The sequence below is a fragment of the Brassica napus genome, chromosome C3 (assembly GCF_020379485.1).
Source record: "Brassica napus cultivar Da-Ae chromosome C3, Da-Ae, whole genome shotgun sequence".
Taxonomy (NCBI): Eukaryota; Viridiplantae; Streptophyta; class Magnoliopsida; order Brassicales; family Brassicaceae; genus Brassica; species Brassica napus.
This window is the reverse complement of record NC_063446.1, coordinates 57,031,099-57,103,187: the sequence shown is the minus strand read 5'-3', so window position 1 is coordinate 57,103,187 and position 72,089 is coordinate 57,031,099. Positions and strand designations below refer to the sequence as shown.

General features: G+C 35.8%; 3 protein-coding genes and 3 pseudogenes across 3 annotated transcripts; 3 read left to right on the top strand and 3 right to left on the bottom strand.

The window, feature by feature from the left end:
• Nucleotides 1–2,448: 2,448 nt before the first annotated feature.
• On the top strand, nucleotides 2,449–4,787 carry LOC125584575 (annotated as a pseudogene).
• Nucleotides 4,788–18,037: 13,250 nt separating this feature from the next.
• LOC125584578 lies at nucleotides 18,038–25,732 on the top strand (annotated as a pseudogene).
• Nucleotides 25,733–32,074: 6,342 nt separating this feature from the next.
• On the bottom strand, nucleotides 32,075–33,736 carry LOC106436568 (exopolygalacturonase clone GBGE184-like). Its single transcript, XM_013877522.3, has 4 exons — nucleotides 33,515–33,736; nucleotides 33,005–33,307; nucleotides 32,430–32,933; nucleotides 32,075–32,341 (listed from the first exon to the last, which is right to left on the bottom strand). The coding sequence occupies exons 1-4, from the start codon at nucleotides 33,719–33,721 to the stop codon at nucleotides 32,090–32,092; spliced, it is 1,266 nt and encodes a 421-aa protein (XP_013732976.1). The 5' UTR covers nucleotides 33,722–33,736; the 3' UTR covers nucleotides 32,075–32,089.
• A 7,677-nt stretch (nucleotides 33,737–41,413) lies between these two features.
• LOC106436569 (exopolygalacturonase clone GBGE184-like) lies at nucleotides 41,414–43,152 on the bottom strand. Its single transcript, XM_013877523.3, has 4 exons — nucleotides 42,898–43,152; nucleotides 42,388–42,690; nucleotides 41,813–42,316; nucleotides 41,414–41,724 (listed from the first exon to the last, which is right to left on the bottom strand). The coding sequence occupies exons 1-4, from the start codon at nucleotides 43,102–43,104 to the stop codon at nucleotides 41,473–41,475; spliced, it is 1,266 nt and encodes a 421-aa protein (XP_013732977.2). The 5' UTR covers nucleotides 43,105–43,152; the 3' UTR covers nucleotides 41,414–41,472.
• A 7,574-nt stretch (nucleotides 43,153–50,726) lies between these two features.
• Nucleotides 50,727–52,484, bottom strand: LOC106378346 (exopolygalacturonase clone GBGE184-like). Its single transcript, XM_048752925.1, has 4 exons — nucleotides 52,213–52,484; nucleotides 51,768–52,070; nucleotides 51,193–51,696; nucleotides 50,727–51,109 (listed from the first exon to the last, which is right to left on the bottom strand). Exons 1-4 carry the CDS (start codon nucleotides 52,417–52,419, stop codon nucleotides 50,858–50,860), a joined length of 1,266 nt encoding a protein of 421 aa, XP_048608882.1. The 5' UTR covers nucleotides 52,420–52,484; the 3' UTR covers nucleotides 50,727–50,857.
• A 2,738-nt stretch (nucleotides 52,485–55,222) lies between these two features.
• Nucleotides 55,223–59,734, top strand: LOC125583535 (annotated as a pseudogene).
• Nucleotides 59,735–72,089: the final 12,355 nt, after the last annotated feature.

Below are 72,089 nucleotides of genomic sequence, written 5' to 3'. Positions count from 1 at the left end.
CTTTATGGCCAAGATTACCACATCTCTCACATGTTGATGGAATCCACGTGTACTCAACATTAACAAGAAATATGCTACCTTGTTTATCATCCAGTGCAATAAGCTTCGGAAAATCTCTATCCAGCTCCATCTCTACTAAAACCTTTGCTTCTCCCATGCTGGTAGGATCAAGTCGAGGTTTATGACTAAGAATCGGTTCTCCCAACCCTGAAGCAACATGACTTATCCCTAATCTAGAGTAGCAACAATCAGGAATGTTTTTCAAAGTGACCCAGACCGGAAGCGTAGAGATTTCAGGAATTTTGAAAGAGCCTTCAGGAGTCCACGGAAGAACAAAGAGTAAGCAATCGTCAATATGCCAGACCCCACGCTGAATAACCCAATGACGAGTAGGTTCGTGGGGGATATGAAACATGAAGGATGATTCACCAATTTTTTTACAGCTAATCTTACAGCTTCTTCCCCATATTGTATTAACCACCGCATGAACCAAACCACCTGGCGGTAGAGAACACCTATGAAACTTGCCTATAATATACTCATCCTTGTTCTCAGGGCCTAGCTTAAGAACTTTAGAAGGAATAGATACCTCAGGAGTACCATCCAGTCTGTAAGTCGGAGTGGCTGCCCGATATAGATTCCGCGACTGAGGGCTCAGTCTTGCAGCCCACGGGAATCGAAGACTACCATCGGCTTTTAGTTCCGGTGGTGGAAGCTTCTCAATAGGAGGCTGAAGAGTACGAGTTGGATGCTTGCTCTTTGGTTTCTTATTCAATATCTCATCATTTAAGGATGGCCAGAGAGTAGCTAACTGAGTTCCAACTAGAGCCGGATCATAATCTCGAGGGGTACTTGGTTCAGGAGGAGTAGCAGGAGGCTTAAAGAAGAGGGGCTTTGCCCAAGCTCCTAAAGTAGGGACAAACTTAGTTGTATCCTGAGCAGTTTCAGATGGATGAGCTTGCGATTTGTTGACATCCTGAGTCATTGCTACCTGCTGCTGCGATGGAGGTGGTACATTCAAGCTGATTGACAAACCGTTGCTAACGGAAGCGTTGACATTTTCAGTCGACAGAAAAAAAGAATCAGTAGCTTGAGCAAGAGTGTTATCTGAGCCTAGAGGAGAATCAGTGGCTTGGACTTGAGAGACTGGATCTGGCGTAGACAAAGAGACAGTCGATGATGGTAGAGACAGAGAGCCACCATTGACTGTTTCTGCTAGAGTCGACGAAGACGCGGTCAGCAGAGCAGGAGACGACATGGTCGGCGACGGATGTAGAGACAGAGAGTCGACGACAAGATCTGAACCATTGTTCGATTTTGCTGTAGGTGACGAATGCAGAGGAGCTTCAATCCCGGATTCCATGGTGAGAGTGGGAGAAGGGGTGGTGGAGAAGAGACCAGAGGACGCTGGAGCTTCCCTATTGGCGACGATTCGCCACGAGCTAGCCGAATTTCACGTCGTAGGTTTGATAAGGGTTTCGCCTTTTTGAACACTAGAAACATGAACGAAAGAGATAGAGGCGAAGAGAGCAGAGAGATTTCCGATGTCGTGAGCGACGCCGTAGATTTCATTGTCGTGAGTCTCGCCGTTGATCACCCTGATGAGTGTTTGATTGTCGGAATTGACCTTGATCGTGGAGATGTCAAAAGGAATTGCCGATTGTAGGGCAGCTCGAACCGCTAGGGCTTCAGCCATCAAGACTGAGCTAACATGATCCGAGGCCGAGGAACCCTGGTGTTCCATGGAGATTGCTCGATTGCTGAAGATCCAGGTAGCATTGCAAGACTGGAGACGAAGGAGAAAGATTATGGGCTATGAATTATTTGAAACAAAACAGTATACTGAGACAAAGATTCAATCTCAAAAAACAACATCCATCAAGAATTGAGAATATAAAATTACTTAGTTACCTTTCCATTAGCACGACCAGATCGACATCCATCAACTCTCCGCCTTTCTTGACATTGCGAGCTTCCCAGAACCGAAGTTGTTTCTTAGCTACTGTCGGATACTGGTGAGAGAGATTTAGGGTTCTACGACTAAAGGCATACCAAATAGATGGCTGCTAAGACTGTCAAACCCTCTTATATAGACGCCATGTGGGAGCTTGAAGAAGAAGAAAAGAAGCATTGAAGATGAAGTAGTGGGGATTGAGGCTTGAGTGCCATTACGGCTGCCGTTTCTCAGCTGAATCGCGTGGGGAGGGAATCAGAATGGCTAGGGTTGCTGGAGTGAAACGTAAAAACAAAGTGAAGAGGAGACGTCATCTTCTTTTACTGATGAGCTTCTTGGGCTTATAATATAATGTTTATGCGAATGCCCATATTTAGTTGAATCAAAACGCAAAAAAAAACTCGTTAACAGAGACAAAGTCTTCTTTATAATAATAGATATAAGTGTATACATATGAAACCCTAGAGGGGGAATACAACTAGAAGAAATTAAGAATGAGGATTTTTAAGAAGAAAATATTGTTGAGCAATAAGTCAAGGATGAACAAGAGAAGAAGACGAGAGAGCCCAGGAGATGATATATCACAACTAAACCATATTCCTCTTGATCTAGCTAGCCTTGGAGATACTCTCAAGACTTCCTGCAAAATTGCTTGTGAGATCTCTCTATGTATCCAAGCTGTGGTCTTCTTTTATAACTCTCCCGAGTTTTATCCACTCGTTCACGTCTCGGTCCACTTTACGATCACCTACTCTTATGGTGGACCTTGTCATCAGAAACGGAAAAATATGTATTATTTATTCTTTCCTACACACCAGAACCCCAACGGTCGACTTATTCTCCACTCTACAGTTACGAAATAACAAACTTAGATTGGCAATTTTTGCGATCCAATAGCATCCAGGGATTGATTTTAGCACCCGGTTTAAAGATTTGGAACCCAACCTTGAGACGGTTTTTAGCCTTACCACATCCCGGTGAACAAGGCTCGAGTAACCGTTGGTCGTCTTATTTATTATATGATCCATTGGAGGGTAAACACAAAGTACTTTGTGTATTAACTAATAAATATTCCGATCAGCCTCGGATTCTTACATTGGGAGCTCAAGGATCGATCATGGAGAATTATAACCAAAGGACGTTGCCCTATGCATTCCCCCACTAAAGGAGGATATGGGCAATGCTTCAATGGGATTCTGTATTATATAGCTCATCTTCTTGGTGATGATTATTGTGTCATAATGGGATTTGATGTCAAATCTGAAAACTTCAGTACATAAAATTGCGTGGGGATCGCTGGCGTTCCTTGTTTATGATACCTTATGAGGGAAGTCTAGCCATAGTTCCTCATGATTATCCCTATGATGTTGTTAAACTCTATATATTGAAAGATGCACATGGACTCGAATGGACACGTGAACGCTTTGTTCTTCATTTACCATGTGATAACCTACGGAGGGATTCTATACGTTTCAGGGGTACTACAGATGCTGGTGAGTTTATTTTTGCTCCGTATTGTTTCCGTGAAGCTTGTTATATTATATATTTCGATCCGAGGAGAAACAGTCCTAGAGAAGTCTTTTTTGAAAGAGATATGAGTGAGTTTAGACGCCGTTGTGGATTTCGCAGCGAAATGTTCACCATGGAAGTTTTCCCCAGTCACATCGAGAGTCTCTTCTCTTTGTAGAGCACCGCCTGCGATGCTCAACGCTCTCAAGTGTTTATGTTTTTGACTTTTTCTTGTGTTCTTTTCTGAGAATATATATGGCGTACCTTGTTGTTCTTCAGTGTTACTTTTGTAGTTCATGTTTATGCATTACTTGGATTTGATCTTAAGCTATTTCTTACAAAGTTTTTGCATTACAATATTGATTCAAGGATTAAGGCGATACTCCATAATTGCTTCAATGATTCTGTAATAATGGAATTTGCCAATAAATGATTCTTAATTATCTTCTCCAACCATTGAGATCTGTAGTATTCTCTTTTAATACAGCGAAGAACACGTTTTATTCCAACAATTCCAAACACAAAGGATGAGTTTCATATATATGATATATCAGTTGAAAAGTTGAAACACAAAAGGAAACAACAGGTGGTTATTATGTGGTGTTTCGAAGTTTTTCATTTCACTTGAGGCGGTGGTGTTGAAGCTTTGATAGCAGGGGTTATTATGTGGTGTTAGAGTTCAAAGCTATATTCTGAAGATGCACATGGACACGAATGACACATCAACGCTTTCTAGGTGTACTTTGTAAAAGGGAATGGAGGATCCGTAAGAGTTTTTTGGGTCTAATCTGGGGTATCTAGGATGAAGTCCAACTAACCCTCAGTACCGGACCACTAGTCCAGCTCTGGATTTTCTAATGAGGTCTAAGATATGATTTTATCTTGTCTAACCAAACAGTAATAATTAAGTGCATGGCCAGATTCTTATAAGCTGTGTTTAAAAAGGCGATCGCCTTTTGGGCAAAGGCACAAAGCGCAGTAAGGCGACGGTCCCACCGCCATAGACCTCTAAGGCGAGGCTAAGTCCGTAAGGCGCTCGCCATACTGCGCCTTTGGCTTAATTACAATGCGCCTTAAGCGCTTCAAAAGCGTGTTTTGTAGTTTCTATTAAGAAACTACTTTCACCAAACCCTTAAAACATCTTGAAAACCATGTAACAACTACTCTGACCAACCCTTTATAGACCCTCACAACATGAAGCTTAGATCCATAGAGTTTTAGGTGTTTCGGGTTGGAGACTGAATTTAGATTTTTAGTTTTCAAGTTCTCTGTTTTAGTTATTGGATTTTATCAATGAGTATATATGTGACTGTATTAGTGTGTATATGACTAACTGGTATAGTGACTATATTAGATTGTACACGACTCTAACTGTCTGAACTCTGAACTACTCTATAACTATCTTTTGTACATAACCATACAGTTATAGTGTGTAGAGCTACCACGTAAACATGCTTTTAACCTAGGAAAACTATCAATGCATTTCTAAGTTCCTCTGTAGCTCTATACTACTATTATATGTTTGAATGTGTACTATCTATAAGGCGAGCGCCTTGGAGCGCCATGGCGCATGGCTCCAACCTCCTCGCCTTAGAGCGCCATGCGCCTTTTAAAACAAAGCTTATAAGTTGATGCTTGGGGAGCTTTGTTTTGTAGCATTTGGTTTCTCTGAAACGTTTTGTGTTATATATTTTGATCCGAAGAGAAACAATACTAGATAAGATAACTCTTTTTGGACATGTGTGTTTTCCCGAACCACATCGAGAGATAACAAAGCAGCTGGCTGGAATGATAGATGAATATTAATACTCCTAAGAAAGCTGCTTTTTTTTTTTCTTCATCTTTTTAGGTGAATCTTCGAATAAGCTTTAGTGGTTGTACTTTTACCCAAACTTTTCCGAAAGATCCACTGGCCATAAGATCTGCGGGACCTGATAAATATTATAAAGTTGCACTTTTGCAAAACTTTGATGGAATATAAATTATACATCTTGAAGACTTACACTACTCTTGTGTCACCTCGTCAGTCCATATATATTCAAGTTGTTTGTTGGTTCGGAAAACTAACTGTATTAGACTTAGCATTTCTATTGCAATATCTTAGTCTAGATCATTCTAGCCCGTAGCTAAACATCTTCCCTGATTATTTTTCTGTATCTTTATCGCCAAGTATTTGTTGAGATGTTTCTCCTCTTTAGACTCTAATATAACCTCATCCAATCGCTCAAGTTTGATTCAGTCGGAAGAAACCAAACGAATACTTGATTTCATCACCGGGTGTTCACCTCACTTCTCAAACTAGAGAAAAAACTTTAACTCACATGAACTGATTACAACCGTTTCTCTCTCTAGTGAACGTGTGGCTGTTAGGAAGTCCACAACTGGCGTCTAAACTCATCCATATTTCTTTCAAAACAAGACTTCTCTAGTACTGTTTCTCCATGGATCTATATATCTTTAATAATAAAGTTAAACTATCTGCCTTCTTAGGCATCCACCTCATCAATCATCTAGGGGAGTTTTTGGACACCTGGCACTTCAAAAAAAGCGACAAACCATTTTTTTTTCCATTCTCAATAATCCTTCCGCAACCATTATGAGCTTCGTATAGTTTATTCCAAAATTAATTTCTATTTGGGCTTATATTAGGTTATTTTGTCCAGGCCCAATTGTTTTTTTTTTGTCTCTAAGCACAAAACTTAGTGTAGGTTGTTTGGTCTGAGCTCTTTTCATTCCGACGAAGCAGACGCCGATTCACTTTCTGTAACGCCTTCCGTTTCCATTTATTTACTTCTTTAATCCGACCATTAACATGCTTCATTTCACTCGCCCCACTCCGTAGCATTAATTCCAGCTCAACCTCTTCATATCTAACCGGTGGAAGGTCTTCTATATAAAGCTCAGCCTCTTAGATAACGGCGGTCACTGACGTCGTCAAGGTTATATCTCTTCTCGGTAGATCTAAAACTGGACATGCTAGATTAAGACAAGCTCTCGCGACGACAAAAACTGAAGGTGGAGGAAGAGATTGGAAAACGGAGGAGAAGACCAGAACAGAAGCAATATCTATTGAGGTCGTGTAAAAGAGACAGAAAACAGAGCAGTACGGTGGATCTACGTTTACGGTTTATTTTCCGGCACCAGTCCATCGACGTCCTCCTTAATCATACAACCACAGTCAGACAAAAAGAATGGTTTGTTTCTGTGTGTTTTACAAATATTGTTTACGTGGACTAAACTCATACACTCAACCATCTTCCTAATTCCTCATCCTCTTACCACTCCATCTTGAAAGATTGGGATTTGGGAGCCAAAAGACTAATTTTTGGGTATAATATATTATGTTAGTAATTACATAAACTTTTGTCCGAGACGAGACTTGAATTGTTGTCTTGATTCTTTCATTTTGCAACGGTAAGAGCTCCTGGTATGAGTCTGTTATAGATTCTATTGTCTAAACCGAGTTCTGTGGCAAAAGGTGTGTCGATGCGGAATGGTCTGGCTCTGCGTTTGATGAGAGAGAAGAGAAAATGGTTTTCAAATTATCTTGGAAGACAAAGCTTTTTGACTCAAAATTCTTTTCATTTGCAACAGATGGATGCAGACAGTTCATCGAGTTTTTTTTATATTTATGATACAGAAACTGAAACCATACCTTCACCTCTTACATATGTAGCAGGGTACTCCACAACATTTGCATAAAGAGTTTTTGGGAATCCTTGGTAGACAATCTCTTAAGAGAGTTGACAGTGTGATTAAATGTTTCAGCTGTACATTTGGATTTGCGAGTCTGCAGTTTCCTAATGTCAAACTGGAAAGTATAAGGTGAACTAAAGAGATGAGAACTGATTCCGGTACTGTTGAATGATAATGATGTAAATCAAGGCTACCTTCTCGACCTGTTTTTTTTCTTTCTGGTGTTGAACCTGGTGAGTTTATGAGCACCCGCTGAGTTCCTCTACGTTTACAGAGAGCAGGAGAAACGCTTAAAAACTCAAATTAGTCTTCAGATACTATAGACGTAGATGCCGATTAAGTTTTTGTGTTAGCGCGACTTTGATGTTCTAAGGCTTTTGGGATTGCTTGAGCATTTTATGTAACACACGATTTTGTGGTTACAAAACTTCGTGGCTGCTTGTCAATTGGACAGTCTTAATGAGCCTTACAAATGGATCCAAAAGTTATGTGGGAATTAAATGTAAAATCCAAGTGCATCAATGTTAGTTTAGTTTACTAACTATTTAGGTAACCCAAACGTACTGAACTACAGGAAAGGCCTCAAGGTTTAAAGAAACAAAAATAAAAGAAATATACATTTGAATAAGAGTTTAACCATAATCATGCAACACCAGTGGAGCAACCATCACTTGATGGTTTAACACACAGTGTCAGACACTTAACTTGGTGATCAATTCATCCCAAATGTCTGGGATGGTCTCATGGATCTTCTATTATCTTCACTTCATTTCTTATGATACGAACTCCAAATTCTGAAAGCTATTGGTTACAGGACACACACACATACAAAAAGAAGTAATTTGTTTCAATATTATTCACATTTTTCAATATAAAATAGTATATCAGCTGGTTAGCACTTAGCATACATGACTAATCGCCTGAGATGGCTTTGTCCATGCAAATTCTTGACGCTACTACTCCTGAAAGGTGGCAAATACAAAGGAGATGGCCGTGAAAGGTGGAGTCATCCTACCAAGTCACCCCGGTCTGAGTACAAGTTCTAGGAAGTATTAGGAATTATACAATCAAGGGGAAATGTGATGTATATTGGTGTTGGCTCTGTCTCCTCCCAGTTAAATTAAAATGTATAGATTAATTTTAATTATTAAGAAAATTTAAATATTGATTTTAAGACTTATGTGTAAAATTCCAACGCATTAAGGAAATGAACATTATTATATGTATTACAGTTGGAGATAAACTATAAAACAAATGATTATATATGAATATGTAATCAATTTATTTCTATAGTACTAAAAAATAAAAATTAATTTTGTGTTATTATAATGGTCTAATCAGCTGAATAAAAATAATATAATTTAATAATTTGATTGATAATTTTTGTCTTTGTCATTTCAGAATTATTATAAAAGATTCCCTTAACTAATATATCAGATAAATTTATGACTTAGCAAAATTATATCAATTACAAGTAAGGAAAATTACAGCATGATGCAATTTTCATAAGAGTTACACAATAATTTTTAGAATAACATTATTTATCTTCTTTTTGTCTCAATGTATAAATGAATTTTTTAAGAAAAATTTTAAGAATGTTTAAGACTTTACACATTCTACCATAATGAGTTGAGTTGGGAAAATATCATTTTTAGACTTAATGGGTCCACCTTAACAAATAATAAAATTTAGAAATTCAGACTTTACTTATAATTTTTTAGCATAATTAGACACTGGTAATGCCAATTCAATATCGCTATCTTCATTAAAATTCAAAAAATGAATTCAAATCATCAACTATCAATCATTAAAAAAACTTCTTAAAATCAAAGAAAATATCATCGCATGTGCTAGCCAATATACGAGGGGCAACATTCATAATATTACGAAATCATCAACAGTTTTAGTCAAGGCCGCTCAAATCAAACGAGCTCAAATCAAACGGGTGTACAAAAATATAAACATCAACATTTTGACAACAGTTCTTTCCCGCTGGTAACACCTATGCTTATTACACACGTTTTAATTCAAATTAGTCTCTAAAATAGAACTTCAAATGCCGTTCTTTCCATATATTGTCAACATAGTACTAAAGAGTATAAGTATGTTCTCTAAATAAAACATCAACTTTACTTTATGTTTAAATTCCAATTAAATTAACTTTGTTACGACTATCAGTTTTTTATTCTATTTTTATCGAATCGATTAGTCATAACCACTTATGATATTCCACCTTGAACTAATCAACTTCAAAACAAAGTAATACATTACGGTCGCTGGATATCATTCACTTTCAACATATTTTCATATTCATATTTTTGAACATATTTTTTTACTAAGACCATAAAATAAATTGTAAATTCATTTAAGAAAAAACATATGAACCCGGTGCGTAGCGCCGGAATACCACTAGTAAAATATAAAAGGCTTCACTGAAACCAGATGGAGCAAAAATAAACTCACTGCTACCCCTGAAACGTATACAATCCCTCCGTACGTTCTCACATGGTAACTGAAGAACAACGCTTTCACGTGTCCATTCGTAGCCACGTGCATTTTTCAAGATATAGATTTTAACAACATCATAGGTATGAGTAACTAAGGCTAGCCTTCCCTTACAAGGTATCATATGAAGCTTATGTGAACGACCCTCCGGAAATTTTATAATATTGAAGTTTTCAGATTTGACATCAAAGCTCATTATGATCCTAATCAGGACCATGAACAAGAAGACGAGCTCTATAATACAGAATCCCATTGAAGCATCGTCCATATTATTCTCCATGATTCTTGAGCTCCCAATGTAAGAACTCGAGGCTGATCCGAGTAGTCTTCAGATAATACACAAAGAACTTTGTGTTTACCCTCCAGTGAATCGTATCCTAAATAAGACAACCAACCGTCTCAAGTTTGGGTTCCAGATTTTAAACCCGGGTAATAAAATCAGTCTCTGGACGCTCTCGAACAAAACTCCAACTTTATTAATAAATCCGAGAAAATAATGTAGAGTAATAGTACATGATTCATAAAACATCCAATAGAAATCCCAAGTTTATAAAAAAATAAAACTCGCTCCGATGGTCTTCATTGTCCCGCGCTCCGGTCCAATCAACTACTCGTCACCTGCATCACAAAAGGAGGCATGAGCATACAAAAGTACTCAGTGAGGACGCTCAATACCGCCCACTATAGCCCAATAAACAATACTAAATCAAACTAACAACCTAGCATCCGGTTCTATCATTCCCTTCGTAACTAGTTAAATCCTTTTCATTTCTTAACATTTCTTAACCTTTCGACCCGAAGGTCCATAATCTTGCGGCCGAAGCCAAACCTGCGGCCAAAGCCTAACCTGCGGCCGTAGCCAACTTGTGACCCGTCGGTCCATTACATTTCCTTAATCCTTTTTCCTTAACCTTTTTCGTCAATTCATTTATTCTTTCCTTAAACGCATTATAAATTTCTGACCTAGATTCTCAAGATCAAACATTCATTTCTCACATAAACATCCTAACATAACTCAATAATCCATCCCGCAAATCAATAGCATGCATTTCTCAAGAACACGATAAACAAACTTTCCTTAAACAATTCCTATCATACATTTCTTAAGAACACGATAAATAAACTTTCCATAAACAATTTCTATCATACATTTTCCTATGAACACGATGAACGAACTTTCCATAAACAATTTCTATCCAAGCATAAACACAATCATATCGAATCAAAACAGGACAAATGGTTCTTATTGGACTATCATGAATCACGTCCTCACCTTAGCTGAATCTCTAGGATTCGAAGACTCTGAACTTCCTAGCGTTTCTGACGAAGAACTCCTTAGCTCCTCCTCGTTTGATCCCTCTTCTCAAAATTCTCTCTCTATCAACTCGTTCTTGCTCTGATTTCTCTCTAAATATGTTTTTCTTGGTTGTGTCCTAGAAATGAGAGTTCAAGGAGTCCTTTTATAGGATTTCTCAAGCTTTCTCACCAAGCCGGGCACTTAATGCCAGTTTCCTTATTTGGCTTGGTCAAAGATCACTATCAATGGCTTGACTTGATATCTTTGATTCTTTCCTTAGCTGACTCCCGCAGATCCGACCTTCCTTTTGTATTATCCCGCAATGATGGCTAGTCAAACTTTCCTTACTTGGAACCCGCATTGCCCAACAGCCGAACATTCCTTAATTGGTCTTCATCTTGATTCATGTATGTTCTGATCGTTCCATGATCAGTTTATAATCGCTCCGCCAGTTCCAAATTTATTCCATGAGCTCACTTAAAATCTGACACTTAGTTAAAATACATCTTCATACCCAATCTTCACGATTACAAGTGTATCCACACTTAGAAAAATACTTTCATTGTAGACAAAAACCTCTCACGATTTATTTCCTTCAAATTTAAAAATACTCCGGGAGCGGGTCGTTACAACTCTCCCCCACTTAAAATAATTTCATCCCCGAATTGCGTCTCGACCAACTGCCAAATAAACAGAAACTGAACAACTCCGGACTCGCTGCATGTATTTTGCTTCCACGCTCACTAACCGCTTATTGGATCTAATCTTTATGTTTCCTCCATTTAACTTTGGTCCAGCACTAGTTGTCTGACTGGAACACTTTTATAATAATGCAATCGAATATGCTGACGACAAATGCTTCTTCTAGGTTGCATCATGGATCCCAAAATACAGGGCTGACACATATTCTCTGGGCGGATATTAGTCGCTTGTCAATCAACTTCATCACCTGATTTATCACTCTATGCAGTCCAATTATCTGAATCACCCTTGATTCACAACATTTTCAGCACTGACTGCAATCATTTTGTTCCACAATCGTCGAGAAGAATTCGCTATGGCACATTCATAAAACAACTAAATCCAATCATAGATGTATCCATCCAAAACACTCGTAGCTGGATTGTACTAATATTAACCTACCCATTTGCACTTTCCGTGGACCACGAAACTTTCCTTGTAGTATGCCGTCCACCATACGTCACATCTTTTACCGTCAAACCCTTGAGTGGTTGAACCAACTTGCAGATCTCTTACTATTGGCGATTCTTACCCACTAATCCAACAAGGTTTATGATCTTGCTGGATTCTTTGTCATCGACCAATTGCAGTGGTCGTACCCTTTCCTTGACTCGACCAACACTTTCATCGGGCATTGCGCTCATGAACCTATATCATTTTTTTTTCCTTCTAGCTCTACTTGTTTAACTTCTTTGAGACATTGCTTCCATAGACATTCTACCATTACCATTCTTTAGTCAACTTCTGCATCCGAGATGGTCCTAAGAATAAATCATACTTATTCTCGATCATCTGATAGGTTCTTACCGCAGATACTATTGAAATTTCGAATTGCTTCTTCATTTTTCTGAGCTACCATCTTTCCTTCTTTCTGATATGCTACCCTAATATCTTTTCAATCAAGTTAACTTGACATTGATCCAACACGTCCATCCCAAGAGCTTCTTTGAACCATTTATCTAGTAGCACGATCAAACCATTAAAGTTATTTGCAATCTCCACCATCAATGGAACATCTTGATAAATAACATGCGGCTTGAAAATCTCCATGTATGAAGCCCGACCAAATCTGATCTCTTCCTCGAACCCATTTTTCTACGACCGACAACTTCCTGGCACACAAGGAATGCGGCTTCTATAGTCGAACAAAGTTTGGCTTTCATCACCACACTACTAAGAATTGGATCGACTAAGTCCTTGCGTCCAGCTAGTGTATTCAAACAAAAACCCGATTACCATCGGATCCATTTGCTTATTATCCGTCGATTCTTCTTGATCGTTCGCTCAGTTCCAGTCAACTCTCCGGTCCACCATAATTTTGACCGATCCTTCCTTCGGATTGAACAGACAGTACCGAAGTACAGTTCTAATCGCACTCCATCTTTGTTCCTCTGTCGTACTGCTGATACCAGTCTCGTCTAAGACCATAGGCCTTTAGACAAGACTCATGATCCCTCATCAGACCCGCGGTATGCATCAACATCATCAAGTATACTTTGCGACCCAACAGTACATGGTTCCACCATGCGCAGATTAAGCCGGTACATCCTTATCCATGGTTCGTGCTTGCTTCAGCTGCCATGGCCAAAGACGGATCGGTTCTTCCTATTAACCACCTGCTTCGTATCTTCGAACCAGAACCCGACACATCTTAGACGATCAGTAAGACCACCGCTGAACTCTAGGGTAGTCGGAGAAAGGATCCGATCAGTCCTCCTTGCTGATCTCAGTCCCTCTCCGTCCGTTTCTCCCTTTCTCTCTCGGTTTTCTCTGTATCTGTCCAGTATCGCCTCCCCCTTTCTGATCCGCGGGAATCCCACTAAAAATGGGAGTTGGCGGTTTTCCTTTCCCATAACCGCTCCCGCGCCCAATCCCAAATCAGTAACTATCCTTGATAGTTCTTATTAACTCCCCGAACAGTTTCTTTCTCGATCAGGCGGTTAGGTAACCGTTCCATAACTACTTGACAGTTCCAGTCCCATAAACCGTCCCAGTCAGTTAAGTAGTTCAGTAACCACACAGAACCGTCTTGTATCTGCTTCGGTAACTGCTTAGTAACCGCTCGGTAACCGTCAGATAACTGTTCCCGCCGTTTTACTTACCTTGTCAGTACATGTTCAGCTCGGTATCCATTCCCACCATAACGTATACCAGTAAGTCATACATAAACTAACTTTTCTCGAAAGAAAAGTCCGGCTGCTTTGTCTGAATCCGATCAGCTCTGTCCGACAAGCTCAGCTGCTATGTCTGGACCCACAATATTGTTTTACGTGTCAGGTTCGACTGATCAGTCAAACTAACACTCAGCCTTGGACTGATCCAGCTCAGACTGTAGGATGGGGATGCTACAAGCCCAGTCAATAACCATCAATCCATGCAGACTATTGCTTCGTACATTTTATCATCATATCTACTCATTCCCTAACGTTGACATATCTTGCTCCAACACACACGACTTCAAGCATATTACTTTTGTTGACTGAACCAACCTGATGCTTTCCTTGCCTACCCATTGAAAAATTCGACAGTCGACACTCTGTATCTTTCATTAGACTTAAGTTAGTTTTCACTAACTTCCTGCAAACTCTTTAACAGAATTTTGCTTAGCCATTTACTAAGCAGTCCAATCATAAACACATAACTAGAAATATCTTTGTAAAATCATACCACACATCCTTCGCGCGAGACATAGACCATCGGTTCCTTTCCACCCTTACCCACAAATCCCATTTTCGAAAAAAACAGCCAACCAGGACAGAACTGGCTAGCCAACCCCGCTCTGATACCAATTGAAACACCCCGACCCATAAATCTTGAAAAAGCCTTGAAAAATTCTAAGTAAAAATTCATGAAATTTTTCAATAATAAACTCAAACAAAACTCCAATTTTATTAATAAATCCGAGAAAATAATATAGAGTAATAGTATATGATTCATAAAACACCCAATAGAAATCCCAAGTTTATAAAAAAATAAAACTCGCCCCGATGGTCTTCATTGTCCCGCGCTCCGGTCCAATCAACTACTCGTCACCTGCATCACAAAAGGAGGCATGAGCATACAAAAGTACTCAGTGAGGACACTCAATACCGCCCACTATAGCCTAATAAGCAATACTAAATCAAATTAACCCTCTAGCATCTGGTTCTATCATTCCCTTACGTAACTAATTAATTCCTTTTCAATTCTTAACATTTCTTAACCTTTCGACCCGAAGGCCCATAATCCTGCGGCCGAAGCCAAACATGCGGCCGAAGCCTAACCTGCGGCCGTAGCCAACCTGTGACCCGTCGGTCCATTACATTTCCTTTATCCTTTTTCCTTGACCTTTTTTCCTTAACATTTTCCTTACATTAACTCAATTCATTTATTCTTTCCTTAAACGCATTATAACTTCCTGACCTAGGTTCTCAAGATCAAACATTCATTTCTCACATAAACATCCTAACATAACTCAATAATCCATCCCGCAAATCAATAGCATGCATTTCTCAAGAACACGATAAACAAACTTTCCTTAAACAATTCCTATCATACATTTCTTAAGAACACGATGAATAAACTTTCCATAAACAATTTCTATCATACATTTCCCTATGAACACGATTAACGAATTTTCCATAAACAATTTCTATCCAAGCATAAACACAATCATATCGAATCAAAACAGGACAAATAGTTCTTATTGGACTATCACGAATCACGTCCTCACCTTAGCTGAATCTCTAGGATTCGAAGACTCTGAACTTCCTAGCGTTTCTGACGAAGAACTCCTTAGCTCCTCCTCGTTTGATCCCTCTTCTCAAATTTCTCTTTCTACCAACTCGTTCTTGCTCTGATTTCTCTCTAAATATGTTTTTCTTGGTTATATCCTAGAAATGAGAGTTCAAGGAGTCCTTTTATAGGATTTCTCAAGCTTTCTCACCAAGCCGGACACTTAATGCCAGTTTCCTTATTTGGCTTGGTCAAAGATCACCATCAATGGCTTGACTTGATATCTTTGATTCTTTTCCTTAGCTGACTCCCGCAGATCCGACCTTCCTTTTGTATTATCCCGCAATGATGGCTAGTCAAACTTTCCTTACTTGGAACCCGCATTGCCCAACAGCCGAACATTCCTTAATTGGTCTTGATCTCGCTTCATGTATGTTCTGATCGTTCCATGATCAGTTTATCATCGCTCCGCCAGTTCCAAATTTATTTCATGAGCTCACTTAAGATCTGACACTTAGTTAAAATACATCTTCATACCCAATCTTCACGATTACAAGTGTATACACACTTAGAAAAATACTCTCCCTGCAGACAAAAACCTCTCACGATTTATTTCCTTCAAATTTAAAAATACTCTGGGAGCGGATCGTTACACTTATCCTCCGATCTACGGTTATCATATGACAGGCATCTATAATTATCAGTATCCCCAATCAGAGAGCGTCCAAGGCTTGGTTTTATTATGCGGATTTCGGATTTGGAACCCAGCCTTGCGTCGGGTTTTCAACTTACCACATCCCGAAGAGCCTGTCCCCAACTGGTTTTATAATTGGAAGTCTTATCTAGGTTATGATCCATTGGAGGGTAAACACAAAGTATTATACTTAGTTTATTGGAAGAATTATATACAGCCTCTGGTTCTTACCTTGGGAGCTCAAGAATCATGGAGAATAGTAACCAAAGGACGTTGCCCTACGCATTTCCCAAGGGGAGAATTTGGGAGATGCTTTAATGGAGTTCTATATTATGAAGATATTATAATGAGCTTTGATTTCAAATCTGAAAGTTTTAGTCCTATAAACTATCCGGAGTGCCCTCATTTTCAATATCATTTTCGATATCAATTTCGATGGCCGCATACTGTTATCGATTAGGTTTCAGGCTCTGGGAAGGCTAGCTTTAGTTACGAATGATAAATTTTCCTATAGTGATGTTGACTTATTTATTTTGAAAGATGAAGATGGACATGAATGGAGCGTTGATGCTTCCATCATTTACCTTGTAAGAGTGAATGGAGTAATAATCTGCAATTCAAGGGTATTACTGATGCGGTGAGCTTATTTTTGCACCAAGAAATTTTGCTGACTCGTTTTATTTTCTATATTTCGATCCAAGGAGAAACAGTACTAGAGAAGCCTTCTTTGAAGGATTTATGAGTGATGAATTTCGACGCAGTCATGGAGTTAACAATCGAACAGAGTGTACGAGTGTTTTCCCAAATCACATGGAGAGTCTCGTCTCTTTGTAATGCAGCCTTCATTCTCTCAATGCTCTTCAATATTTTTGTTTCTAGTGACACTTAATGTTTCTTTCTGAAACTATATGTTTCGCTTATGTATTTTCACTTTTGTTGTGATTTTTATTTGATTATTCCTCAGTTGATGTGCCTTTAGAACTGTTGCATGTAATAGATGCTACCGACTTAAAGCTCTTAGAAACAATGGCATTACTTGTTTGTTGATGATATTAAACTAACTCTCCAATCTAAAAGTTTTTCCAATAGTTTGGTCTTTCACGTTACATGGCTTTGCTTTTCATGATATAATCTAGTTTTTAAGATTTAAAAAAATCTGATATGATATATGGATTGGTTATAGAGGCCATCACTACGCTTGAAGAGGCGTTGTTGATTGAGCCAAAGAAACATGCTGCGATTTGTTGCCTCGGTAATGCATACACCACGTTTGCGTTTTTGACTCCCGAAGAGACTGAAGCTAAATACAACTTTGACTTAGCTTCTCACTTCTTTCAACTTGCCGTGGATGAGGTCATTTGCTTTTCCATTTGAAATCAATGGTTAATAATACTGTTTCTTTTTGGTATTTTGATTTTGAATCACTTGAAACGACATCAAAGGTTTTGTAGATTAGAATAATTAACCAAATTAGTTCATGTTTTGGCCTGGGTTAAGGAGTTATCACCCTTGCATAAAGAATGAAATGTTGCTGCTGAACTGTGGTTTAGTGAAAGATTATTCTCTCTGTTTTAAGCACAAGCTCTTAACTTGTAAAGATTCGATTTGTTGATCAATTCATAGGAAGGGTATGTTGCACTTGAGTTGTGCATTTAACCTCTAAACCCGATTTTAAAGTGTTATTATTTATCGAACTTATTATATTTTGTTCTAAGTGTAGGCGATTGTCATGTCATAGAAGGGGAATAAATATTGTAACTGAATCTTGCATTTTTGTCTCTTAACCCGATCTCAAAGTTCTGTTCTTTAATCGAATTTCTTTTCTTTTTTGTGTGTTAATTACAGGCTCCACTACTTCACGCAGAGGTTCACCACATGCAAGGCTTTTGATCTCATGAAACTTTTAGCTTGGCTTCTCCACCTTTGCTCTCCGTCAGAAAAAATGCATGTGACACCCTCCTTCATGATGAATCTCATGTTTCTAGACTCCAGTGTTTGAGAGGCTTGAAAACAAAATTGAGATCACGAACTTTCCTATCACATATGCCGCCTCGAAGTCCTCCGGAGATGTTGTGAACTATAGAAACATGAAGGAACAGACGGCCTATCACTTGGCAATCCCGGGGAATGTTACTTTGGAGTTTGTTTATATGCTGTGAAATTGATCGATATTAACATCAAGGATGCTTTTGGCATAACTCAGTTTGATATCACCAAGCACAAGCCACACTTTCCAACGTTAGATCTTTTGTTTCGATGATTGGTCTCATCCAGTGGGATGTTCAGTTGTCGTTTTCTGACCATCACAAGTGTGGTCGTGTCTCACTTGAAGTACAGAGGAAATGTTTGCAGCCTAAAAGCTTGACTCTGGGTATTTGTTTATATTAGTCAGCTAAACGTGTTGGATAAGAATTATCATTTTTATACTCTACGGAAATAACAAAAGGAAGCTATTAGAAGTTTTTGTAGCTTTTTAATTCTGAATTTTGATTTGCCATGTTAAAATCTTCGCATTCAAAACAGTATGAAAACTCTCAGCACAAATTCACAACACATTATGCAATTATAATCAAGAGAGACGAAACCCTTATCTTTTAAAAAACAGTTTTGTGCTATAGAAAAGAAAATAATAAGTGTTCTTTTATCAATCTTTACCTTTTAAACCGTTATAAAACATTTATATATAAATTAAATATAATAAATAAATAACAACTTTAAAATATATGAATTGATTTTATATAACAAATAAAAAGTGAATTTGTTAAATATACAAGATAGAGAACAACTTTACAGCAATTCTAAATTATTTCAAGTTTGTCTATTCTATCTAAAATAGTTGTATATATATCAAGTTACAAAAATAAATATTTAGATATTGATTTCCTTTAGATAAAAACTTTAATTATTTACATTATATCAGTTTGCATATTTTCCATATTACAAGTTACAGTGAAATATGGAAGATATAATGAAATGTGCAAACTAATATAATGTAAATAATCAAAGTTTCCACGACAAAGATATTGAAGATAAGAGGTTGCGGAAATAGAGCAAGAGAGAGTGTGGCATTGACAAGTCATAACAAAATAATTTTTGTGAGAGATACACGAGCTTTTTTATAGTAAATATAGAAATATTACACAATATATGGGATGAAATTTATAAATCAAAGTGATATATTCGAACTACAAACCTTCAAAAAGAAGTATACACACAAGTTAATAGTGATATTCTTTTATTTTGAAAGATTTAGGTTTATATCCAAATTAGACTAAATATGAGAGTTGATACCAAATACAAAATAATAAACATGTTCTTGATATTATGAAAGCACATATTTACTTTTTGTTTAAGTTTTAGTTTTATCCATTTTAAATATTTATGTTCAAAATTTTTATACTAAATCAAATATATTATTCTTTTATTTAAATTATTAATTTATATCAGTCGAAATATGATACTAAAATAACAGTTAGAAACAAAATATACGAAGACAACATTTGCGTTGTCACAAAGATCTCCGATGAAACCTCTTGACGCCGATTTTGGTTTGAGATTTTTTTTTTTTTTGGTAAAATGTTAAATTTATTATACCAAATTTTTAAGTTTTTACAGAAGAACGAAGAAGATAACTAGCGGAAGAACAGTAATTATACTAAATCTCTATTTTGGTTTGAGATTTTCTCTGGTATATATACTTACTCCGACTCTTGAGTCGTATTTTTGGTCAATGATGATTGGGTTATTGACGTTTGTCATCATAATATCTTCATAGGTGATGTCCACAGGACCACAGCCGTGCTTGGAGACGAACCACCCCAACTCTTGATTCTAAGACCATTGTCGGTATCTTTCATGGTGCAGTTCCTAAGCGAATAAGCATGCAATATAAATTGATCTGTATTCTTAAAAAAAAATTAAGTAATTTTTGCAATATAATTAACATTAACGTTCAGTCAAAGATAAAATATAATTAAACTGACTATTATTTATAAGGAATCAAATCTTAATTTTTGGTTTAGGATGTTTTAAAAGGTAAATTACTATTATATTATTATATAGTTTAGAGATTTTTTTAACATATGTCATAATTTTGAATTTTTATCGTCGTATGTTCCAATCATGTTAATTAGTAAATATTTTTTTGGTTTTACATTTTTTAAGAGAGAAAATTAATTAGCAACCAAGCTTTATATAATTTATTTAAATACAAATACGATGTATAATTTATATTAAGCGTATATATATGGAACCCTAAAGAGGGAATATAACTGGAGGAAATTAAGAATGAGGATTTTTAAGAAGAAAGTATTGTTGAGCAATCAGCCATGGATGAACAAGAGGAGAAGACGAGAGAGATCCAGAGATGAAAGATCACAACCAAACCATATTCCTCTTGATCTAGCCTTGGAGATACTCTCAAGGCTTCCTGCAAAATCAATCATGAGATATCGATGTCTTTCAAAGCTGTGGTCTTCTTCTATAACACTTACCTAGTTTTATCAGCACATTCTCGACTCGGTCCACTTCACGATCACCGACTCTTATGGTGACCTTCTCATCAGATTCCGCAAAATATGTATTATTCTTTCCTTCACATCAGATTCCTGACAGGTCAACTTATTCTCCATTATACAGTTATGAAATAACAAACTTAGATTGGCAATATTGGCGATCCACGAGCATCCAGGGATTGATTTTAACATCTGCATTCAAGATTTGGAACCCAACCTTGAGACGGTTTTTAGCCTTACCACATCTTGGTAAACACAGCTCGAGTCCAAACGATTGGTCTTACTTATTAGGATACGATCCACTGAAGGTAAACACAAAGTACTTTGTGTACCATCTGAAGAATATAACGATCAGTCGCGGGTTCTTACATTGGGTATTCAAGAATCATGGAGACATATAACCAAAGGACGTTGCCCTGTCCATCGCCCAACTGGAACACGTGGCCGATGCTTCAATGGATTTATATATTATGAAGCTCGTCTTCTTGGTGATGATCAAGATATCATAATGAGCTTTGATGCGAAATCTGAACTTCAATCCTATAAAGTTTCCGGATAAGGGTCCATTTAGGCCCCTTTTTTTTATACCTTATGAGGGAAGGGTAGCCTTAGTTACTCATGATCATCCCTTTGATGTTGTTAAACTCTATATTTTGGAAGACGCACATGGACACGAATGGAAACGCTTTGTTCTTCGTGTACGGAGGGATTCTATATATTTCAGCGGTACTACAGATGCTGGTGAGTTTATTTTTGCTCCGTATGGTTTCTATCAAGCTTCTTATATTCTATTTTTTGATCCGAGGAGAAACAGTACTACAAAAGTATTCTTTGAAAGAATTTGGATGACTTTGGACGCCGCTGTGGACTTGCTAGCAACGACACGTTCACCATGCATGTTTTCCCAAATCACATCGAAAGCTTCTTTTCTTTGTAGGTCACCCACCTTCGATGCTCAATGCTATTTAGTGATTCTTTTATGTTTTTGCATTTTTCTGTTGTTCTTTTCTGAGAACACATATTGTGTACCTTGATGTTCTTCAGTGTTACTTTGTTCTTTTTGATCACTGAGTTCATGTGTATGCATTACTTAGATTTTCTCTTAAGCTATTTCTTGCTAAGATTTTGCATTAGAATTCTCAATACTGATTCAAGGATAAAGGAGATACTCCATAATTTCTTCAACTATGATTAATTCTATAATAATGGGAATCACCAATAAATGATTTTTAATTATCTTCTCCAGCAATTGAGATCTGTATTATTCGATCTCTTCTAATATGGCCATTATTCCAACAATGCCATACACAAAGAATGAGTCTCCTTGCATACTGGAAACCCTAGCCGCCTCCTCCTTGCAGTCAACCTAATCTCAATCCTTCACCGGTATCCGGCCGTCGTGCCGGTGCCCGGTGCCGGTGGCCCCTCTCTCTTAAATTTTGTGCTTTCCTTTTTTTTTTTATCTCTCAAGCCTCTTCTCCTTCCCCTGTCAATATGTTTGCTTGCTCTGCTGTCTCGACGATGACGTCTTTGTTCGGTGTATAGGAGGCGTTCGAGAGGTAATGGAGTAACGACGAGACATGCATGAAGGCATCTGCGGCTTCAGATCTTTTTTCTAGGTTTTCACTGGATTTGGTGTTTGGTTTTGGAGTTTGTAGACCCATCCCGTCTTTGTAGAGAGTCTCTTTGGTTGGTTTGGACCTGTCACTAGTACTTGCTTCAAGGGCCTTGTAGATTTGTACACATCCGAATCATCACTCGGCTGTGGATTTGGCAAATAAGAGAAGCTTCGTTTCTTCGGTTCTCCGTTGACGAATCTCGTAAAAAGTCACCGACTCTTTTGGTCATTAAGTGTCGGATCTATCTAGTGGTGGCGCATTTTAAGGGTGGAGCCATCCCAGCATCATCGATCAGGCTGTGGTCCTTCTCGCTGATGGGAGAAACTCTTTTGTTTCTCTTTTGCAGGTATTAGAGTGGCAGCGAAGTCCCATCTGCCAATTGCTCTGTGTGTGTGGTTCTTGGAATCAAAGATAAGGGAGACATGACATCCATATCAAATTGATTGTTTCAACGTTCTTCGCCGTTTGTTTTCATATTACTAAAAGTTATGAATCGCTTCATGGTTTTCAAGAACGAGTCACGGAATGAGTATTTCAGTTTGGTTGGTCATTCAAAGCTGAAGTACCCTTCGCGTACGTGGACATGTCAATTGTTGTGCCATCCCAGGAACATCTTCGGACATCGGGTCTGTGGTGTTGGGTTCAACAATTTTCTTATCTTATAGATTGGTGTCAATGTCAAAAGAGAAGACTAATCTTTTCGGGATCACGACGTGTTTCTGGCCACGAGTTTCCTTCATTACAAGCTGCGCTCTTCTCCAGCTGCTAGTGTGGATAAAAGTAGAGCAACAGTGTGAAGTAAATTCAACTTTGGACAGGGCAATTTTCATTGTTTCTCAGGTTTTCCGGCCTAGAATAGGGGATAGGTAAGATCATTGTGATCATTTATGCTTATCATTGTCTTATCTTTTGTTTGTAATTTGCAGGTATGTTTCTCCAAATTCAATAAAAATCCAGTGTTAACAAAAAAAAGAATGAGTCTCATGAATCCTCGGTAAATATATATCGATTGAAAAGTTGAAACACAAAAGGAAACAACAGCTGGTTATTTTGTGGTGACTCGAAGTTCCTCAAAACTTCACTTTAGGCGGTGGTGTTGAAGTTTCGAGCGATTTAGCATGGGTTCTTTTGTGGTGTTTCGAAATTTCTTAAAACGTAAGTTTAGGCGTTGATGTTGAACCTTCGATCGATTTAGCATGGGTAATTATATGGTGATGGAGTTCAAAGCTATATTCTGAAAGATGCACATGGACACGACTGGACACATCAACGCTTTCTAGGTGTACTTTGTAAAAGGGAATGGGTGATTCATATAAGTTGCAAAATGAATGTAAGAGGGTGGAAATTTTTGTTCTCAGCCTTGTAATAATATCGTTGGAGAAGTTTTTGAGATGGTGGACAGTGGAAACATCGATACTCTCAGTTAGCTTGACCATTTATATGCTTGTTACTAATTAAGTTAAGCTAAGTTTAAGAAACAAAGAAAGCTTTCAGGCTACATATAGCTGATGTTTTAATTTTATGTCGTTCCTTTGATCCGTGCTTTTAAATAGAGTAGTTTTAATGTGAAATGGTTGTATACACTAAACTCACAGACCAAAGTTATGACCAGAAAATTGTCAAGCAATCAATTGAAGGGTCTGTTTATTATATCATTACCCCCCCACCCCCCAAAAAAATAGAAAAATTATAAACAAAGAAAAAAAATATCAAAAAGTCATATATGTTAAAGATAATGATCCAAAAAGATAAGATTGATTTTGGATTGTGATTACCCATTAGCTTACTATATAAATATTTGTGTTCTTCTTACGTCGGTGTACTTTACCGACTTACTACTCCTATAAATAGGAGTTCATTTGTTGTTGTAAGTGATAGTAATAAGAGCAAGAGATCAAAGTCATTTGTGTTCATTATCTCACATTTCTTTTGTTACTTTCCAAACACATAAAGAACAATATACTAATATATTAACACTTATAAATAAACATAAATATTTCCTTATCTCATCTAATTCACAACACGTTATCAGCACGAAGCTCTGAACAACCGAGGTTTATCAATCCGAAAGATCTTAAACCAGCCGAGGTAATGTTTAAATTTATGTGTTTCAATATATTTAATTCATTTAAATTTTATTATTGTTCCAGAGTGAGAGACTAGGTCTTCTCAGTTTATTTTTCGGGATGATAGGCGTTGGTTTCCCCGACTGATCGTTATGGTAGGCTATACCTTCACGATCAGGGAAACCATGGTAGGCTTTGCCTCCATGAATTGAAAAAAAAGGGTTACGTGGAAGGCTTTGCTTCCGTAAATAAAAAGAAAATGTCAAAAATGGTAGATTAAGTCTCCTCGGACCTTGAAATAAGAAAATATCAAAATGGTAGACTTTATCTCCTCTGATCTTGAAAACAAAAAGTAAAAGTCAAAATGGTAGACCATGTCTCTTCGGACTTCGAAAAATATTGATCAATATGGTAGTCTATGACTCCTCGGATTATGTGGTAGGCTAAGCCTCCAATTTTATTTATTGCTCTTTAAATTTCTGCAATTTAATTTATGCATATAATTTATGCTTTTAAATTATGCATTTAAATTTCGGTCTTTATATTTTATATTATTTTTTTATAAGAACGGTTATCATGTCAAATTTGACAAAGCTCGAAGTAAATGCCTTTTTATATGATCTGGGCAGTAGGTGTAGAGATACACCTGAGAGAAAATGAGCTTTGAAAAATCATCGATAAGTTAAAACTATATCGGATGAGAAAAAGAAAAGCGATGATATTTTACATCACTTTGATGATGGTTTATAAGATGAGGTGTATCATGAGAAAAGATTTAGAAGATATTTGATAATCAAATCCTTGAAAGAAAGGATTCACTAAATAGTTGGAGTTGATTTAAATCCTCCATGAAAAAAAAAATAGAAATCATATACTAAACCATCAAGTCGGTCCTATTAGAAAAGGACGAGGGTGTAGATGCGGTTGAAACCGCTATCATGGTCGTGGAAGAGGACGAGGAAGAAGATTCCGTCCCTATGAGAATAATGAGAACTTCCACGAAAATGAAAGTGGTCGGGTAATAAAAGGCAAACAAAAAAGGTTTGCTACAGATGCGGCAAGAAAGAATTTTGGGTACGTATTTGTTGTATTCCCAAATATTTAGTCGATCTGTATCGAGAATCAAAAAGAAAAAAAAGAAAAGAAGTATATTAAACTTCGTCTCTTATGAGCCCGAACCATTTTTCATAGCTTGAATACTCATCTTGATGATTCAGATTTTCTGGTTGGTCCAGAAAATGAAAATAAAATATCGACGTGATATGAGAATTATCTTCCGGAATAAGATTTTGAGATTCAGGATGGAGATAGATATACATGGCAGATATTGGATCATCGTACATGACTACTAAAGGTAACAAATATTTCTCCTCTCTCAAAATAAGTAAGTATAATATCTATTACTATAAAAATTATTATTGGCTCTAGAGGAGCTTATGATGAAAAGACATGTACACTACAAAAAAAATCTACATTGATAGCACATTGTTATAACACGTTTTGCTGAACTGCTGTTGTAAATGATTTAAATATTTTCGTATTATATTATAGCATTAGATAAACGCTATGGCAGAGTGAAACCTAAAATAGCACTTAATTAATGTTATTTTAAAAATTAAGCGAGCGGGAATATAAAGTTATAGATACCACCAACACTTAGAGAATTATTAGATTTAAGCGCTAATATTTTTCAAGTGGCTTCAACAATGCTATCAAAAGACCTATAATATCATTTTTATAATGCTAAGAAAAGCTCTTTGAACCCCTAAACTCTAAACATGTTTTAAACTCTAAACATTGTTTTAAACCCTAAACTTTAAAGACAACCTTTAAACCTCTAATCTTTTCATACTATAACTTCAAATCTTAAAATTAAAATCAAAATTTAATCTTTTTAATCTTAATCTATAATTTCCTAAACACATATCTTTAATCTTTAATCAAATTCTATATCTTAAATCTTAACTTCAAACGTAAACTAAATATTCAATACTCTAAATATAAACTTCAAATCTAAATTATTAAATATTTAACTACAAATCTTCTAGTATTCAAATCTATTATTTTCCAATCTTAATCCAAAACACTAAATTTTAACCCTAAACCTCATATTACAACATCAACACCTTAAATCATAAAACTAAATTTTACTCTTAATCATATTTTTTTTTTGTAAATCATAAAATATAAATTTGAAACTTTTCAAATTTTGAGTCAAACATACAAATTTATAAACGAATTGTAAATCGGATTTTTTATAAACATGCAAATTTAAAAATGATGACCAAAATCATAATGTTAATATTAATCTAATATTTTCAAACTTAAACATCAATTCATAAATTAAATATCAGTTTATTAGGTTAAAAAAATAAAAATTTAGACTTAAATTATAAACTACAAAATATTAATTTTGAAATAAGATATAACTAATAAAAATCACTTACAAAACAAATTATCAAATATGGAAAGACAAAACAAAAAATAAAAATAGAAAAACAGAAACAAAATTGTCTGGCCAATCAGATTAAAATACATGGATCACACTTTTGAACCGTTAGATTAACTTAGATCTAAAGGTTAAGATTTATTCCTTTTAATCTTTATTTTTATTTTCTTCTTCTCTCTCTCTCTCTCACTCTCAACTCCACTACAGAGATCTGGCCTTCATGTTCTTCTCCTTCATTCTCATCTCTCCCATCCCTCTCCAAGCTTACTGTTTCTCTCATCTCTCCTATCTCTCTCCACGCCTCTCTCATCTCTCCCATCTCTCTCCCACCGCGTCTCCTCCTCGTCTCACCCCCACCGGGGTCGCCCTCCCACCACCACCAGGTTCGCCCGCCCACCACCACCACGGTCGCCCTCCCACCACCACCACGGTTGATCTCTCTCTCTCTTTATCTCTTTGCATCTTCTCTATGTTTCTGTAGTATGAATCTGATGTTGTTTTGTTTTGGTAAAGATAGTTGGGGAGGCAAGGTTCATGGTGGCTGGAGGAGGCAAGGTCCATGGCGGCTTGAGGACGGAAGTCTCGTGGCGGCTGGAGGAGGCAAGGCTCATGGCTGTTGGAAGAGGGGCAAGGATATGGAGGAGGCGGCTGCAGTTTTTTTTTTTTTTAGGTTTAGATTTGGTTTAGTGTAACCCGTGTTAGAGAAATTGTAGTGGTCTGAGTTTATGTTATGATTTCTGGTTAGTTTTGTAAACCAAGATTAATTTGTAAACCAATTTTAATATATAAATAAAATTTATTTTAATTTCAATATAAAAAAAATTTCAATTTAATATTAAATTATTCTATTTCGAATTATAATTAATTTTTGTTAATTGCAGAAAGATCAATCATAGCACGAATATATAAATCGTAATCAATTTGTAACAAAAAAATAGTGTTATATTTAAGTTAATAACATCACTGAAATATTATCGTATCTGCACATTTCATAGCATTTAAATAAATGTTATCGTAGAGGGATACCTATGATGGCTGCCGATGACATAGCATTTCAAGTTTCGCTATGAAAGTCCTACCATAGCGTTTATCGTGTGCTAATAATGTGCATATTTCTTGTAGTGGTACAAAAAAAAGATGGGAAAATTATAGATGAGTGGTAAACCTGAAGTTTACTGATATATAGCCATCTCCAATAATGTTATCGTCATTATTGTGAAATGCTGAAAAACTAGAAGTTTTTCACATATAGCATGTCAAGAAAATAAAGGAAACCAACATGGGTGATGAATCATCAAACAATTTCATTATATGTGATTTCTTTAAGCAGACCCCAAATTAAGATCTCACTCTAAAGGATTTGAAACATAATTCATCCCAAAATGGGAAAACTGAATATGTTATTGGTTCTAGAGTGGGATTCAGTACAAGATTTTAGACATGGAGTGTCATCATCTCGAGGGGGAGAATTAAAGAATCCTAGTGAGTGGAACATTGAGCAATTATGTTCGCACTTGAAAAAAGAACTTGATAAAGTAAATTCAAGTAAGATGGTCCCCATGATCGGGTGTAAACATGCAGTTGTGCATGTAATAAAGACATAAACAATCCAAAAGGATAAAGTATATGGATAATTAGAAATGTGCTCGCAAGTTTGCTAAAAGCATATGATAAACTGATGGAATGAGATATGTGAAATGGATTACTATGAAAAGTAGGATAATTCATTTATAAAATGGCTGCCAGACATTTTGATGAAATAATGATATCTCATATTCCAGCCGAAAATGCTCCAATAAGAAAATGTGTCCTAAACGGACGATATATGAGTCTATAGCACGCTAGAGACGTGATAGACCATTTTGGTTCCAAAGAGTCCTCGAAAAGGAGCAAAAATATGAATAGAGGATGAATCTCGTGAAGAGACTGTTGATATGGTTAATATTACAGTCATGTACCTGGGTAAATCATCGATGATGATAAAGAGATTTCGATTAATCATATTAGTACGAATAAAAAGATGAAACCAAAGAGAAAATAGACTGTCGACAATAAAATGAAAGCGCGCTATATAAATAAGGATTATGAATCTACCTCTATGTATGAGGGTAGAGTGAATTGATTGGCCATCAATTCGATATAAAGCTCGTTAGAAAACGAGAAATGTTTGGACCAAAAGTCCAAGGTATATATTTCTCCAGAAAATGAAATGAAAGATGACCTTGAGGTATGAAAAACGGCTTGTTCTAAGGTCACTGGAGAAAATCTAAAATAGATGCAGTATATTGAAATGTCTGGCATGACATAAACGACTTGAGTTGCATCTTGATATTTAGTAGTCCCTGGAGAGTTAAAGATGTTCTCGGGAATGTATAAAACTCTGGAAGAGTTAGAACATGCCACATATATAAGGTATCTTGAACCAGTAACTGGTGATATATTTACGGCATGGTTTGCCGATTGCCATTTAAAGAGGATGAATTTCCAGCGTTAGGGGGAGGAATTAAAGGAATTCCTAAAGAGATTACATGGTGTACACAGTTGTTGTTACACTTTGGTCCCCTACGAATCAAAGAGAGCTGGAAATTCAGGAAATTGTGCATTTGCATAATTTGGCAAACCAGTTACCAAATGAGTTCACAGATACAACATGATATACCCGCTGAAAATGTTCCATCAATAGTTGATGTTTCTAAAGAACAAACTGATGGTAACAAAATGAATGAGCCTAGGGTTCAGTTAAAGAGGGGGAGACTAGCGGGTTCTAAAGATAAAAATCCCCGGAAAAAAAAAAATTGTTGAGCAAAGCAGAAAGGTTCGGAAAGAACCTGATATTTAAAGATGTCTGAAAAAAGGCATAAGTGGAAAGGTTCCAGAAGAATCTGATACTGAAAATGTTTGAAAGAAGGCACAGATGAAAAGGTTCAAGAAGCACCAAATAAAGATATGGATCCAGATGACGAGAAGGGTACAGAAAAAAGTATGAGATTTCCATCAACTACGCCCTTGATGAAAAGTAATAGATAAAAAATGTTGATGGAATGTTCTCCTTTTCTGTGTCCAAAGATATCGATCATGAAAAGGATGATCCCGATCCAAAGTCCATTTTGGAATGTTTTTGGACTTATAGTCATAATGCCTGAGAATATAAATCCTATTGGGTATAAGTGGGTATTCGTGTGAAAAGTAACACGATATAAAGCCTGATTAGTTGCCCAAGGTTTTTCTCAGAGACCGGGAATTGATTTTGAAGAAACATATTCCCCAGTAATGGATGCAATTATGTTTAGATTTTTGATGAGCCTAATGGCGTCTAAAAATCTTGAAATGCATCTCATGGACGTTTTGGCTGCATATTTGTATGGACCGTTGGATAATGATATATGTATAAAACTCCCTGAGGGATTGAAAATGCTAGGGGCATTGAAAGAAAAATCCATGGAGATTTGTTCGGTCAAGTTACAGCGATCAATTTACGGATTAACGCAATCCGGACGCATGTGGTACAATCGCTTAAGTCAATATCTTTTGAGTAAAGGATATGTGAATAATGCGATATGTCCATGCGTTTTTATAAAGAAATCGTCATTTGGCTTTGTGATCATTTCTGTATATGTAGATGACCTGAACATAATTGGAACTCAAAAGGAGGTTGATGATGCTCGAACTCATATGAAAGAAGAGTTCGAAATGAAAGATCTCGGCAAGACAAAGTTTGTCTTGGGGGCTCCAGACAGAGCATCTCGGAGAAGGAATATTTGTGTATCAATCAAACTATACGATTAGGTTATTGAAACACTTTTATATGGACAAAAGTGACTCTTTTGAGTACTCCAATGGTAAATAGATCTTTCGATGTTAAAAGAGATGTTGTTTTAAGAGATCCCGGTAAGATCTTATATAAATAAGTACTTTGGAGATGCTAATGGTAATAAAGTATATGTGAGCTTATATGTCTTGCGAGTTGTATTTGATTAAATATACTTTTAGACACTAATGTATTTGCGAGACATAGCTCATTTCCTATTTATGGAAATTAGAATGGCGTCGAGAACATATCCGTTCTCTCCAAGGTACATTTGATTTAGGGTTAATATATTTTAGAAAACCCGAGTTTGGTATTGTTGGTTTTGCAGATGCAGGATACTTATCAGATCCTCATAAGGCTCGATCGCAAACTGGCTATGTTTTTACAATTGGTGGAACCGCGATCGCTTGGCGGTCCCAGAAACAAACTCTGGTTGCGACATCTTTGAATCATGCAGAAACTATTGTGCTTCACGAAGCATGTCGAGAATGTGTGTGACTTCGGTCAATGAGTCACCACATACAAGAATCAAGCGGAATAGTCAATGAAAAAGAGTCGACGAAAATATTTGAAGACAATTCGGCGTGTGTCGCTCATCTTAAAGAAGGCTACATTAAGAGTGATAGAACAAAGCACATCCCTCCAAGATTTTTCTCGTACATAAAGGAGCACGAGATAATTAAAGAGGTGGACATCGAATATGTACGGTCATGCGAAAATCCGGCTGACTTGTTCACCAAAGCTCTTCCAACTACAACATTCCGAAAACACGTTTATGGTATCGGAATGCGGCATTTGCGTGACCTGTGACGAGAAAACTAGGTCCACTATTTTCAGGGGGAGAGTACGGCAGTGTACTTTTTTTCCCTTGTCATGGTTTTTGTCCCAAAGGGTTTTTCCATGACTAGGTTTTTAACGAGGCACTACGTAATATAAAAATGGATAATCAAGAGGAAGTGTTAAAGATAATGATCCAAAAAGATAAGGTTGATTTTGGATTGTGATTATCCATTAGCTTACTATATAAATATTTGTTTTCTTCTTACGTCGGTGTACTTTACCGACTTACTACTTCTATAAATAGGAGTTGATTTGTTGTTGTAAGTGATAGTAATAAGAGCAAGAGATCCGCCACCTGGGTTCGAATTCCGGCCACTGGGGAATTAACATTTCGGCATTGCCAGGGACAGAAGACCGACACGTGACAACATGTGACTAGTTTGGATCACTTCTGTAGGACCAGGATACCTCTGTATAATTCAAAAAATAAAAATAAGAGCAAGAGATCAAAGTCATTTGTGCTCATTATCTCACATTTCTTTCGTTACTTTCCAAACACATAAAGAACAATATACTAATATATTAACACTTATAAATACACATAAATATCTCTTTATCTCATCTAATTCACAACAATACATTCCAATTATTGTTGATAAACTTACAAACTAACTCACAAACAAAACAACGAAATGTTTGTTGAAATTTTTTACTTGTTTTCAACATCAAATTTACCAAAAAGCTTATTTGGGACACATAGGGAAGCTAAGTTTTCCACCGAAGATAACATTGGCGTTGTCACAAAGAGCTCCGACCAAACCTCCTGACGCCGAGGGATGTCCTCCTTTGTCACCTACAAAGTTCAATTCCACGTCAACGACGCTGACTCCTTTGCACGGTACTGATTTGCTGCACATGATCTGAACTTCGTCTTTTGTAATTGTTGTTCCTCTTACGTTCTTGAACAGCACATTGCTTATCGCAACTTTTGAATCCTACAAACACACACAAAAAGTTTATTTTCGTAAACTGCTGAATGATCAAGTGAAGTTTTGGTTTGAAATTTCCACGGGTATATCTTACTCCGCCTCTTGAGCCGTAATTTTGGTCAATGATGATTGGGTTCTTGACGTTTGTCATCATAATATCTTCAAACGTGATGTCCACAGCCGTGCTTGGAGACGAACCACCCCAACTCTTGATTCTAAGACCATTGTCAGTATCTTTCATGGTGCACTTCTTAAAGTGAATGCCGGCAACATTCTCCTCGTTCGGGTACTTACCAAGACTACCGACACTTAGGCCGTGTCCTGGGCCACAAGTCACGCGCTCGACGGTTACATTGGTGGAACCACGACCGACTGAGATACAATCGTCTCCTGTAGCTATTAAACTGTCAACGATGTGAACGTTGACCGCATTGCTCAAATGGATACCATCGGTGTTGGGACTTTCAGCAGGGGCAGTAATCTTGATGTTTTGGACGTTGACATTTGTAGTTTTTACCAAGAACATGTGGAAGGCCTTTGCGTTGACCGAGCTAATGCCGGAAATGTCAAGGTTTAAGATGTTTCTGAATTTTAGAGACTGCATGCAGGTGTAAGTCTGATCAGTACAAAAGTATTAGTTAATAATATTATTATTAACTTAAATCTTACCGTTGGAGGAAGATTGCAGTCCACCTTTTTACCACAGCCATCTGCTTTCCAAACGGCTTCACCTTTGCCGTGGAATGTGCCGGGTCCGGTGAGGACGACATTATCGACATGTTCGAATAAGAACCATTCAGGAGTCGGGTATCCGCTTGGTGGAGCGATGATTGTGCCCTGAACTTCGACGGTCACTTTGCTCTTGCATGGACCAGCAAAAATTACTGGACCAGCCAAGAAATCTCCTTTAGGGACTAGTAGCGTTGCTGGTACAGGACTGGCACACACTTGGAGCCATGTGTTTAGAAACGCCTGTCGTACAAATTTTTTAGAAGAAAGAAACCATTTATTTTATTTTTTGTTATTTTTATTTTATTTTTTTTATTATTATTATTATTTTTAAGAAACCATTTATTATTGGATAAATGTTTCTTGTCATGTGTATTTTACTAATAATAACAGTAACTTAAATTATGAAGCGAAACTCAAGCTAATTCCATAAAATTAAAGAAATATCACCTTGGAAGAATCGGTGGCACCATTTCCCACTGCTCCATTCTTAGTAATATCAAAGACCGTAGGGTTTCCGGCAACAGCGGCAAGGCCACGGCGGGCACCGAGATATTCACCATTAGCTATACAAGAACCTAACACCACGGTCATTAAGATTAATGAGCCTACATTAGTATTATTTGCCTTGGCAACCAAACTTCTCGCGCTAGCCATGGTGGTAATATTTTTTTTTTTTTGTTCTTTTTTTTTCTTTTAAAAATGTGTTGACAAATTTAAAGTGATTTGATCATTGGAGGATTCATGATGTTTTATAGGTTCGTTTGTGTGCTACTTTTAGATTTTTTTTTTTTTTTTACTTTTAGATTTTACTCAAATTAAAACGTGATCCGCAAAAAAAAAATGGAAAACTATTTTGAACAAACTTATATGTGTATGCATATTTATACACCTCTGAAAGTTTTGCCTTCCCCTATGTAGGGACTTTAGTGTTATATTAACACCTAGGCAAATTACAGAGTTTTGATAACACCAAGTTACCAACTTCATCAATTCATTTATCATTTAATTTAACTCTGCTTTTGATGTATGAATATACCAGATTGTAGTGCTCGTTACAAACTTTACAATGAGCCAATAATCTGATAACGACCACTGCCGGTTTGGCCGGAAAAGTCAAAACACTCACTTTTCAGAAACTGTGTCCCAACACAATGTAGTAAGACCACTAGATTTAGTCACACTAACCACCGTGTTTATCTATCTCTCTTCCAAGTGCATCCACACTTCTGGATTTTGCTCGGTTTCTGAGCCACTGCAACAGCTTTCTGTGGTTTCATCTGAGCAGCCAGCTCCTAAGCTCGCTTAACAGCTTCAAAAATTTGACTAGAAGTTTCCGATGCATTAGAAACAGAACGTGTCTAACTAACTTGAGCGTTGTTCTTATCAAACTCCATAGGCACATCTTCAAACTTGCTCCTCCTCGTGGCCACCATAAAATTTAGTGTTGTAATGCTTTGAATCTGCTTTTTACCTAAAGCGCTGAAGTGTCCACGTCAAAAACTTTTTTTCAGCATTTTGGAGTTATATGGAAATCTGAGTTACCTAGGGCACTAAAGTGTCCACTTCAGAAAACATGTCTTCACCATTATATATATCTTGTTTTTCCTCTAAACATAAGTAGCAGCTGAAATAAAGAGCAATCTCATAAGTTCTTCTTTTAGATAGATTTATGTAAATATTTCATTAATAAAAATCTATCTTTGCCCGTGGAGGTAGCCTATTGGTGAAGCACATTAAATCTTGTGTTCTTTTCGTTTATTGCGTTTACCTATCTATGTGTTCCACATCTTCTCTTCTCGCATCCGTCGCAACAAACTGGTATCAGAGCCTCAGGTTTGTAATCTCGTGAAAAGATGTTTGGGATAAACGCGAAAATCGACAAGTTTCAATCTCTGGCAGATAAAGATGCAAGCTTTGTTAAAGAAACAAGGCATCTTGACACCTTTGTCAGGAAAGAAGACTGATTATGCTGAAATGGAAGTTCTGGAAAAGAAGGTGTTCTCAACAATCTTGTTTTGTCTAGCAGACGAAATTATTGTCAAAGTTTAGGATGAGAAATTGGCTGCTAGGTTATGGTAGAAGTTAGAGAGCTTGTACATGACAAAGTCTCTAAAGAACAAGCTACTTCTGAAGCAATGTCTTTTTGCTCTAAGAATGCATGAATGAGAGATTTGTTTGCAGAGTACGTTGAGGTACCTGACGGCAATATTAAGATGACAAATGATTTTATCTGCAAGATTGTTGGGATCGGCTCGATCAAGCTCAAGACACATGATGGTAGATTCTTCACATTGAACGAAGTCATGCATGTTTCGTCAATGACGAAGAACTTGATATCAATGAGTCTGTTGGACAGTAAAGGTTTCAAGTATTCAGCTGGAGATGGAGCTCTAAATGTCTACAGAGGTTTAGATGTGATCTTGAAGGGTTTCATGCATGGTACTCTGTATTTGTTGAAGGGTTCTACAGTGACTAGTTCAGCAAATGTTTGCATCACTAGAGGTTCGCAAAGAAGATACGACTAATCTATGGCTTATGACTAGTACAGCAAATGGTTGCATCACCAGAGGTTCGCAAAGAAGATACGACTAATCTATGGCTTATTAGGCTTGAGCATATGAATGAACGTGGGATGCAAATTCTGTCAAAGAAATATCTTCTATGTGGTCACAAAACCAAGAATCTAGAGTTTTCTAAGCACTGTGTTTTTGGGAAACTACACAAGAAGAGTTTTCCTAAGACGATTCATAGGGAAAAAGGCACATTGAATTACATCCATGCGGATTGTTGGGGTCCTCCAGAGTGGAGTTGCTGAAAGGTCACAATATTTTGTGTCTATGATTGATGACTATTAGAGGAAGACTTGGATATTCTTCATGAAGCACAAAAGTGAAGCTTTCGATCAGTTCAAGGAACGAAAAGCGCTGGTGGAGAATCAAACATGAAAGAAGTTCAATCAGTTTTGTAAGGATGCAGGGATTGCTAGGCATCTTACAGTCAGGGAAACACCACAGCATAATGGTGTAGCTGAACGGATGAATCAGATATTGCTGAGAGAGCGAGGTGCATGCTCTCAAATTCAGGATTAGCGAAATGGTTTTGGGGTGAAGCTGTGAATACAACTTGCTACTTGATTAATCTTCGTTCCCACATAGGCATCGAGTGCAAAATACCTTCTAAGGTGTGGTCAGGTAAATATGCTGATTACTCAATTCTGAGAGCCTTTGGTTGCACTGTTTACTATCATGTGAACGATGGTAAACTTGAGCTGAGAGCAAAGAAGGGAGTATTTATGGGCTACGGTGATGGAGTCAAGGGATACAGGGTATAGTCTCCATCAGAAAACCGAGTGGTTTTAAGCTGTAACATTTTCTTTAATCAATGTTCCATGATTAAAAGCCAAGCAGAGTCCAGTTTTGAAGCATATAAGGGTAGCACTGATAAACAGGTGGAGCTGCAGAATGATAATAAAGTGGTTGATCTGCAGCACCATACAGAAAATCAGGACGAGCAAGCAGGAGATGTTCAGATGGAAGCTCAACCATCTGAGGTTACAAGACTTAGCTTTGCTAAGGATCGACCAAGAAGGGTCGACGTCAGACCACCAAAGAGATATTGTTTTGAGGTTATGGTGGGTTATGCATTACAGGTTGCAGAGGAAGTGGATACTTATGAGCCATCCACTTACAGAAAAGTTGTTTCTAGTCCTGAATCTGAGAAATGGCATATTGCAATAGGAGACGAAATGGAGTCTCATGAGAAGAATCATACATGGGATCTGGTTACATTACTATCAGAGAGAAAGGTGGTTACTTGTAAGTGGGTCTACAAGATCAAGGATGGAGTTACACCGGTAGAAGGAGTTAAGTATAAGGCTCGAATTGTTAAAATATGCTTTAGTCAGAGAGAGAGAGTAGACTACAATGAGATATTCTCACCAGTGGTCAGACATACTTCCATCAGAGTGTTGCTAGCAATAGTGGCGCGTCAGGATTTGGAGCTTGAGCAACTTGATGTGAAAGTTGCTTTCTTTCATATATAGTTGGAAGAAGAGATATATATGCTCAGCCAGAGGGTTTCCAAATTCCTGGAAAGGAAGACCAAGTTTGCAGGTCGAAAAAGTCCTTTTATGGACTTAAGCAACCTCCCAGACAGTGGTACAAGAGGTTCAACAGGTTTATGATCAAGTTGGACTATAACCGAAGTCCTTATGATTGGTGTGTCTATATGAGCAAGTTGGAAGATGAGTCTTTCATCTATCGGGTGTTCTATGTGGATGACATGTTGATAGCTACTAAGAACATGTGTGACATGCATTCTGAAGCTGGTAGAGTTGTTGGGCTCTGAATTTGAAATGAAAGATTTGGGTGCAACAAAGAAGATCTTAGGGATGGAGATCTTCAGAGATAGGGAAAAGAAGAAGTTATTTTAATAAAAAGAAGCATATATTAATAAGGTGCTGGCAAGATTTGGGATATCTTCTGCGAAGCCTCAACACACTGAGCGCCATCTTACCATATATGGTGCTCAGTCTTAAGAGGAGATGGAGTATATGTCATGGGTTCCTTATGCAAACGTTGTAGGAAGTTTGATGTATGATATGGTATGTACAAGATCAGATCTTGCACAAGTAGTCAGTGTTGTCAGCAGGCTTATGCGACAACCAGGAAAAGAACACTGGACTGCTGTGAAGAGAATTCTCCAGTACCTGAAAGGTACATCTGATGTTGGTCTCGTCTATGGAGGTGGGAATCCGGGCCTGGTTGCAGGCTATTCTGATTCTGATTATGCAAGCGATGTGGACAGCATATGATATGTGACCAGCTACGTATTTGCTTTGGGTAGTTCTGTGGTTAGTTGGAAGGCGACGCAGTCAACAGTGACTTTGTCTACTACTGAGGCAGAGTATATGGCTTTGACATAAGCTGCTAAGGAAGGATTATGGTTAAGAGGACTGGTAAATGATTTACATCATGATCAGGCTACAGTGTATTGTGATAGCTTGAGTGTTATCTGTCTAGCCAAGGATCAGGTTCATAGAACCAAGCATATTGATGTGAGGTATCACTTTTTGCAAGATGAGAAGAAGAGTCAAGTGAAGAAAGTGGGAACTACTGATAATTCCACTGATATGTTCACTAAGTCGGTTACTCACAGCAAGTTCAAACATTTTTTGGATTTGTTAAACATCTCGATCTGTTAATCTAGTCCCGAGTGGGAATCTAGCCCCAAGAGGGCATCTGGTCCTAAAGGACATCTGGCTGATGAAGAACGTCTGGCTCTAGTTGAGCGTCTGGCCCTAAAGGGCATCTGGTTCATCATAGCATCTGGTTCTAAAGGACATCTAGCTGATGAAGAACGTCTGGCTCTAGTTGAGCGTCTAGTCCTGAAGGGCATCTGGTTCATCATATCATCTGTTCCGCTAGGACATCTGATCCGAAAGAACGTCTGAAGAAAAGAGAGAGTCTAGTACATCTGGCACTGCTGATAATGCTTCTGGTACATTGGTTTTTGGAAGATTTAAGTCAAGGTGAAGATTTGTTGTAATGCCTTGAATATGCATTTCACCTACAGCGCTGAAATGCTCACTTCAGAAACATGTCTTCGGTACTTTAGAGTTGTAGGGAAATCTGAGTTACCTAAAGCACTGAAATGTCCACTTCAGAAAATGTGCATCTTGCATTTTGATGCTCTACAAAATCCGAATCTGTTTGGACTTTAGTGCTAGGGTTTCTAGGAGATAAGATACCACTATATATATCTTGTGCCTCTTATAAACTTAATTAACAGCTGAAATAGAGAGCAATCTTATTCTAGACAGATTTCTGTAAATACTTTATTAATAAAAGTGTCTCTTTATCAGTGGAAATAACCTATTGGTAAACCAGTTAAATCTTGTGTTCTTTTCATTTATTGCGTGTATCCATCTGTGCGTTCCGCGTCTGTCTGTTCTTATCGCTTCCGTCACAACACTTAGGTTTCTTGATTCCTTCCCTAGCCCCATTCTCTTTGCTCTCTGTCTTTCCTCTTTTTCCTCTCTTCTATCTCCTTCCTTACTTCCTTCGTGATGAGATATTGATCTGAATCACGACGCTTCGGATCGTGGATGCTATTGGAGTCTCTTCTTATCTTTTTCCATGATGAATGTTTTGGGGGAATTCATTTAAGCAAGGGCATTATTTATACACGACATCAATTTATTTCCCTAGTGCACTCGAAAGTTTATGCCCTTTTCCATATTCCTTTTTTTACTAGGATATTGGAAACTCCACAAGAAAATTCTCAGCAATCTATCAATATTTTTCTGACAGTATTTGATTCTCGGAATACTTCTTCTGAGTTTGTTTTCGTGTCTAAGAGAAACGATGGCATGACTAATTGGGGAAAAGGGTCATTTTAGACCCCAACAATTTGCGTCGTGCATTTTTATCCAAACAAAACATAAGTGCGAAATCATTCCTGAACTGAGATTTTTAAAAATATTTCGACCCAAACTTGACTCCGTAACATAAAATCCTACGTCAACCGTAAAACCATGCTTAGTCGGATAAAGGAAAAGTGTCGATTTCAACCCGTACAATTTTGGTCATGCCTTTTTAGACCTGAACAATAAGTAAGTGCGATTTCATACCTAAACTGAACAATATTTTGAATTTTATACCCGAACTGAACGATAGTTTGAATTTCAAAGAAAATTACTCTGACTAATGTTTGGTTAGTCAACCGTTATTTTTGAGCGAGTCAGTGTCTAGACAGAGATGACGTGTCGAGGAGAGTTAAAACGACGTCGTTTTAGCTAAAATAATAAAATTCCGTCACTTGGAGGGCCGAACCCACGATAGGCAAGTGAATTAAACGAACACTTTGCCATCAATTCGGTAATGCCCCGGTTCATGCTAATTCATTTTTAAATGAAGAAACTAATCTCCGCTCTTGTCTACGTGTTGTAGCCGGAGCTACTCTTTTTGGCTCCCAACATTTCTTTCTCATGCGATTTTAAAATGTTCATTACTATCAAAAATAAAACTTCCTAAAGACTGAAACTTCTGAAATTGGCAACTGAGAGAGAGAGAGCCAGAGAGAGAAGAAGTTAGTGATTTCTTTACCTGTTTTGGTACCTATATAATTTAGTATATATGTATATTTTACAAAACTTGTCTTAGTCAAGTGGTTTAATGCTCAGTTTAGTGCTTCTCTAGGCATGTGTTTGAGTCATAGTGTGTTTTTTTAATTAGTTTAGTTAAAACGACTTCGATTGACAAACCAAAAGTTAGTCAAAGTAGTTTTTTATGTTAATATTAAAGTTTGAATAAGAAAATCAAATTACTATTTAGTTTGGGTATGAAATCGCACTTATTCATTGTCCAAGTCTGAAAAGGCACGGCCAAAATTGTACGGGTTGAAATCAACACTTTTTCCTTATCCGACTAAGCATGGTTTAACAGTTGAAGTTAGTCAAGATAGAATTTCATGTTATATAGTCAAGTTTGGGTTTAAATGGTTTTAAAAATCTCAGTTTATGAATGATTTCGCACTTATGTTTTGTTTGGGTCTAAAAAGGCATGACGCAATTGTTGGGGTCTAAAAAAATACTTTTCCCAGACTAATTGTTGTTGATTTTATGTGGAAGAGAATATAAACAAGCTAACTAATTATTTGTACGTAAGAGAATCCAGGAACTTGTTCAAACTTCAGACATACTGTTTGTTATCAAAGCACATAGGAATTTGTCGCCAGGTATTTGACCAAATAGGATCATCATGTTTCTATAGAGCCTATCACTAGAATTGCATGGGCCTCATTTGAATACTAGGAAAAATGTAAATCACTGGACTGGACACATCAACGCCTTCTAGGTGTAGTTTGTAAAAGGGAATGGAGGATTCGTATACGTTTTCAAATTAATGAATTTAAGAGGGTGGAAAGTTTTTGTTCTCAGCCTTGTAATAATATCATTGAAGAAGTTCTTGAGATGGTGGACACTGGAGACAACGATACTCTCAGTTAGCTTGACCATTTATATGCTTGTTACTAATAAAGTTAAGCTAAATTTAAGAAACAAAGCAAGCTTTCAGGCGACAGATAGCTGATGTTCTAATTTTATTTTGTTCCTTTGATCCGAGCTTTTAAATATAGTTTAATGTGAAATGGTTGTATACAACTATACACTAAACTCATCACAGACCAAAGTTATGACCAGAAAATTTCAAGCAATCAATTGAAGGGTCTGTTTATTATATTATTACCACAAAAAGAAATTATAGTCATAGAAAAAAATATCAAAAAGTCATATAATCCAATTATTGTTGATAAACTTACAAACTAACTTACAAACAAAACAAAAAAATGTTTGTGGAAACTTTTGATTTGTTTTTCAACATCAAATTATGTATATAAAAAAAAGCTTATTTGGGACACATAGGGAAGCTAAGTTTTCCACCGAAGATAACATTGGCGTTGTCACAAAGAGCTCCGACCAAACCTCCTGACGCCGAGGGATGTCCTCCTTTGTCACCTACAAAGTTCAATTCCACGTCAACGACGCTGACTCCTTTGCACGGTACTGATTTGCTGCACATGATCTGAACTTCGTCTTTTGTAATTGTTGTTCCTCTTACGTTCTTGAACAGCACATTGCTTATCGCAACTTTTGAATCCTACAAACACACACAAAAAGTTTATTTTCGTAAACTGCTGAATGATCAAGTGAAGTTTTGGTTTGAAATTTCCACGGGTATATCTTACTCCGCCTCTTGAGCCGTAATTTTGGTCAATGATGATTGGGTTCTTGACGTTTGTCATCATAATATCTTCAAACGTGATGTCCACAGCCGTGCTTGGAGACGAACCACCCCAACTCTTGATTCTAAGACCATTGTCAGTATCTTTCATGGTGCACTTCTTAAAGTGAATGCCGGCAACATTCTCCTCGTTCGGGTACTTACCAAGACTACCGACACTTAGGCCGTGTCCTGGGCCACAAGTCACGCGCTCGACGGTTACATTGGTGGAACCACGACCGACTGAGATACAATCGTCTCCTGTAGCTATTAAACTGTCAACGATGTGAACGTTGACCGCATTGCTCAAATGGATACCATCGGTGTTGGGACTTTCAGCAGGGGCAGTAATCTTGATGTTTTGGACGTTGACATTTGTAGTTTTTACCAAGAACATGTGGAAGGCCTTTGCGTTGACCGAGCTAATGCCGGAAATGTCAAGGTTTAAGATGTTTCTGAATTTTAGAGACTGCATGCAGGTGTAAGTCTGATCAGTACAAAAGTATTAGTTAATAATATTATTATTAACTTAAATCTTACCGTTGGAGGAAGATTGCAGTCCACCTTTTTACCACAGCCATCTGCTTTCCAAACGGCTTCACCTTTGCCGTGGAATGTGCCGGGTCCGGTGAGGACGACATTATCGACATGTTCGAATAAGAACCATTCAGGAGTCGGGTATCCGCTTGGTGGAGCGATGATTGTGCCCTGAACTTCGACGGTCACTTTGCTCTTGCATGGACCAGCAAAAATTACTGGACCAGCCAAGAAATCTCCTTTAGGGACTAGTAGCGTTGCTGGTACAGGACTGGCACACACTTGGAGCCATGTGTTTAGAAACGCCTGTCGTACAAATTTTTTAGAAGAAAGAAACCATTTATTTTATTTTTTGTTATTTTTATTTTATTTTTTTTATTATTATTATTATTTTTAAGAAACCATTTATTATTGGATAAATGTTTCTTGTCATGTGTATTTTACTAATAATAACAGTAACTTAAATTATGAAGCGAAACTCAAGCTAATTCCATAAAATTAAAGAAATATCACCTTGGAAGAATCGGTGGCACCATTTCCCACTGCTCCATTCTTAGTAATATCAAAGACCGTAGGGTTTCCGGCAACAGCGGCAAGGCCACGGCGGGCACCGAGATATTCACCATTAGCTATACAAGAACCTAACACCACGGTCATTAAGATTAATGAGCCTACATTAGTATTATTTGCCTTGGCAACCAAACTTCTCGCGCTAGCCATGGTGGTAATATTTTTTTTTTTTTTGTTCTTTTTTTTTTCTTTTAAAAATGTGTTGACAAATTTAAAGTGATTTGATCATTGGAGGATTCATGATGTTTTATAGGTTCGTTTGTGTGCTACTTTTAGATTTTTTTTTTTTTTTTACTTTTAGATTTTACTCAAATTAAAACGTGATCCGCAAAAAAAAAATGGAAAACTATTTTGAACAAACTTATATGTGTATGCATATTTATACACCTCTGAAAGTTTTGCCTTCCCCTATGTAGGGACTTTAGTGTTATATTAACACCTAGGCAAATTACAGAGTTTTGATAACACCAAGTTACCAACTTCATCAATTCATTTATCATTTAATTTAACTCTGCTTTTGATGTATGAATATACCAGATTGTAGTGCTCGTTACAAACTTTACAATGAGCCAATAATCTGATAACGACCACTGCCGGTTTGGCCGGAAAAGTCAAAACACTCACTTTTCAGAAACTGTGTCCCAACACAATGTAGTAAGACCACTAGATTTAGTCACACTAACCACCGTGTTTATCTATCTCTCTTCCAAGTGCATCCACACTTCTGGATTTTGCTCGGTTTCTGAGCCACTGCAACAGCTTTCTGTGGTTTCATCTGAGCAGCCAGCTCCTAAGCTCGCTTAACAGCTTCAAAAATTTGACTAGAAGTTTCCGATGCATTAGAAACAGAACGTGTCTAACTAACTTGAGCGTTGTTCTTATCAAACTCCATAGGCACATCTTCAAACTTGCTCCTCCTCGTGGCCACCATAAAATTTAGTGTTGTAATGCTTTGAATCTGCTTTTTACCTAAAGCGCTGAAGTGTCCACGTCAAAAACTTTTTTTCAGCATTTTGGAGTTATATGGAAATCTGAGTTACCTAGGGCACTAAAGTGTCCACTTCAGAAAACATGTCTTCACCATTATATATATCTTGTTTTTCCTCTAAACATAAGTAGCAGCTGAAATAAAGAGCAATCTCATAAGTTCTTCTTTTAGATAGATTTATGTAAATATTTCATTAATAAAAATCTATCTTTGCCCGTGGAGGTAGCCTATTGGTGAAGCACATTAAATCTTGTGTTCTTTTCGTTTATTGCGTTTACCTATCTATGTGTTCCACATCTTCTCTTCTCGCATCCGTCGCAACAAACTGGTATTAGAGCCTCAGGTTTGTAATCTCGTGAAAAGATGTTTGGGATAAACGCGAAAATCGACAAGTTTCAATCTCTGGCAGATAAAGATGCAAGCTTTGTTAAAGAAACAAGGCATCTTGACACCTTTGTCAGGAAAGAAGACTGATTATGCTGAAATGGAAGTTCTGGAAAAGAAGGTGTTCTCAACAATCTTGTTTTGTCTAGCAGACGAAATTATTGTCAAAGTTTAGGATGAGAAATTGGCTGCTAGGTTATGGTAGAAGTTAGAGAGCTTGTACATGACAAAGTCTCTAAAGAACAAGCTACTTCTGAAGCAATGTCTTTTTGCTCTAAGAATGCATGAATGAGAGATTTGTTTGCAGAGTACGTTGAGGTACCTGACGGCAATATTAAGATGACAAATGATTTTATCTGCAAGATTGTTGGGATCGGCTTGATCAAGCTCAAGACACATGATGGTAGATTCTTCACATTGAACGAAGTCATGCATGTTTCGTCAATGACGAAGAACTTGATATCAATGAGTCTGTTGGACAGTAAAGGTTTCAAGTATTCAGCTGGAGATGGAGCTCTAAATGTCTACAGAGGTTTAGATGGGATCTTGAAGGGTTTCATGCATGGTACTCTGTATTTGTTGAAGGGTTCTACAGTGACTAGTTCAGCAAATGTTTGCATCACTAGAGGTTCGCAAAGAAGATACGACTAATCTATGGCTTATGACTAGTACAGCAAATGGTTGCATCACCAGAGGTTCGCAAAGAAGATACGACTAATCTATGGCTTATTAGGCTTGAGCATATGAATGAACGTGGGATGCAAATTCTGTCAAAGAAATATCTTCTATGTGGTCACAAAACCAAGAATCTAGAGTTTTCTAAGCACTGTGTTTTTGGGAAACTACACAAGAAGAGTTTTCCTAAGACGATTCATAGGGAAAAAGGCACATTGAATTACATCCATGCGGATTGTTGGGGTCCTCCAGAGTGGAGTTGCTGAAAGGTCACAATATTTTGTGTCTATGATTGATGACTATTAGAGGAAGACTTGGATATTCTTCATGAAGCACAAAAGTGAAGCTTTCGATCAGTTCAAGGAACGAAAAGCGCTGGTGGAGAATCAAACATGAAAGAAGTTCAATCAGTTTTGTAAGGATGCAGGGATTGCTAGGCATCTTACAGTCAGGGAAACACCACAGCATAATGGTGTAGCTGAACGGATGAATCAGATATTGCTGAGAGAGCGAGGTGCATGCTCTCAAATTCAGGATTAGCGAAATGGTTTTGGGGTGAAGCTGTGAATACAACTTGCTACTTGATTAATCTTCGTTCCCACATAGGCATCGAGTGCAAAATACCTTCTAAGGTGTGGTCAGGTAAATATGCTGATTACTCAATTCTGAGAGCCTTTGGTTGCACTGTTTACTATCATGTGAACGATGGTAAACTTGAGCTGAGAGCAAAGAAGGGAGTATTTATGGGCTACGGTGATGGAGTCAAGGGATACAGGGTATAGTCTCCATCAGAAAACCGAGTGGTTTTAAGCTGTAACATTTTCTTTAATCAATGTTCCATGATTAAAAGCCAAGCAGAGTCCAGTTTTGAAGCATATAAGGGTAGCACTGATAAACAGGTGGAGCTGCAGAATGATAATAAAGTGGTTGATCTGCAGCACCATACAGAAAATCAGGACGAGCAAGCAGGAGATGTTCAGATGGAAGCTCAACCATCTGAGGTTACAAGACTTAGCTTTGCTAAGGATCGACCAAGAAGGGTCGACGTCAGACCACCAGAGAGATATTGTTTTGAGGTTATGGTGGGTTATGCATTACAGGTTGCAGAGGAAGTGGATACTTATGAGCCATCCACTTACAGAAAAGTTGTTTCTAGTCCTGAATCTGAGAAATGGCATATTGCAATAGGAGACGAAATGGAGTCTCATGAGAAGAATCATACATGGGATCTGGTTACATTACTATCAGAGAGAAAGGTGGTTACTTGTAAGTGGGTCTACAAGATCAAGGATGGAGTTACACCGGTAGAAGGAGTTAAGTATAAGGCTCGAATTGTTAAAATATGCTTTAGTCAGAGAGAGAGAGTAGACTACAATGAGATATTCTCACCAGTGGTCAGACATACTTCCATCAGAGTGTTGCTAGCAATAGTGGCGCGTCAGGATTTGGAGCTTGAGCAACTTGATGTGAAAGTTGCTTTCTTTCATATATAGTTGGAAGAGGAGATATATATGCTCAGCCAGAGGGTTTCCAAATTCCTGGAAAGGAAGACCAAGTTTGCAGGTCGAAAAAGTCCTTTTATGGACTTAAGCAACCTCCCAGACAGTGGTACAAGAGGTTCAACAGGTTTATGATCAAGTTGGACTATAACCGAAGTCCTTATGATTGGTGTGTCTATATGAGCAAGTTGGAAGATGAGTCTTTCATCTATCGGGTGTTCTATGTGGATGACATGTTGATAGCTACTAAGAACATGTGTGACATGCATTCTGAAGCTGGTAGAGTTGTTGGGCTCTGAATTTGAAATGAAAGATTTGGGTGCAACAAAGAAGATCTTAGGGATGGAGATCTTCAGAGATAGGGAAAAGAAGAAGTTATTTTAATAAAAAGAAGCATATATTAATAAGGTGCTGGCAAGATTTGGGATATCTTCTGCGAAGCCTCAACACACTGAGCGCCATCTTACCATATATGGTGCTCAGTCTTAAGAGGAGATGGAGTATATGTCATGGGTTCCTTATGCAAACGTTGTAGGAAGTTTGATGTATGATATGGTATGTACAAGATCAGATCTTGCACAAGTAGTCAGTGTTGTCAGCAGGCTTATGCGACAACCAGGAAAAGAACACTGGACTGCTGTGAAGAGAATTCTCCAGTACCTGAAAGGTACATCTGATGTTGGTCTCGTCTATGGAGGTGGGAATCCGGGCCTGGTTGCAGGCTATTCTGATTCTGATTATGCAAGCGATGTGGACAGCATATGATATGTGACCAGCTACGTATTTGCTTTGGGTAGTTCTGTGGTTAGTTGGAAGGCGACGCAGTCAACAGTGACTTTGTCTACTACTGAGGCAGAGTATATGGCTTTGACATAAGCTGCTAAGGAAGGATTATGGTTAAGAGGACTGGTAAATGATTTACATCATGATCAGGCTACAGTGTATTGTGATAGCTTGAGTGTTATCTGTCTAGCCAAGGATCAGGTTCATAGAACCAAGCATATTGATGTGAGGTATCACTTTTTGCAAGATGAGAAGAAGAGTCAAGTGAAGAAAGTGGGAACTACTGATAATTCCACCGATATGTTCACTAAGTCGGTTACTCACAGCAAGTTCAAACATTTTTTGGATTTGTTAAACATCTCGATCTGTTAATCTAGTCCCGAGTGGGAATCTAGCCCCAAGAGGGCATCTGGTCCTAAAGGACATCTGGCTGATGAAGAACGTATGGCTCTAGTTGAGCGTCTGGCCCTAAAGGGCATCTGGTTCATCATAGCATCTGGTTCTAAAGGACATCTAGCTGATGAAGAACGTCTGGCTCTAGTTGAGCGTCTAGTCCTGAAGGGCATCTGGTTCATCATATCATCTGTTCCGCTAGGACATCTGATCCGAAAGAACGTCTGAAGAAAAGAGAGAGTCTAGTACATCTGGCACTGGTGATAATGCTTCTGGTACATTGGTTTTTGGAAGATTTAAGTCAAGGTGAAGATTTGTTGTAATGCCTTGAATATGCATTTCACCTACAGCGCTGAAATGCTCACTTCAGAAACATGTCTTCGGTACTTTAGAGTTGTAGGGAAATCTGAGTTACCTAAAGCACTGAAATGTCCACTTCATAAAATGTGCATCTTGCATTTTGATGCTCTACAAAATCCGAATCTGTTTGGACTTTAGTGCTAGGGTTTCTAGGAGATAAGATACCACTATATATATCTTGTGCCTCTTATAAACTTAATTAACAGCTGAAATAGAGAGCAATCTTATTCTAGACAGATTTCTGTAAATACTTTATTAATAAAAGTGTCTCTTTATCAGTGGAAATAACCTATTGGTAAACCAGTTAAATCTTGTGTTCTTTTCATTTATTGCGTGTATCCATCTGTGCGTTCCGCGTCTGTCTGTTCTTATCGCTTCCGTCACAACACTTAGGTTTCTTGATTCCTTCCCTAGCCCCATTCTCTTTGCTCTCTGTCTTTCCTCTTTTTCCTCTCTTCTATCTCCTTCCTTACTTCCTTCGTGATGAGATATTGATCTGAATCACGACGCTTCGGATCGTGGATGCTATTGGAGTCTCTTCTTATCTTTTTCCATGATGAATGTTTTGGGAGAATTCATTTAAGCAAGGGCATTATTTATACACGACATCAATTTATTTCCCTAGTGCACTCGAAAGTTTATGCCCTTTTCCATATTCCTTTTTTTACTAGGATATTGGAAACTCCACAAGAAAATTCTCAGCAATCTATCAATATTTTTCTGACAGTATTTGATTCTCGGAATACTTCTTCTGAGTTTGTTTTCGTGTCTAAGAGAAACGATGGCATGACTAATTGGGGAAAAGGGTCATTTTAGACCCCAACAATTTGCGTCGTGCATTTTTATCCAAACAAAACATAAGTGCGAAATCATTCCTGAACTGAGATTTTTAAAAATATTTCGACCCAAACTTGACTCCGTAACATAAAATCCTACGTCAACCGTAAAACCATGCTTAGTCGGATAAAGGAAAAGTGTCGATTTCAACCCGTACAATTTTGGTCATGCCTTTTTAGACCTGAACAATAAGTAAGTGCGATTTCATACCCAAACTGAACAATATTTTGAATTTTATACCCGAACTGAACGATAGTTTGAATTTCAAAGAAAATTACTCTGACTAATGTTTGGTTAGTCAACCGTTATTTTTGAGCGAGTCAGTGTCTAGACAGAGATGACGTGTCGAGGAGAGTTAAAACGACGTCGTTTTAGCTAAAATAATAAAATTCCGTCACTTGGAGGGCCGAACCCACGATAGGCAAGTGAATTAAACGAACACTTTGCCATCAAGTCGGTAATGCCCCGGTTCATGCTAATTCATTTTTAAATGAAGAAACTAATCTCCGCTCTTGTCTACGAGTTGTAGCCGGAGCTACTCTTTTTGGCTCCCAACATTTCTTTCTCATGCGATTTTAAAATGTTCATTACTATCAAAAATAAAACTTCCTAAAGACTGAAACTTCTGAAATTGGCAACTGAGAGAGAGAGAGCCAGAGAGAGAAGAAGTTAGTGATTTCTTTACCTGTTTTGGTACCTATATAATTTAGTATATATGTATATTTTACAAAACTTGTCTTAGTCAAGTGGTTTAATGCTCAGTTTAGTGCTTCTCTAGGCATGTGTTTGAGTCATAGTGTGTTTTTTTAATTAGTTTAGTTAAAACGACTTCGATTGACTAACCAAAAGTTAGTCAAAGTAGTTTTTTATGTTAATATTAAAGTTTGAATAAGAAAATCAAATTACTATTTAGTTTGGGTATGAAATCGCACTTATTCATTGTCCAAGTCTGAAAAGGCACGGCCAAAATTGTACGGGTTGAAATCAACACTTTTTCCTTATCCGACTAAGCATGGTTTAACAGTTGAAGTTAGTCAAGATAGAATTTCATGTTATATAGTCAAGTTTGGGTTTAAATGGTTTTAAAAATCTCAGTTTATGAATGATTTCGCACTTATGTTTTGTTTGGGTCTAAAAAGGCATGACGCAATTGTTGGGGTCTAAAAAAATACTTTTCCCAGACTAATTGTTGTTGATTTTATGTGGAAGAGAATATAAACAAGCTAACTAATTATTTGTACGTAAGAGAATCCAGGAACTTGTTCAAACTTCAGACATACTGTTTGTTATCAAAGCACATAGGAATTTGTCGCCAGGTATTTGACCAAATAGGATCATCATGTTTCTATAGAGCCTATCACTAGAATTGCATGGGCCTCATTTGAATACTAGGAAAAATGTAAATCACTGGACTGGACACATCAACGCCTTCTAGGTGTAGTTTGTAAAAGGGAATGGAGGATTCGTATACGTTTTCAAATTAATGAATTTAAGAGGGTGGAAAGTTTTTGTTCTCAGCCTTGTAATAATATCATTGAAGAAGTTCTTGAGATGGTGGACACTGGAGACAACGATACTCTCAGTTAGCTTGACCATTTATATGCTTGTTACTAATAAAGTTAAGCTAAATTTAAGAAACAAAGCAAGCTTTCAGGCGACAGATAGCTGATGTTCTAATTTTATTTTGTTCCTTTGATCCGAGCTTTTAAATATAGTTTAATGTGAAATGGTTGTATACAACTATACACTAAACTCATCACAGACCAAAGTTATGACCAGAAAATTTCAAGCAATCAATTGAAGGGTCTGTTTATTATATTATTACCACAAAAAGAAATTATAGTCATAGAAAAAAATATCAAAAAGTCATATAATCCAATTATTGTTGATAAACTTACAAACTAACTCACAAACAAAACAAAAAAATGTTTGTGGAAACTTTTGATTTGTTTTTCAACATCAAATTATGTATACAAAAAAAAGCTTATTTGGGACACAGAGGGAAGCTAAGTTTTCCACCGAAGATAACATTGGCGTTGGTACAAAGAGCTCCGACCAAACCTCCTGACGACGAGGGATGTCCTCCTTTGTCACCTACGAAGTTCAATTCCACGTCAACGACGCTGACTCCTTTGCACGGTACTGATTTGCTGCACATGAACTGAACTTCATCTTTTGTAATTGTTGTTCCTCTTACGTTCTTGAACAGCACATTGCTTATCGCAACTTTTGAATCCTACAAAACACACAAAAGTTATATTTTCTTAAGCTGATCAAGAGAAGTTTTGGTTTGAGATTTTCTCGGGTATATATACTTACTCCGCCTCTTGAGCCGTAGTTTTGGTCAATGATGATTGGGTTCTTGACGTTTGTCATCATAATATCTTCAAACGTGATGTCCACAGCCGTGCTTGGAGACGAACCACCCCAACTCTTGATTCTAAGACCATTGTCAGTATCTTTCATGGTGCACTTCTTAAAGTGAATGCCGGCAACATTCTCCTCGTTCGGGTACTTACCAAGACTACCGACACTTAGGCCGTGTCCTGGGCCACAAGTCACGCGCTCGACGGTTACATTGGTGGAACCACGACCGACTGAGATACAATCGTCTCCTGTAGCTATTAAACTGTCAACGATGTGAACGTTGACCGCATTGCTCAAATGGATACCATCGGTGTTGGGACTTTCAGCAGGGGCAGTAATCTTGATGTTTTGGACGTTGACATTTGTAGTTTTTACCAAGAACATGTGGAAGGCCTTTGCGTTGACCGAGCTAATGCCGGAAATGTCAAGGTTTAAGATGTTTCTGAATTTTAGAGACTGCATGCAGGTGTAAGTCTGATCAGTACAAAAGTATTAGTTAATAATATTATTATTAACTTAAATCTTACCGTTGGAGGAAGATTGCAGTCCACCTTTTTACCACAGCCATCTGCTTTCCAAACGGCTTCACCTTTGCCGTGGAATGTGCCGGGTCCGGTGAGGACGACATTATCGACATGTTCGAATAAGAACCATTCAGGAGTCGGGTATCCGCTTGGTGGAGCGATGATTGTGCCCTGAACTTCGACGGTCACTTTGCTCTTGCATGGACCAGCAAAAATTACTGGACCAGCCAAGAAATCTCCTTTAGGGACTAGTAGCGTTGCTGGTACAGGACTGGCACACACTTGGAGCCATGTGTTTAGAAACGCCTGTCGTACAAATTTTTTAGAAGAAGGAAACCATTTATTATTGGATAAATGTTTCTTGTCATGTGTATTTTACTAATAGTAACAGTAAATTAAATTACGAAGCGAGACTCAAGCTAATTCCATAAAGTTAAAGAAATCTCACCTTGGAAGAATCGGTGGCACCATTTCCCACTGCTCCATTCTTAGTAATATCAAAGACCGTAGGGTTGCCGGCAACAGCGGCAAGGCCACGGCGGCCACCGAGAAATTCACCATTAGCTACGCAAGAACCAAACACCAAGGCCATTAAGATTAACGAGCCTACATTAGTATTATTTGCCTTGGCAACCAAACTTCTTGCGCTAGCCATGGTGATAATATCTTTTTATTTTTGCTTTTTTGTTCTTTTAAAAATGTGTTGACAAATTTAAAAGTGATTTGATCATTGGAGGATTCATGGTGTTTTATAGTGTTGGTTTGTGTGCTATTTTTAGATTTTACTCAAATTAAAACTTGATCCGCAAAAAAAAAAACAAAGAAAAATTCTTTAATACCAATACTTTTTTTACAAATAAGTGGAACTACTATAAGATTCTTTTTCTATTTTAAGAACATCAATACTTGCATTACGAATAGGAAAATATATTTTGTGTTAACTAAATATAAAGGAAAAATATTCTTAATATATATACTAAATAGTTTTTATTTAGTTTTGTTCCTTAATAATCCTCAGATGTTTAAAAAAGAGCTTATAATGACATTGATAAATCTGTATGGTAACTTTCTTAATTTGTAAAAAAAAGTTTTATCGAATTTTACAAACGTATAACTAAACTTGTTGCATGTATTTTATATGCATATTTAGAAAGGTTTTTCTAATTATGTATGATATGTTTCTTAACCAAGTCGTCCTGGCCTAGTAGTAAAATGGTTTCAGCTGGAACTTCCATTCTGGATTAGAGTTGCATTGGCCATAGCCACGTTTTAAATGAATAATCCATGCATACTCATGATCTCCACAGTGAGATTAAATTTTAGGCCTAAAAAACCCCTTATGATCTCCACAGTTACAAAAAATGACACATTTTTTTTAATTTGGCTTATATGTATATTTAAGAAAATATTACTAAATATATAACTTCTTTATAGAATTTACAAAGATATTTTTTAAATATGTATAATATCTTTATAATTAAAATTTTGGTATTAAATTCAAGAAGGTATTCTTATAACTTTAGGAAAAATTTACATATATTCAAGAATATCTTACTACATATACGTATAATTAAAATTCAGTAAGGTATTCATAAATATATATTCATGAAGTTTTTTATAAATATACATTTAAGAAAGTATTTTTAAATACACATTTAGGAAAAAAAATTGTAAATTTTATGAAGATATTATACATATTTGATCAATATATTCCTAAATTTTTAGAAAATATTATACTTATTCAGTATGATTTCCTAAATGCATATAACTCAAATTAAATAATATAAACTTTTTTTTAACAAAATTGTTTCCCGAAAAAATGTTTCAAAAAGGGAAATTTTGAATTTTTTTATTAAAGAAAACTGATATTATATTGAAATATTTTTTTATTTAATATTTTTTTAAGAAAAATATATAATTTTTTTGACAACGATAAAATAAATAAATTGTTAGTTAACTTTTTAATGAAAAACATAATTTGATCATTTATACCTTTATGGACTAGTTTGACAACAAAAAACATGTTTTAGTCTCTGTTGAGCAATCATCCGTGGATGAAAAAAAGGGGAAGAGGGGAAACATCTCAAATATAAACGCAAGAAGGATTTAATGGTTTTTATAAACAAAAGTATTGTTGAACAATCGTCCATGGATGAACAAAAGGGGAAGAGGGGGAATGATCCCCAGAGCAACACATAAAGATGATCAAAAATCACAAGAAGATAATATTCCTCTTGATCTAACCTTGGAGTTATCGATGTGTGTCAAAGCTCTGGTCTTCTTTTATAACACTTCCGAGTTTTATCAACTCGTTCGCGTCTCGGTCTTCGAAACAGCCACGAAGTCTTCTGCTAATCTTCTTCTTAGAAGAGAAGTTCTTAGTTTCTTTTACTAAAAACTAGAATCCTAACGGGTCTTATTCTCAACACTACAGCTATCATATGGAAAACACTTCTTATGACCGCTTTCAGCTATCGGACCGCGTCCAGGGCTTGGTTTTATTTAGCCGGTTCCGAATTTGGAACCCAATCTTCAGAGGGGTTTTAACCGTACCACATCCCAATGAACACATCCCCGTCAGAGTAAAAACTGTATGCCTTATTTAGGATACGATCTGGAGGGTAAACACAAAGTACTTTGTGTATCATCTGAAGAATATACCGATCAGCCTCTGATTCTTACATTGGGAGCTCAAGAATCATGGAGAATATTAACTAAAGGACGTTTCCCTATGCATCGCCAACTGGAGGATATGGGTGATGCTTCAATGGGATTCTGTATTAATATAGCTCGTCTTCTTGGTGATGATCATGATATAATAATGAGCTTTGATGTCAAATGATCTGAAAACTTCAATATTATAAAAATTTCCGGAGGATCCTCTCTATCGTGTCATAGTCATATGATGCCTTACTAGGGAAGGCTAGCCTGAGCTATTGCTTCCTTTGGTTATAGTATTTATGTTAATCCATACATTTTGAAGATTTAGATGTACACGAATGGCACATCAAACCGTGTTTCATAGACGTTTGTAAGGAAAATATGTATGAACAATATTTTTGGTTTGATATGATCAATATTCGTAAATTTAATCAAAAAAATTATTAAAAAGGAAAAATATTATTTGTAAGTTTTACAAAAAAATAGAGAAATTCTTTAAGATATTCATTTTTAAGTTTTTGTCACAAAAATAGTCACCAATGAGAAAAATACAAAAAGAAGTTTTATTAGAAGGTAAAAATATATTTATACCCTAGGGTTAACTAATCTATATTTATGATTTAGAGTTGGGTGAGGTTTCGAGGATAGAACTTCAAATTTTTATACAAAAAAATTAAAATTAAAATTTTCAAAATAAAAAGAAGTTATTTTGGTTTTTTTTTTTTAGTGTTATTTTTTTAACAAAATCTTAAAAAGGTTATTTGAGATAATTGCCCAAAAAAAATTTGTAAATGTGATACTTAATAAATTGACTTCTAAAATAATTATATAGATAGTTTTCAATAATAATTATTTGTAATGTGTTTTTCGATATATTATTATATAGCGTGCCGTCTAAGTTATTTATCCATACGAAGTTTATTATATATACTGAACCCTAAGTATACATGATTCTAGTAAAAGGGGGAATATAACTCTGGAAAGAAAAAAATGAGGGTTTTTAAGAAGAAAGTATTGTCTAGGAATCAGCCATGGAAAAACAAGAAGAGAAGAAGACGAGAGAGAACCAGAGATGATAGATCCACAAACAAACCATATTCCTCTTGATCTGACCTTAGAGATACTCTCAAGAATTCCTGTGAAATCAATCCTGAGATATCAATGTGTGACAAAGCTCTGGTCTTCTTTCATCACACTTCCGAGTTTTATCAAGTCCTTCGCGACTCGGTCATCTGCACGACAACAACGTCGTCTGCTCACCTTCTTACTACAAGGGAAGCAGTTTGTTTTCTCGTTTCCTCAAAACCAGAACCCTGATGTGTCTTATTCTCCAGTGTACAGTTATCATATGAAAAACACTTATTATGATAGGTATATGCGATCGGAGAGCGTCCACGGCTTGATTTTATTATATGGATCACGGATTTGGAACCCAAGCTTGCGTCGGGACTTTACCTTACCACATCCCAAAGAGCACATCAACATCGCGCTTGATAGACGTAAGTCTTTTTTATGTTACGATCCATTGGAGGATAAACACAAAGTACTGTGCTTATATTATGAAAGTAATTCTGTAAAGCCTCTTATTCTTACATTGGGAGCTCAAGAATCATGGAGAATAATAACCAAAGGACTTTGCCCTATGCATTCCCCTAGAGGAGGATATGGGCCATGCTTCAATGGGATTCTGTATTATGAAGCTCATGATACTGATGGTCATCGGATAATAATGAGCTTCAATGTCAAATCTGAAAGCTTTAGTCCTATAAAATATCCAGAGTGCTCTCATTTTCGATGGTCGCATAATATGATAACTTATGAGGGAAGTCTAGCCTTAGTTACTCGTGACTTTCCATGTGGTGATGGCGAATTATATATTTTGAAAGATGCACATGGACACGAATGGACGCGTCAATGCTTGCCTCGTGTGCGTTTTAAGAGCGAGTGGAGGATTTATATGAAATTCAAGGGTATATTACTGATGCTGGTGAGCTTGTTTTTGCACCAAAAAGTTTTGTTGACTCTTTATATTCTATATTTCGATCTGAGGAGAAACAGTACTCGAGAAGCCTTCTTTGAAGGATTTACGCAATCATGGAGTTCCTAAGAGCATCTGTAATGTAAAAGTTCATTTTTTCTTCTAAAATGAAGTAAAATTGCTCAAACCCTACTCAATTTCTCATTCTATAATGGAGTAACAAATAAAAAATAGATTACTCCATTTATGGAGTAAATTTTATTATGGAGTGAGATATGAAAGTTAAGTTGGAGCATTTTTTATTTATATTCACTTTTACTTTATTTTGGGAAAAAATGGAGTAGAGATGGAGATGCCCTGACGACCGAACAGACTGTATGAGTGTTTACACAAATCACATGGAGAGTCTCGTGTCTTTGTAATGCAACGCCTCCATTCGCTCAATGCTCTTCGATGTTTTTGTTTTTGTTTTCCCTTTCCAATGACATTTAATGTTTTTATGAAACTATGCGATTTAATTTTGTTAATGTCTTTTGATTTTTGTTGTGATTCTTCTTTGATCATTCCACATTTGATGTGCATTATTCTGCAGATTCTTGTTTGGTCAAACCGATATTTTATAGATATATTAAATATCAGAAGTTAGGTTAAGGTTTTTTTATTTTAAGAGATTTTCAATTATACGAAAAATAATAATGTTATTGTGATTGTTATCAAATTTCAACAAACACTATATAAGACACAGCCTTTATTGACGATAACGGCAACCCAATAAAATAAAAATCTGCGGTGGGTGGAACAAATATATTTATTAAAGATAAAATAAATAAAATATTATTTAGTTTAATATATAGAGATATAAAACGTCAACAAAAACTAGAATTAGATAATATTTTGTTAATAGTAATTGCATTCAAAGATTGTAGCTTTACAGTTTCCCCTTCCGATTTAGATTTGAAGATTGTAGCCTTAATAACTAAATTTTAGTATACCTTAAATTAGGGGATGTATTTAATCTAAAATTTGAGGTGACTTGATTTTTAATGAAGTTTTAGATGATTTTAAAGAATTGCAGAGAATAAAATGATTTTTGTTAAAACACTCTAGAATATCACCTAAAACCATGGGATTTGAGTTTTAATTTTTTTAACTAAGAAACTTCACCCAAACACTCTAAAATCACTTGAAAACTTTAAAACTCCACAACTTAAAATATTTTCAATAACTGTGGATTTCAGAGTACTTTATAAAATATAAAGTTCAATAACACTAGATTTTAAATAAGTTTTTAAAATTCATGTTTCAATAACAGTAGATTTGTCATTTTGAAACAAATCACCTAAAACTTTCAATTGAATACATTCCCTGGTATACCTTAAATTGTAATATGTTATACGTAGTCCAGAGAAAAGAAAAGAGGTTGGTTACTTGCATGCATGGTCCTACACGGCTCGACTACTCCTATTTAGAGGTAGACAAAGAATTGAATATCTGGATTTTTAAAAAATATTTACAAATAATTAATCTTCAGACCGATTCAATGTCCAGAAAAATATATATTTTTAACCGGATATCTGATTCAATCAATACAATTAATATTAATAATAATTTAAAAATACAAAATAATATAAACAATCATGTTTTATTATAAAAAAATTATTTACTTCTTAAAACTCTAATAACTAAAATAGTCCATTTAGAAAAATAAAATATTGTTGAACTTACATAAAATATATAAGATCGGATCACATATTCGTTTCTAAAATCACATATTTTTTTTACTTCATAAAATTATAGATATTCTTTGTTTAGTAAATTACGGATCTCCGAATTCTTTTGGTTCAAATCGAAACAAATAAAAATATTTTGTCCAATCGTAATCCTACCACACAACCTCTTTTGTCTAATCCCATTCCGTTAGTCACGCCACACAATCTCCATCCTAAACTTTGAGTCTTTGATTGATTAATTGCATTAGTCTTGTTTCTTCTTCTTTTTCTTTAGACCGAATTGTTTACTATTTTATTGCAGATCTTCTCTTGTTTTCTTCTCTTATTTAACCTTCTTCTTTTTTGGTTAAAGGGGTCACGGCCACTATTAGACCATCAGCATTAGTGAACCCCATGGAAGGGGTTCACAAAACATTTTTTTATTATTATTTTTTTCCTGTTTGATTTTTGTTTAGAAAAAAAAAAAAAAATTATTAATAGGACCAATCGCGGGCCGCCACGTGTCGTGGGGCCCGCGCTACAGTGATGATCCGGGTTCACTGGAGTGAACTTCCAAAAAGCGGGTTCATAGGTTTTGTTTATTTTAATATTTTTTTTTTTTCGAAAACTGTGTGAACTCCTCTTGGAGTTCACTAATGCTGATGCTCTTATATTCATATTCTTTAGCTTTTTGAATGGTTGATATGTCTAGTCATATCTGAAAACGAGAAGTACCTACTCTGTCATAGTCATCTCCAGAAATTAGTCAATGTTGCTGGAAGTTATTTAATCTCATTTTCCGTTGACAATCTATTTGTTTGTTTATACAAAAATCCTAATATTTCCTAACATCTATCTAATTACGATGTTAGATTATAGTCACAGATAATGATGTATTATCTACTACAGAGAAACCTAATTATCTTGGTAAAGAAATTTGAAATTTTACACGGTCTCTTCAATCAAGTTGCAGTTCTTATTAGTATATATATGTACGATGAAATATAGAAATTAATGTAAGACCCAAGAAATTCAGTCACAGACAATAGTCAATAGAGAGACTAGAGACTGTACATAGTCAGTCGCTTAAATAAAAAAAATTAAGAACCTCGTTAGATACTGTAGAGACACATATCACGCTTTTGATGATTGATGATGTTATAAAAATTAAAACTTAAATGCAATATTGATAGATATAAAAGATAATAATATTTTATTGTTAAAATACTCAAGTGAGCATCCCCAGTTCCCGACCATTAGGGTTGTTCGTAGGGTGGTCAATGAGATGATGCCCCTGTCCCTTCACACTCCCTCAATCCTCGCATTATTACTCGGCCTCTTAATTTCTCTTTCTCAGTTTTTCAAAACTCTTTTCTTTTCCTTTTTATTGTTTCTTTCTCCTTTTTCATAATGTTAAAACACCACAAAATTGGCAAGCTGTTGTTTTGCTTGATATAATTTTTAAAGAGTTTTGATATATGAAAACTATTTGGAAAGTTACACAATACTAATTCAGTATTTCGATGAAAATCCCAAAATTTAGAAACCCCTACATTCATTATTTTGATGCTTTATTTGTTATACTCGGTAAAAGAACGTACTTGGACCTTTGAATATGATACTTTATTATGTTGTCTCATGAAAGGGATTGTATGGAAAACAATAGACATATCAAACAAGTAATAAAAGAGAAATAAGAACATCAGGGAAGACGTCCACGTCAGCTTGGAAAATCGTCCAATAGGAAGGTTGCTTTTTGCCACGTCACACATATATGGGTTTGCACGATTTTTTGTTTTCTGTAGGTTATGGACTCTTCTTTCTGGGCTGCAATGCAAACCAAAAGAAAATCTGTCCCGCGTACCTCTTCTTCCTGATTCGCCTTTCTAGGGTTCATCGTCACTTTGATGATCCGATTCCTTCTACCAGCCATGGCGGTTCTGAAATGGCGTGAAACTCGACGCTTCGTCACTAATCTTCGCGTCGGAGTCTGTTCATGTCGTTCCCGTTTCGATTCTTCACCTCCCAACGGTTACAAGTCGCATTGATTCAACGTAATTAACCAACTCTTCCTGGCCACTACAACCAAGATCTCGCATTCAAAGACTCTTATCTAGCTTCGAGGCGGTGACTTTCACCTATAAAAAGGTATGGCTTGGCTTCATCTTTGAGCAGCATCCTCACAGATCCTAAAATTGAGAGAAATATTATATTTTGTATAATGGCTACCTCATCTGTCTTGCTCTCTGATTTGGAGGCTGGAAGTTGTTCTTCTTACACGGTGGAGGTTCGGCTGCTCAGATTCTGGAAAGCAAGAATGTGATCATGTTTGATTTTTTCGTGGTTGAATCTAAACGTGATCATGTTTGACTTAGTAATTCACTATGAGACTTACCAGAAATCTCTTGCGGAGCACCAAAACCCAGACACGTTGAAGAGGCTGAATGAGGCTAATAGAGCCAAGAAGATTTGCTGTATCAATAGTATTTCAATCCCACTATTGGTGAGGCGGAGCGTCAAAAAGGTAATCTGGTTTTGCAGTTCTATCTTGGTAAAGCGAGTTATACCAACATCATTTTGTGTTTGTAATACATGTAATAAGTTATTCAAGGAGCAGGAGTATCATGATGCTGTGAGACATCACACTGAAGCGATACAAAGAAATCTAAAAGAACCAACAGTAAGTCCAATTCTAATCATCTTATGTGCTTAACTGTTGTGTAAAGGCTTCACTGTTACGTCTTCATTTCGGTTTAGAGCGAACCAGTGAGCTAATATTATTTTATTTTCTTCTTCTTCCAGACTAGGCCTAGGGGAATGCAAGACCCGAGAATCAAGAACATTCTCACAGAATTGTAATGAGACAGGTAATGAGACAAACTTTGATCTCTAGATGTCTTCTCGATTTACAAATCAATGTTTGGTTATTTGTTGCAGCAATCCATCTTGATGTTAATGATATCTCCCCAAAATCCAAACTCTTTTAACAGATTATGTATGATTTCAGGAGAATTCACCAGCAGCACAACATGCACACCCAGATGATCATGATCAAATCCAAAAGCATATAAAGCTAAACCCAGATTTTTTACTTTTTGTAGCTCTCAAACCAAAATCAAGTTCCACCCATTGTTTCAGGATAATCTGATATAACATTTTCTTATATCAATTGTGTCTTTATAAGACAGAGACTTGAATTGCTTACATAACTGCATAGCCCAAAACAAAATCACAAAAATTCTTCAGTACGTAGGGTTAGTTCTGAACAAGAAAAACAAAATGCTAAGCAGGAACTTCTTCATCCTTGGATGAAAGTTCAGAGGATGATGCAAGCTCTTGGTGTTTTGTTGAATGTTCAGTTTAGGACTTACGCGGGATGAAGATGAGGCTCAGGAGGATGAGATACCTACACGGCTACCCAACGGCCAACACCAGTAATATAATTCAACAATTATTGAAAGAACAAGAACAAGAGAAAACTAAAAACATGAAAAAAATCATCAATACCTAAGCCAGATAGTTCTTTATTTTTTCACAAAGAAGTCGGATAGTTCTTACGCCTGACATCTCAATATCACTCAAAAGGATGACCAAATTGATTGAGAAAATAAAAAAAATAATAACGAACAAACAAAAATTGATTACAAAAGAAAGTATATCTCTAATATAGTCTTATACACAACAAAAACATATACACAATAAAAACATACAAATAAATACTACACGTATCTAATTATTCGATGCTATCACCATCACTACCATCAAATAGTCATATAATCATTAACCATTATTGCTATACAGAAATTAGTAGCTTAATATATGTCTAAAAGTATACACTAAAACCTCTATAAATTAATAATAGTTGGGACTTTGAAATTTTGTTAATTTATATAGATATTAATTTACAAAAATTTTCATATTTAGATTTATTATTTTAAGATATATTTATTCCAAGATAAGAAAAATATTTGATTTTTTTGTATACACATTAATTGTTAATTTTTGAAATTTAACATTTATATTAATTTTCTTATATTATTTGGTGTATATAATATATATCGCATAGAACTTAAATGTGATTTTAAATATAATATTACTAAATCTCATCAAAAATATATTAAGTGTTAATAAAATATAAAGATAATTCCATTGTGAATATAAAACAAACAATGTAATAATATGTTCTTACTTATATAAAATATGTATACATATAAATTATTAATTTATAAGTTTAATGGGACCATATATTTACATAAAATTTTCTGAAAAATTATTATCTTATTATTTAAATTATTTTGTGTCATATTTTGGACTGGCCCAAGTTGGAACCGGCAAAATTTATTAATTTATAGAGATTATTAACTTATAAAGTATTAATTTATAGAGGTTCTACTGTATATATATAAGTTATTAGTTTTAAGTATAATCAGAATATTAATAAATAAAAATAAATTATTTAGCTGTTAATATATAATAAATAAATTATATTAAATGAGGTCATTGTTAAAAATTATTTTCTAAAAATTAATCAGTATCATTTTAGAAAATTAATCGGTAACGTATATAAATTACAAAATTAATAATAAAATAAATAGTGAAAATTGTTATAAATATTGAAAATTAATGTTACATATTATTGAGATTAAATTAAACATTTTTAAAGTTACATTAAATTAGTTTAAAGGGTAATATAAGTATATGTTTTACAAGTATTGTGAACACAAAATGTAAGGTTATTGTAAATGTGGACTTTAAAAAAAAATATTAAAATAAAAAGCTCAACCATCAAACAAGTAATAAAAGGAGGATATAAGCCTTAGATAGAGTGTCCACGTAGGCGAAAATAATCGGCCAATGAGAAACTATAATTTTGCCATGTCACTTCCTCTATTTGTTTTTACAAAATGATCCTTTAACTTTTTTACCTAAACAATTATAACCAAAAATATTTTTTTAGTGAAATATATTATTTATATAAATATAATTATATTTTTTATTTACATAATAGTTTGTAAAGAAATATTTAGTATAAATAATATCATAATTTTATAAAATACTAAAATAAATTGGGTTAGTTTTCAAGTTTCACAAATAAAAAGTATTATTTGTAAACTTAGAAAAGAATATATCAAGAATATTATTTTTGAGGAGGGAAAATAGAAAAATACATTGGAGACAGACAAATTCATCTCTATTATGAAATTTCTCTATTTTAGAGAAAAAATTAGATGAATACATTGGAGATGGTCTAAGGCATGGCCGACGTAAATGATCGACGTTGATATTTCATTTTTTCTGATTCTTACTATTCTAATGTTTCAATATAATTTGAATATTCTCTTTACTTTATAATATAATGGTTTAAGTGTATTTTTTGTTTCACTATATAAATTATTATTTTTTTTCAATGAAACTTTATACTTAGTGGATATTGTGTGGCCAATTAAATTATGTAAATTATTGTGTAATTTATTAAATTTATATATTAAATGACAATTTTCTAAAGTAATAACTTTTAAATATTACAGATTTTAATTAAAACTGGAGGATATAAGCCTCCGATAGAGTGTCCAGGTAGGCGAAAATAATCGGCCAATGAGAAACTATATTTTTGCCATGTCACCTCCACTATTTGTTTTTACAAAATGATCTTTTAACTTTTTACCTAAACAATTATAACCAAAAATATTTTTTTAGTGAAATATATTATTTATATAAATATAATTATATTTTTTTATTTACATAACAGTTTGTAAAGAAATATTTAGTGTAAATAATATCATAATTTTATAAAATACTAAAATAAATTGGGCTGGTTTTTAACTTTCACAAATAAAAAAGATTATTTGTAAACTTTGGAAATTATATATCAAGAATATTCTTTTTAAGAGAGAAAATAGAAAAATACATCAGAGACAAATCCATCTCTATTACGAAATTCCTCTATTTTAGAGAAAAAAATAGAGGAATAGATTGGAGATGGTCTAAGGCATGGCCGACGTAAAAGATCGACGTTGAGATTTCAACTTTTCTGATTCTTACTATTCTAATGTTTCAATATAATTTGAATATTCCCATTGTTTTATAAAATAATGGTTTAAAAAAATTTTTTTTTTCACTATATAAATTGTTTTTATATTTCAATGTAACTTTATATTTATTGGATACTGTGTGGCCAATTAAATTATGTATATTATTGTGTAATTGATTAAATTTATATATTAAATTACAGTTTTCTAAAGTAATAACTTTTAAATATTACAGATTTTAATTAAAACTGATTACATTTTGAAACAGGTAGAGTAATCTATAAACTAACTCTACATAGATATGAGGACAAAATTGTAAAGTGGTCTCACCTTGAATTTCTCTCATTCTGTGCATTCCTAATTGGAAGGAAATAATCAACATCTAATATTATGTTACTCTCAGTATATTAGAAATGGTCGAACTGTAAATCAATTAAGGATAATGTAAGGAAGACATAAAGATGTATTTCCAGTTATCGCAAATATAGAATCAATTGACAACAACTTAATTATGTCCAGCGTATGACAACAGAAAAGAGTTTTCATACTTTCTAATATTATAATATCTCACTATATTAGTGGCTAAATCAATTTTCTCTAGCACAAATACTCACTCCATTCTTGGAGTTTAAGCTTTTCTATCTGATGATATTAGTAGTTTGCTCCCAAAAAAAAAAACCGGTCGAACTGTACATTGTAATTAGAGAAAGAAAACAAACAAAAATCAACCGAAGACTTTTGAGGTATATGAAACAAAAATTAGAAATAGCAATTCTCTGCAATTAAAGAATAAGGCAATTAAATTGTAAAAATACAAAATAAAACAAAAATTATACACAAAAAGAAAGATTTAGTAAAATAAAATCATAATATAATTTCCATAAAATCATAATATATTTAAATAATTTTAAATATATTATATTCTTGATAACTTTAAAATTACTTAAAAGAAACTAAATTATCAAAATATTAATATACAAATAAAAAAAAGCAATATTTTGTAACGTCGAAATAATAAATGAATAAAAAATATATTATCTTAATAAAATAGATTTTAGATTTTAAAGACTTCTAATTCATGTAATATTACAAAATTCAAAATTTGTTTATTAAAATTAATATTTTACCATTAGATATATTAAAATAATATTCTAGATCGATATTCAATTGTCAGTTTTCAACTATTACACGTAAAAAAATATATTTAGTACTTTTTTTTAAAAGGGGATTTTATATTTTAAGTAGGTTATTGGAGTACTTTTTCTTTTCGTGAATTTATTCGAGATGAGATTCGATCTTTTAAACTAAGATAATTTATGTTCTATACATAATTATATTTTTTTTTACATCTCTAAAATCTCGGACTTGATTCTTCATATTTTATTAGTTAATTGTGTCACATATAATAGAAATACTTACTTCAAACTAAAAATATTTTAAAAAATCTAATTTAAAAATTAGTTATATATAATTTAATATACAAAAATTCATATACAAATAAAAATGATAAATATAACAAATTTAAATATATTATCCGTACGGAGCGCGGAGAAAGTATCTAGTACAATTAAAATGTAAAAAGCCGTAAGCCGTAAGCATCTAAATTAAAAATTGCAAACTTGTTATAAAAAAACTAGAATTTTATTGTATCGAAGAACTTTAAATAAGGGCAAAATTTTATACCCGTAGGAGAAGATAACACTGATAACAAGAGAGGATGTGTTATTAGAAGAAGAAGGAATGGTGTATTTACAATTGATCGAAACGATCGTTTATATAGAAGAGAAATTCACTGTGCAAATAGTTCAGCGGGCCCCACATCTTTTTATTTTCAACAATTGCAGTGGCTGCTTTTTCTGACTTTCATAACACTCCCCCTTGGGGACCGGTGTCACTATCCACTCTCGCTTAACGTCTTTGTTGCTTCGTTAAAAACATTTCTAGGAAAACCCAATGGGAAAAACCATAGTAAGGTAAAAAGAGTACAACTACGTAAGCTCCTCCTCGAATGAGCAGTCATATATCCTTCTGATGACGCATTCCAATGTTATGGACATGTTTTCTGAATACTGAAGTCGGAAGTGATTTTGTGAAGAGGTCAGCTGCATTGTCGCATGATTGGACACATCTTACTTCAATCTCTTTCTTCTTCACGAGCTCTTGAGTGTATGAGAAGAACTTCGGATGAATATGCTTCGTTCTATCGCTTTTGATATATCCGTCCTTTGTTTGAGCAACACATGCTGCATTATCTTCATATAGAATAGTTGGCTCTATATTTTCGTCAATTCCACTGCTTGAACAGATGTGTCGGCTTATTGATCTTAGCCATACACATTCTCTACTTGCTTCATGGAGTGCAATGATCTCAGCATGATTTGAAGAAGTAGCCACGAGCGTTTGTTTCTGAGAACGCCAAGATATAGCAGTGCCTCCGATCGTGAAAACGTATCCTGTTTGCGATCAGGCTTTGTGTGGATCTGAAAGATATCCTGCATCTACAAAACCAACCATTTGACCTTTTGAACTTTTAGGATAAAACAAGCCTAAATCAATGGCCCCTTGGAGGTAACGAAAAACATGTTTAATCCCATTCCAATGTCTTCGAGTTGGAGATGAGCTGAATCTTGCCAAAAGATTCACAGCAAATGATATATCAGGCCGTGTACAATTTGCAAGGTACATCAGCGCTCCAATTGCACTTAGATATGGTACTTCCGGAACAAGTATCTCTTCTTTCTCCTCAGGTGGTCGAAATGGATCACTTTCAATATTAAGTGACCTAACGACCATCGGGGTGCTAAGAGGAGTTGATTTATCCATGTTAAATCGTTTCAACACTCTTTTAGTGTATGTGGATTGATGCACGAATATACCATTTTGTGAATGTTCTATTTGTAGGCCAAGACAATACTGTGTCTGTCCAAGATCTTTCATCTCAAATTCTCCTTTGAGATAGTCTGATGCCTTTTGTATTTCCTTTTGAGTTCCGATAATGTTAAGATCATCAACATATACCGCGATTATTACAAATCCGGATATCGTTTTCTTGATGAAAACACATGGGCATATAGGATCATTCACGTATCCTTCTTTTATTAAATGATCACTGAGACGATTATACCACATACGTCCAGATTGCTTTAACCCATATAATGATATTTGCAATTTTATTGCACATAACTCTTTAGATTTGGAACTTAATGCTTCTGGCATTTTAAATCCATCAGGAACTTTCATGTAGATATCAGTATCTAATGATCCATATAGATAAGCTGTAACAACATCCATGAGACGCATCTCTAGATTTTTATCAGCTGCTAGACTCATCAGAAAACTAAACGTAATGGCATCCATAACTGGAGAATACGTTTCTTCATAATCGATTCCAGGTTTTTGAGAAAAACCTTGAGCCACTAGACGGGCTTTGTATCTCGTAACCTCATTTTTCTCATTTCGTTTTCGAACGAAAACCCATTTGTATCCAACTGGTCTCACATCTGCAGGTGTGAGCACAATAGATCCAAATACTTCTCGTTTATTAAGCGAATCAAGTTCAGCTTGTATTGCATTTTTCCATTGTTCCCAATCATGTCTCTTTTGACATTCATAGACAGATTTTGGTTCTCGATCATCGATTTCTTCATTTATTTCACTTGACACAATATATGAGAAAGAATCATCAAGATCATTTTGTTCATTTCTATTCCATATCCTTTTATTATGGATGTAGTTGATAGAAATTTCATGATTACTTTCCGACTCATTATGCTCAACTTTCTCAGTATCCTTATTATTTGTTTCTTCCAAAATACTTTCTGCAATTTTGGATGTGTCATTTACCTTGACATCTTTTTTTTTTCTAGGATTTTATTCTTAGAACCAGTAGGTCTGCCACGCTGCAGGCGTGTTTTAGACTCTCGTGTATCGTCCGCTTTTCCTTGCTCATTTGATGTTTTGATACAAGCAGGAGCATTCACGGCTGGTATATGAGATTTAGTTACCGACTTGGTATCCGCAAATGCATCAGGTAGCTGATTAGCTATACTCTGTAAATGCATGATTCGTCGAACTTCTAGTTCAGACTCTTTAGTAGGAGGATCAAGATATAGTAATGAAGGTACACTCCATTTGATATCATTTTCTACATTTTTGTTTTCTCTCCCGAGACCTGGGAATACTATCTCATCAAAATGACAATCGGCAAAACGAGCCGTAAAGACGTCACCAGTTTGTGGTTCTAGATATCGTATAATTGATGAAGAATTACAACCAACATATATTTCCAATCTTCTTTGTGGTCCCATCTTTGTACGTTGTGGTGGTGCTACAGGCACATATACCGCACAGCCAAAGATTCTAAAGTGGGAAATGTTTGGTTCTCGACCAAACGCTAACTGTAGTGGGGAATACTTATTGTATGCACTCGGTCTGATCCGAATGAGTGCTTCTGCATGCAAAATGGCATGTCCCCATACAGAGGTTGGAAGTTTTGATCTCATGATCAATGGTCTTGCAATCAATTGCAGACGCTTAATTAAAGATTCAGCCAAACCATTTTGCGTATGAACATGAGCAACTGAATGTTCAACTTCAATTCTCATTACCATACAATAGTCATTGAATGCTTGGGATGTGAATTCACCAGCGTTGTCTAGTATAACTCTTTTAATAGTATAATCAGGAAACTGTGCTCGCAGTTTGATTATCTGAGTTAGAAATCTCGCAAATGCCACATTTCGAGTTGATAATAGACAAACGTGTGACCATCTACTGGATGCGTCAATTAATACCATAAAATAGTGGAATGGTCCACAAGGTGGGTGTATAGGTTCACATATATCGCCTTGAATCCTTTCAAGGAACTTTGGTGATTCTTTATCGATTTTGGTTGGCGATGGCCTTACGATCAATTTTCCTAGAGAACATGCAACACATGTCATTTTATTCCCTTGAGAAATCTCCTGGATTTTCAGTGAATGACCATGTGAACTTTCTATGATTTTACGCATCATTGTAGTGCCTGGATGGCCAAGGCGATCATGCCATAATGTGAACTCTTCTGGGTTCCATTTTACTACAAGATTTGAATCGATCTCATCGATATAAGTATGATGTAGTCCCGAAGGAAGTTCTGGAAACTTTTCCAATATGTGTTTTCTGCCACATTTATCAGAAGTTACATTCATGTATTTCTTTCCATCCTCAGTTGCAGACTGAGTATCATATTTGTGAAGATATATGTTTTTAAAACTCAAAAAATTCCTTTTAGAACTTGGAGAATATAAAGCATTATTTATGGAAAATTTTGTTCCATTCGGCAACATAAAGTTTGCTTTACCAGTTCCTTCAATCACGTTTGCAGGACCTGATATTGTATTGACGATAATTCTTGTCGGTTTTATATCAGAGAAATATCTCTTTTGTCTCAGAATAGTGTGCGTTGTTCCACTATCTGGTATGCATATTTCACGAATCCGTTTCTTGGATTTTGCTCCATTAGCATTTTGATCCATTTCTGAAATTGTCATATATATTAATAAAATAAAACATAAAATTCATTCATATAAGGAAAAACACAATAATTATACATTAAGGTGATGTTAAAGCACCATTATTTGTTTAAAAAAGGAAATGTAATAATTATACATGACAATATTGAAAACTATTCAATAGTCTTATTATTTCGGCTCTCTTCAGGAATAATCTTAGTCCAGCTCATTAGCGAAGTCGGAGGCATCGAGGTACGATGTCCCTTCAAAGTTTTCAGTGAGGTTCACTTATTTAGCTTTGCCTTTCGTGGACTCTTGATATAACTTACAAAGATGTGGAGGAGTACGGCATGTACGAGACCAATGTCCTTTACAACCACATCTGTAACACACTGTCTCACGCTTCTGGGTGGTATCCTCTTGAGTTTCTTTACCCTTAGAAACTTGTCCGGATCTAACCAACTTGTTAGATCCCTTCCATTTGGGATTGTAAGTTTTTCCACGTTTATTATTGAAACGGCGACCATAACTTCGGTTGGTCTGGTTCCTTCTTTCCTAATTTTCTACCGCCGTAGCATTCACTTCAGGGAATGCTTTGGCTCCCATAGGTCGGGAATTGTGGTTTTTGATCAGGAGCTCATTGTTCTTTTCAGCTAACATGAGCGTAACCATCAATTCAGAAAATCTCGTGTACCCGCATTTTCTGTAAATTTCGGGCAAGAAGTGAAGCTGTTTGTGGATAGTGATATATGTTTTATTCATCATTTCTGCCTCAGAGACAGGATTACCACAACACTTCAGGAGTGCAACTATCCTCAGGACAGCGGAATTGTAATCCTCAACGTTCTGAAAATCTTGGAACCTCAGATTTTTCCACTCTTCTAGAGCGTGAGGGAGGTTGATTTGTCTCTGGTTATCGAACCTTTCTTTTAAAGTTTGCCACAGTTCAGCTGGGTCCTCGACGCTTGCATAGTCATGCGTTAGATTTTCATCTAAATGCTTCTTCAGGAAGATTATCGCTTCGGCTACATGCTCGGGTGGTGATTTGTTACCGATTACAATTGTTTCGGTTATTTTTTTCATCACCAAATATGGTTTCACATTTGTGACCCATCCGGCGTAATTTTCGCCAGTTATTTTTAACGCCGGGAACTGGAGTTTCTCGATGTTTGCCATTTGTATTTCTAAAGCACATAAATAAAAATTATTAGAATATTATTAATATTAAAATGAACCATTTACATTAATCATGCAAGCAATTACAAGGAGAAGCGATGTAAAGAAAAGTAAACCGATATTCATCTTAAATTCACCCGTAGTAAATTCTCCAACGAGTAAACCATAAATAGAAACACAAATAAAAATGACACATAAAAACAAAAATGCGCGAATCATCTTTCTTGAAATGAAAAATCGGAGGAGAGCGATTTGAAGATATTTGAGAGAAGATGAAATGTTTTGGATGAGAAAATGGAGCGAAAATGAGTGTATTTATAGATGAAAAATACTGTTCATAGCCGTTTGGAAAGGGGAAAATTTTTGAAAATTTTTCTTTGTGACCGTTGGGGTTAAATCGAGTGCACCAAAAATCAGTCTGAAAATATTGCATTAAACGGTCAATCAAATCTATAAAATTTCATAAAAATTAATAAAAGTAAAAAAAATTATGGCAATGAAATATTTATGTTATGACAACAAATCATGCGACGGCTCAGCCGGTCAATGCAGAGTAATAAATTATACGGCGGCTCGGCCGACCAAATGACAATAAACAGAATATAAGGCGGCTCGGCCGACCGATTAACAATAAACAGAATATAAGGCGGCTCGGCCGACCAATAAATAAATTAAATTATCAATAAATAATATAGGCGGTATTCCGGCCATTTTAACATGATATAAATAATAGTAGAGGCGATATACCGACCATTATAGCAGGGTATAAATGATACGAATAAATTTTACCGAATTGCAGAGTGATCGTGCTGATAACGTGTTATAAAAAAACTAGAATTTTATTGTATCGAAAAACTTTAAATAAGAGCAAAATTTTATACCCGTAGAAGAAGATAACACTGATAACAAGAGAAGATTTGTTATTAGAAGAAGAAGGAATGGTGTATTTACAATCGATCGAAACGATCGTTTATATAGAAGAGAAATTTACTGTGCAAATAGTACAGCGGACTCCACGTCTTTTCATTTTCAACAATTGCGGTGGCTCCTTTTTCTAACTTTCATAACAAAACTCTTCTTTTTTTCTAACAAAAAAATATAATATTGTATCGGCAACATTGGTCTGCTACGAGGTGGGTGTCAACCGTGTAGAACATTAGAAATAATTTTATAATAGAGTTTAGTTTGTTCCAAACTTATTTTATTTTTGCTTAAAAAATAGAATGCTGAACAAAAATAAAATTTATATTTCATTTATGGAGTTAATTCATTTTCTACTC

What these genes read in the sequence shown, in the direction of transcription:
- LOC106436568 (XM_013877522.3), bottom strand. Translation starts at nt 33,721, where the DNA reads ATGGCTAGCGCGAGAAGTTTGGTTGCCAAGGCAAATAATACTAATGTA. An exon ending in ACTGCAATCTTCCTCCAACG is followed by an intron (nt 32,934 to 33,004) that starts GTAAGATTTAAG and finishes ACCTGCATGCAG; the next exon opens with TCTCTAAAATTCAGAAACAT. An exon ending in ATTACGGCTCAAGAGGCGGA is followed by an intron (nt 32,342 to 32,429) that starts GTAAGATATACC and finishes GTGTGTTTGTAG; the next exon opens with GATTCAAAAGTTGCGATAAG.
- LOC106436569 (XM_013877523.3), bottom strand. Translation starts at nt 43,104, where the DNA reads ATGGCTAGCGCGAGAAGTTTGGTTGCCAAGGCAAATAATACTAATGTA. An exon ending in GTGCCACCGATTCTTCCAAG is followed by an intron (nt 42,691 to 42,897) that starts GTGATATTTCTT and finishes TTTGTACGACAG; the next exon opens with GCGTTTCTAAACACATGGCT. An exon ending in ACTGCAATCTTCCTCCAACG is followed by an intron (nt 42,317 to 42,387) that starts GTAAGATTTAAG and finishes ACCTGCATGCAG; the next exon opens with TCTCTAAAATTCAGAAACAT.
- LOC106378346 (XM_048752925.1), bottom strand. Translation starts at nt 52,419, where the DNA reads ATGGCTAGCGCAAGAAGTTTGGTTGCCAAGGCAAATAATACTAATGTA. An exon ending in GTGCCACCGATTCTTCCAAG is followed by an intron (nt 52,071 to 52,212) that starts GTGAGATTTCTT and finishes TTTGTACGACAG; the next exon opens with GCGTTTCTAAACACATGGCT. An exon ending in ACTACGGCTCAAGAGGCGGA is followed by an intron (nt 51,110 to 51,192) that starts GTAAGTATATAT and finishes TGTGTTTTGTAG; the next exon opens with GATTCAAAAGTTGCGATAAG.